Genomic DNA, 72,089 nt, shown 5'->3' with positions numbered 1-72,089 from the left:
TGACCCTCTGCACCTCCCAAAAAGCCTGATATGAAAAGATGATCTGGAGCAATAAAATTGTCTTTCTCAGGAATTTACACTGGGAGATAAAGCAATGTATCAATTGTTGAAAGGATGCATATAGGAAATGTCAGAAAGTAGGATCCAGGTCTCAAAGGACCATGACAAATTAAAATAGTGAGAAAGCAGAAAACTGAGTAAGTAAAAGACACGTGTCAAGGGGAAGCCATACAGAAGGCAAAGGAGAACTGGTAGACTCTTAGAGAAATGGAAATATGTAACAAAGGGAATGGCCTGAAAAAAACAGCAAAAATATTTTCTGTCTCTTTAAAACATCCTCCACTCCTTTTTGAGAACTAAAGTCTGCATTCCTGACTCAGGCCAGTGGTTGGGAGGGGCAGGGTGAGTCTTTTGTTATTTGTGCTAAAGGAGATGGCTCATCCCAGACCTGGTAAAGGGAGGTCCTGGGTGAAGGTCACTGAGAGATTGTCTTCCGCAGAGATGGGACAATCAGCATCATTAACTGTAGTTGAACAGTAATTGCCTAAAGCTGAGAACCCATCCTTTAAAAGCTCTGTATTTCTGATTATTATTAAGACAATGGCATTTCAGACAGAAGTCTCCATTCTCCTCATTTGCCAGCAAGGTAATAAAATGTCTCTTTCCTTCCTCCTCAAACCACTTGTCCTCATTCTTCTGATTCAGCCTTGTGGCACAGAGGCCAATGTGGCAAGAAACTGAGGTCTCCATCTGGTCAACATGCAGAGAGAGAAACTGAGGCCCTCAGTCCAACAGCCCACGAAGAACTGAATCCTGCCAACAACCATGTGAGTGAGCTGAGAAGCCATCAATCCTTGAGATGACTGTAGTCCCAGCCAATATCTTGTTTGTGACCCTGAGCCAAAGGACCCAGTGATGAAGCCTTGTCCATATTCCTGACTCACAGATATTTGAGGTAATAGATACATTTTGCATTAAGATGCTAAGTTTTGGGGGTAATTTGTTAGGCAGCAAAAGATAAATAATACATTCCCAATGCCTAAACCAGTCCTTTTTGTTCTACAGCAGATACCTGCAGAGTCAATAGTAGCCATGCTCACCTCCACCCAAATGAAAGCTCTGCCTGTGATTAATCTTTGACCCCAACACTAGGTGGTTTTCACTGATGACCTTAGTAAGGAAATAATATTAAAATGACACTGAAGCAAGTAAAGCTCTAGTGTGAGATTAAAGCAAACAGAAAAACAGTGTTGCTGTCTCTTAAGTGACTGCAGATTTCTGTGATCTGGAAGCACAGACTCAAATTATCTACAGTTGCCCCTTAAACATTTCATCAGTGAATTCAGAGCAACAATCTTATTCCAGGTGATGTTTGCAGTGAAAACAAACACTCTTGATTGATTTTTCCCTCCAATACAATGAGTTATCCATGTTCTTTGTCAGTGTGGGCAAACATGTATGCATGTGTGATGGGGAGAGTGCACATCTTTCTCACTTGCTCAATATAGAGAGTTATCTAAGATTTTCATTAAGTTTTCAAAGACTTTGATGCCTACTCACACCATAGTATAAATTAAGAGAACGAAAATAGAATAATTTTATTATGGGCTGTTCATCCATTTACTAATTCATTCATTCATTTTCTTATTCAATAAATACTTGTTATGTGTCTACTATGCATTAGGCAATGTTCAAGGTCCAGGAGACCAAACCAGAAATAAGATAGATTCCCTGACATTAAGGAGCTTGAGGTCTAAAGGGGAAGGTAGATAAGAAACAGTCTCTTCTCTTACAAACCTATAAAATGTGACCAAAATAACTATTGATTCTTTAGATTACTATAATGTTCCCAAATTTAAATATCTCACTGAAATTTCACAGAACATTAGTTCTTGTCTTTCTAGATGAAATTCTCAACCTACTGTGTAAGATGAGCCTAGTCATTCTGTCAAAACCAATCTGGGACCTTCAACCTCTCTCCACTTCAGTGTGGGTCACACCCGCTGTGCTTGGGGTCCCTTCTTCGCTGCTCCAAGAGGCCCTGGGTTCCTTCACTACAGCCTCTGTCACCCTGTCATCTACCCTGTGACCTGCACTGGTCACGAGAGCTGTAAAGATGCTGGGATTCCTAGAGGCCGGGAAATGGACTCAGTGACCTTTGAGGATGTGGCTGTGAACTTCACCCTGGAGGAATGGGCTTTGCTGGGTCCTTTCCAGAAGAATCTCTACAGAGATGTGATGCAGGAAACCTTCAGGAACCTGGAAGCTATAGGAAAAAATGGAAAGACCAGAACATTGAAGATCAATGTAAAAATCCCAGGAGAAAACTAAGAAGTCTTATTGAGGAGAAAGTCTTTGAAAGTAAAGAAGGTAGTCAGTGTGGAGAAACTCTCAACCAGGTTCCAGATCACATGGTGAACAAGAAAACTCCTCCTAGAGTAAAACCATGTGAAAGCAGTGTGTTTGGAAAAGTATCCATTCATCATTCTTCTTCTAATAGGCTCATTGAAGCTGACACTGCACACAAACCATCTGACTATGAGGAACGTAGACAAAGGCCATATACACGTAAGCAATATGAGAAAGCCTTCAGTTATCGGCACTCCTTTGGAACACGGGAAAGGTCTCCTCCTGGGAAGAAACCCAATGATTGTAAGGAATGTGGAAAAACCTTCAATTCTCTCACAGGCTTTCGAAATCACATGTTAACGCACAGTGGAGATGGACATCATAAATGTATGCTTTGTGGAATAGCATTTGTTTTTCTCAGTTTACATCGTAAATATGAAAGAATTCACGCTGGAGAGAGACTGTATAAATGTAAACAATGCGGTAAAGCTTTCTGTGCTTCCAGTTCCGTACGAGTACGTGAAATAACTCACACAGGAGAGAAGCCATATGAATGTAAGGGGTGTGGGATAGCATTCATTCATTTCAGTTCCTTTAATATACATGAAAGGATGCACACTGGAGAAAAACCCTATGAGTGTGAGCAATGTGGGAAAGCATTTGCTCAGCGAGGAGCATTCAGTGGCACATGAGAATGCACACTGGAGACAGACCTCATGAATGTAACATATGTGAGAAAGCCTTTTATTCTCCCAAGTCATTTCAAACACATGAAAGAAGTCACAATGGAAAGAAACCCTATGAATGTAAGCAATGCGATAAAGCCTTCAGTTCTTCCACTTCCTTGCGATATCGTGAAAGAATTCAAACTGGAGAGAAACTCTATGAATGTAAGTTCTGTGGTAAGGCTTTCAGGTCTGCCAAGAACGTTCAACTGCATGAAAGGACACACACTGGAGAGAAGCCATATGAATGTAAGGAATGTGGGGAGGCATCTAATTTCCTCAGTTCCCTTCATATTCATGAAAGGACTCACACTGGAGAGAAACCCTATGAATGTAAACAATGTGGTAAAACCTTCAGGTCTTCCACTTCCTTTTGAAATCATGAAAGGACCCACACTGGAGAGAAACCCTATGAATGTAAGCATTGTGGTAAAGCCTTCATGTCTTCCAAGTGCGTTTGCATACATAAAAGGATTCACATTGGAGAGAAATCCTTCATTCGTTCCAGTGTCTGTCAAAGACATGAAAAAACTCATGATGTTAGTGTATAAGAGAAATCCTATTGTTGTAAGGAATTTGGAACGCATTCAGTTTTCCCACTTTCTTTCAAACACCAAATAATAGAATGGAGAAAGACCCTATGAGATAATTGACTTTTGATTTGAGAAGAGAGATCTGTGATAGGATAATAAAATCTAGAGTTGGAGTTGAATAATTCCATGATACAATTCACCAATAGCTCATTTACATGAGATTTTGAAGGCAGACATGGAGGAGGCAGAAGGGGAGGCAGGGGAGGCAGGCACGTGCTGTGTAACTTTTATGGAAAGAAATCTGTATATGAGTGGACCCACACAGTTCAAATCCGTGTTGTTCAAGGGTCAACTGTATTTGAATCTCACAAAATGAGAGATGCTTAGTGCATTTGTGGATAGCCCAAAGTGGAACCCAAATTGGTGAAGTGCCCACAGATTGTGCGTCGTAGTCTCTGATGGCCCCATAACCTCTGACTGGCTTCCTGTCCTCGAAGACTTTGCCCTCCACACTTTATCTGATTTACTGCTGCTTGAAAACAACTTAACTAATTAAAAGGTCAACTTCATGACTATATTTGGTCTCCTGTAGAGTCTTCACAGGTATAATAAAAAATCATAGGTAATTATCCATCCTCTAAACAGAAAATCAAGATAATTGAAGTTCAGACACCAGGTAAAAACCAGTTTTTTTTTTTCAGCTCATTATGGGGGTACAAAAGTTCAGGTTATATATATTGCCCATGCCTCCCCATCCCCCCCGAGTCTGAGCTTCAAGTGTGTCCACTCCCTAGACAGTGCACATCGTACTCATCATGTAGGTATGCACCAATCCCCCCCCACCCCCATCTCCCCCAGTCAGAATTTCAAGCGTGTCCATTCCCTAGGCAGTGCGCATTGTATTCATCAAGTAGGTATACACCCATCCCTTCCCCCCAGCCCCCACCTCTGTCCGATATCCAATTGGTGTTATTCCCAAATGTGCACTTAGGTGATGATCAGGGAAACCAGTTTGCTGGTGAGTACATGTGGTGCTTATTTTTCCATTCTTGTGATACTTCACTTAATAGAATGGGTTCCAACTCTCTCCAGGAGAACCAAAGAGATGCCATATCACCATTATTTCTTATAGCTGAGTAATATTCCATAGTATACATATACCACATTTTGCTAATCCATTCATGAATTGATGGGCATTTGGGTTGTTTCCACATCTTTGCAATTGTGAATTGTGCTGCTATAAACATTAGGGTGCAGGTGAAAAGTGACCAGTTTTGAGTTATAAATGTCAAAGCAATTTGAAAATCTACTCAAGGAATTATTTTCTTCTGTGATAGATAACTGTTGTTCTCTGATACTGAGAATTCACCCAGGCAGATTTTGTAATCATTATTGTTCCTCCTCTTCTTTCTTCTTCATTAACTCTTCTACTCACTGAGTACATTCTATGTGATAGATACTATGTGAGGTATTTAACAGATCTGGATTTTTCCAGGCTTTGCCACTAATTAACACTGACTCCAAGACATTATCAATTATAATATTCACCATTATTTATGTAACACTAAGAAAGAAAAAACTTTAAATTAAATTGTGACAATTTACTTAGAAATTACTTAGAAATTTTATTGCATAATTTTTGGAAGAACTTTTTAGACTTATTTAAATATAAATTTTAATCATGTTTTACTATCATGCATACATCAAAAAGGAAATATGAATGGAATAAATTGATTTAATTCCCAGGGATTTTTCAAATTCATTGTCCAACTCTTTTGAATCCTTTTTAATTACCAAATTTTCATACCCATGTTTTATTTTTAGATCTGTGTCACACTATAGGGTACATTATATATGATCTTGCCCCCTGTGCGATGGAGAATTCTGGTGATGCAGTGTTTCTTTAAGATGTGCTCCAAGATGTGCACCATGTGGGTGATGGATACACTTGAAGCTCTGACTCGGGTGGGGCAAAGGCAATACATGTAACCTAAATATTTGTACCCCCTTAATATGCTAAAATAAAAAAGAATAATAAAAACAAAACAAAACAAAACAAAAACCAATAAGGTGGTGCTCCACTATTGTTCCCTACATTTTCTTCCAAGCTGCTGACACCCATTCTGCAAGTGCTGATGTTGACACATTCCCACTTGGTGTTAATGATAAGGAAAACCCCCATCTATTACTTGGTGCATCAGCCACCTGAGACCCCCACCCCTCATGGAAGACCCGCATCAGCATAACACTAAACCTATTACCTGGCGTATCAGCATAATAGTAACCTATTACCTGGTGCATCAACATAATACTAAACTATTACCTGACACATCAACTAACCTATTACCTGGGGGGCATTGGTCACCTGAGACCCCACCTCTCGGATCACCCCAACTTAATAGAAGTGGGAAAAATCGGGTAGGTGGGGCTCAGAATTTGGTGGTGAGACCCCTCTGAGCCCACTGGCGAATAAACTTTGATTCTCCGACTCTCTGTGTGCCGCTGGGTTTGTCCTCGGAACCACCTGCTGTAACATTTACAGAAAAAAAGCCAAACTTTGTAAAATAATTTTAAAGAGATTCATTCTGAGCCAAATTCAAATTTGAGGACCATAACCTGGAGCCACGTCCAAGAAGCCTTGAGCAAGTGGACTCGATGTGGCTGGGTTACAGTTTGGTTTTATACATTTCATGGAGACAGGGGTTACAGATAAAGTCATAAAATCAATATGTGGAAGGCATACATTGGTTTGGCCCAAAAAAGTGGGCCAGCTTGAAGGGGGAGGCTTACAGGTTATAGATGGGTTTAAAGATTCTTTGGTTAAAGACATGAAGCTTTGTCTAAAGGCTTGGAATGTTTTTAAGATAAGGAGCTGTTAATCAGAGACAAGCCACCTGACACATATTTGTTATGTAAATTGAGGACCTGCAGGTGTGTCTTACATACCCTTAGGCCTGTTAATGGGTCACAAAGGATGTCTCCAAGAAAGGTGGGGCATGATGAGGCCTGTCTGACCTACCTCCTCCTGGCAGGCAACTTAGTTTTAAGATATTCCTTTGGCCAAGAGGGGGTCCATTCAGTCAGCCAGTGGGGGGTGAGCCTTAAGATTTTATTTTAGTTCACATTGGTGAGGTACAGGTAAAGCTTTTGCATAAACACGAATGACAAAATGCAGCAGAGTTTCATCTACCTGTGGATATCTTCCTTTCCTAGATCCCATAAAGCACTTGGTTGTTGCATTGAAAGAAAATGTGAAATTGTCCTCATTCCTTCAATACAGATATCTGTTTCACTAATACCAAATTTACATCCCACTACTCTGTTTCTCTGCCTCTCTGCATTCCCAATATCTTAATGTTTTAATACCAAATCATAGAATAATCCATGGAAGATACTTTAAATGCTAGTTAAACTTATTGCTACACTGTATATAAGTGCATATGAGTCACTTGAAATGACAATATGAACACTATGCATGATCAAGCTGGTGCCCATTCATGCAATAAATACATGACAATGACCACCTGGCTGCCATTGATTCTAAGACACCACCGACCATTAGAAACATCTTGATTTCAGAAATGTTAAAATCGGGAAGAGGGAGTATATCTTGGAATTGACGGAATATGTAGATTCCAAATAAAATCAAGAATGTGTTTAGATTACACTTAAGCCTCAGTTCCAATGTGCCCCCTCCCTCTATGTGAGTTCATTAGCAGTTGCAAAATGAGATTGGGAAGGAAATCCAGGGATTCTACCCACACTTTTACATAATTTAGATAAAACTGTTCAGTGTGGTTGTGTATCCTTCTGATGATGTTAAGATGTCTCTGCCTCCATGAAGCAGCAAGGTTGTAAATCCGGCTCAGTCCCAAGCATAGGTCAGGGAGCTTGATTTGAAGGGAGACATCTCTTTTAAGGACTCTTTTCTCCTGGTTCCCTTCCTTAATTTTGAAAGCACATCGAGGAAGCCCTTCTCTCAGGGAAAACCTGAATATTCACTAACAACATCTGAAGTGACAAAAATGATTCTCTTCCTAGGATTATGTGCATTTTAATAGAGAACTCTAAAAGACTGAATGAAACCTTCAAAACCCAGAAGAATTAGTTTCCCAAAGAGGATATGTGTGAAGCAATATTTTGGTTGGGAGAGATTTCCTAGTGCACCTCCTTCTGCCTACTCGCAAGGATGGCTCAGCTTCCTAACAGACGTGTGTAAGCCATGGATTTCCTCAGTGCGTTGTCTCACCAGGGCCAGTCCCTGGGACTGAAGATTTGCTGATGTGCTCCTTATTTTTTAGATTAAAGAGCAAGAGATGTTTTCTAGAAGGCCAAAAATATCATGGTCATGTCAGATGTCCACATTTCCCTGGCATTGGTTTCTTATCTTTAAAATAATATGGTTAAATAGAGTGGTCTCTGACACTTCTTTCTGCTCTCCCATTTTATCATTCTGTGGCATGATACAGTGAAAAGAGAACTGGGAGAGAAAGAGGGTGACAGAGTCCTGGTCCCAACTCTGCCACCACCTAGTTATATAACCTAGTCCAGGTCACTTAACCTCTCTACACCTCAACTGCAAAAGGAGAAAGTTGGAAAAAAATTATGTCTAAAATTCTATCTAGGTCTACATTCTGTTTGCAGCTTCCATTTATAAAGGACCATATCATTTCTACTCTTTGGAAAACCTTGCTCAGACACACATATCAAAAGCTATTTCAGTTCAGAGAAAGATAACTTAGAAAGAGAGTAAGCAAAAAAAAAAATGGAAACCAATTTTGGATTCTATAGGTAAGTATTAAAGAAAGGAGAAACTTTAAAAGCATAAACTATAGAAAGGTTGTGAACCTAAAAGAATACCAACATAATGTACAATTTTATTTTGAAAGCCTTTTAATAAACATCCTTGGCAGGAAAATAAATGACTATGCCACCAACTAAGGGAGTTTATGGTGTGTTTAATCAGAAAAACTCACTATGAAAAACTAAATCAAAACCCCTGTGTGACAGAGTGTTGATGACTTGGAAGGAACAGCAGCTGTAGCTGTAGCAGCAGCAGTAGCAGCAGCAGCAGCAGCAGCAGTAGCAGAAGGAAGTCCAAAGTGGTAACTGATATAGAGCAGCTCATTTGGAGTGTGGGGTTTCAGGGGAGACATAGAGGTGATAACAAGCTCTACAAACACGACTCCACTCATAAATTAGGGGGCAGTTCTACTACATGCATCATGAAAAGTAGTGAAAAGCTCCTGAGTACATTGATAGCAAACCAACAATCGTATTTGAGATACCATGCCAAAATTTCTACTAGGGGTCCTTGAAAGGGAATATCTTTTGAAATAAAATGACTTCAATTGGCTGAAGAATGTGGTAACGCCTGCTGATGGTTCTTTGTGGTGTAATGAAAGTAATATCAGCATAACAATTAATGCAAGGAAGGACAGAGTTCTTCATTGTTAGTTACATATGAGGGTGTGATGCTGTACTGTGATCCCAAACAGGAGAAAAAGATTGGAACATAAAATTAACTTATGATAGCTGCAGCCCTACAAGTAGAGGCCATGTTTTGATTATCTGTTTTTACTCTTCACCCATAAATTTACCCTTTGAGCAATAAGTAGCCAGCTCACATACAAAGCAATCTTCTTCTGATTAGTTTTCACCTTGTTCTCCCAAAGCCACATCAAAAAGGTACCAATTTAGATGATGAAACCAGACCCAATGGCCTAGCTGCATCATATAAAGCTTCCACATTGGATGAGCTATGTGGATTCAAAAAGCTAAAAAAGAGCAATTCCTGAGTTTGGGTTTTCCATTAAAAGAGTTTTTGTTTTTTCTTTTAAAGAGCAGATTTGAAATCCAGTAAGATTCTTCATGATGTTTTCCCTGTTCTGCTGTGTACCTGAAATGGTGACTCAGTCTGTAGCCACTTACACAATGTGTGGGCTAAACCTTCAGACAAATCAGAAAATGGTCCCAAAGTTTGAATGGCAAGTCAATTAAAAATATATATTGAGCTCATCTTGTAACCTAAGTACCCGCACAAGGGAGGTGGAGAAAAACAAGGTGTATTGGTCAGTTTTTTCTGTGTATGACAAATAGCTTTAAAAATCTCAGTAATTTACTACAATGAACATTTATTTCATACTCATGAGTTTGTAAGTTGTCATTTCAATGATCTCAAATAGGCCTAGGCCTAACACTACATAAGGTTCCTGTCTGCTTCATATTGTAGGACTCAGTCTGCAGAAGCAATGGATGTCTGGGTCATGCTGTTTTCATGGACAGTAGCAGCTCAAACAAAAGAGCTGATAGAAACTTGCAATACACGCCAATTATCAATTTACTGCCTCTCAACCCCAAATTCACCCTTCAGTACCTGCTCTATAAAAATAGACTGGACCCTGTAATCATTTGTCTTTTAGAGCTGTGGTCCCCAAGCTCCTGGGCCAGTACCAATCCATGGGAACCAGGCCACCTGAGCTCCACCTCACCCCACCACCCCGTCAGTGGAAAAATTGTCTTCCATGAAACTTAGGAACCGGGCCACACAGCAGGAGGTGAGCCAGCCAGCCAGTGAAGCTTCATCTGTTGAGTTGTATGTACAGCTGCTCCTCATCACTTGTATCACCCTCCATCCATGGAAAAATTGTCTTCCATGAAACTGGTCCGTGGTGCCAAAAATGTTGGCAACTGCTGCTTTAGAGTAAACATGTTCTTTACAGTAAGCTTTACCAGTGGACGGACATTGCAGGAGGAATGGGCCTACTTTTTCTGGTGCCTGCATGCTGTGTTTTTCTTTGCTTCTGCTGCCTGGTGCATATGTGTAGGGACATCTAGTGGTGCTCTGTCCCAGCTACGTGCTGAAAGTGCACCCTCCTAATATGGCACTGGTGACATAATGACATGGCCCTCCTAATATGGGCACTGGTGAACTCCAGGCCTCGTGCTGGCAGTGGTACCCTAGCTCTCTCTGTACAACCACCCAAGAGCCTTGGCTTGCTTGTGCCTCAGGGATTGTTTCCTACAGCCCTCCCAACACAGGCACCATGGATCAAAGGCTGTGTGCCACCTTGCCAGTGAGTGGGTTCCAGATACGCTGACTCCCTCTGTGCTGCTGCCCATCAGCCTCAGTCACTGTGTGACTGTGGCCCAGCTCTGGCCAGGGCACCTCAGCAAAATTCTCTGCTACCCAGTAGGCTGTGGCCACACCCTCTCCAATGAGGGCTAAACCTATCACTGGGGAGCAGGCCTCTTCCAAGTTTTTCATCCCTTGATTATCCTCTCTCTCTCTCTCTCTCTCTCTCTCAGCCCTTAACTTATCCCTTAAATTTCCTTTTATGTCCTTTATATTAAACTTCTGCACAATAAACCTTACCCTTGTTTAGCATGCTTTTCCTGGCCACCTCCCTGTTACTAGCCTCCCAACACCCTTCTTTCTTTGTTTCAGATGGTATTTAAGCCTGAACCCAAAGCCATCTCTTAGAGAATTACTCATTTTCCCTGGGTATCTTCCATGTGCACAGGAGGCATACATGCTATTAAACTGCTATTTGATCTTCTCTTATTAATCTGTCTTTTGTTACAGAGGTCCATCCCAAACTAAGAACTCAGAAGGATAGAGGAGGAAATTATTTTTTCCTCCACTACACCAACATATGGAAAGTAAACCTCCAGCACTAGATATTCAAATATGGATAAGAAATCATCACTTGGCTCAAAGAGCTTCAAGTCTAATAGAGAAAACTTACATATGAACAAATAATTATAACTCAGGATTAAAAAATGAAACACTGGACATGTAGTCAAGATATAGAGTTAACCCCCCTAGAAAAGTATCAAGAAAGCTTTGGAGCGGGGAACATGGGATCTGACCAGGGGTCAAGAAGACCCGTGGTGAATAGCAAGGTTGTGTGCAGAGTTAGACTAAAGGAGGAAGGGCGGGGGAAGGCAGAAGGAACACAAATAGTGGAGAGGCCAGAGGGATCTACACCATGAACTGATATTTGTATAGCATTTCCCACATTTCAACTTAGAATCACCCCCATTATCCCATTTGATTTTTAATGAATCCAGTGAAGTTAAACTACAATGCCAATGCACGGAAATGTTTTCCATTTTCTTGAAATGAATCCAAGCTTAGATTATTTCTGCTCAATATAGAGCAAGAGTTGAAAATTGTTTTTGTGTGAGAAATAGACTGTATATATTAGCCCCAATTGGGAATTGAGAAGAAAGATGTTCTATCCATTCAAATTGTTTCTAAATATAAATCAAATGTGACATTAGCCCCCAAGACAGTATGAGCAGCATTGTATCATTCTTGTTTCTAACAGAGAAATGTTATTGTTTTAAAATTCTGCCAAAATTCCCCAGGGAACAATATTTCTTTCATTTTGTGCTTTTGTTTCTGGCTCTCTGGAAGAAAGCTCCAATAACATTGTCTTACAGTCTTGTTTACACACACACACACACACACACACACACACACTCCTCATTCTCCAAACAATAAGCCCATATTTTAAGGTTTACTTCAAGGCCCGCTCTTCTGCTCCATTCTGTCTTTTTCTCAGAGCTCTCACTTCTCATACCCTGCTTCCCAAACCTGGCTGAACCATAATTACCCAGGGAGCTCCTTTAAAACAAAATTTTTTCTGGGCTCCACTTGAAATTCATAATCTCTGAGGCTGAGTCTGCATTTCAAAGTTGCTCACATGTTTTAATGTGACCCATCACACATCAGCTATTAACCATTAACTAATGAGCATCACACGATTACTACTTAATTGTTGTCTGACTGATTTACATATGTTGACCCATGTTGTATATCAGTGCTTCTCAGTCTTCAAAGGGCATGTGAACCACCTAAACATCTTGTTAAAATGCACATTCTGCGTCAGTAGCTCTAGGATGGAGTCTCAGATTTTGCATTTCTAACAAGCTCCCAGGTGATACTGATTCTTCTGGTCATCGCACCACATGTTGAGTCGTCAGCTTGTAGGTGTTGAACACCTTGGGAACAGGGTCTCCACTTCCAGGTTTTTTTCCTATTTCAAACTATATGATCAATAAATAGTATTCAATTCAAGGCCATTGTTTTTTTTTAATTTTTCTTTTTTTTATTTCAGCTTATTATGGGGGTACAAAAGTTTAGGTTATGTATATTGCCCATGCTCCCTCCCCCCAAGTCAGAGCTTCAAGCATGTCCATTCCCCAGACAGTGAGCATTGCACTCATCATGTAGGTATACACCCATCCCCTCCCCCCACCCCCCACATCAGCCCAACACCCGATCAATGTTATTCCCAAATGTGAACTTAGGTGATGATCAGGGAAACCAATTTGCTGGTGAGTACATGTGGCGCTTATTTTTCCATTCTTGGGATACTTCACTTAGTAGAATGGGTTCCATCTCTCTCCAGGAGAACAAAAGAGATTCTATATCACCGTTATTTCTTATAGCTGAGTAATACTCCATGGTATACATATACCACATTTTACTAATCCACTCATGAATTGATGGGCATTTGGGTTGTTTCCACATCTTTGTGATTGTGAATTGTGCTCCTATAAACATTCGGGTACAGGTGTCTTTTTTATAGAATGACTTTTGTTCTTCTGGGTAGATGCCCAATAATGGGATTGCTGGATCAAATGGTAGGTCTACTTGAATCTATTTAAGGTATCTCCATAATGCTTTCCACAGGGGTTGCACTAGTTTGCAGTCCCACCAGCAGCATATGAGTGTTCCTGTCTCTCCACATCCACGCCAACATGTATTGTTTTGGGACTTTTTGATAAAGGCCATTCTCACTGGAGTTAAGTGATATCTCATTGTGGTTTTGATTTGCATTTCCCTGATGATTAGAGATGTTGAGCATTTTTTCATATGTTTGTTAGCCATTCTTACATCTTACAAGGCCATTATTTAAAATTATGTGTATTTAATTCAATGCAATGTTTAATTCTTCCCTTTCATATAACTTTATGAAGTGGTCCAACTCGTTTCCTTTTCCTAAAATTTTCTACTCTTTCTCTCAGGATCTCAATAATTAAGATTACATTACCACTTAAGGAGGTTGATTATTTTATCTGCTATTCCTGCTGAAAATTTAAGGTGCAAGGAAAATACAGAGATATTCATACTTGAAGACAATTTTTAGACCATGTAGTAGAGCCCTCCTCAATATATAATGTAAAAACAAGTTGCATCAGAATGATCTTGAATGCCTGCTAAGGTAGGTAGCGGTACTTCATCTAAACCTCCTAAATGAGGATACTTGGGGGAGGGGTTTAGGAATGCATATTTAGTAAGCTTCCCAGGCTCAAGCGCATTAAAGTTTGAGTAACATTGATCTAGCCAGTTTCCTTCCTCTGGCAGTTGAGAAAATTGAGGTCTAGAGGAGGAGGAGGAGGAGAAGAGGAGGAGGAGGAGGAGGAGGAGGAGGAGGAGGAGGAAGATAAGGTGGAGGAGGAGAGTAAATACCACCATGAATAGTTGACATTTATTTAGTACATAGTGTTGGGGCTCAGAAAACAATACCTCAAAGTATGGCACCCCAGTACTTTGAGTGCTAAGTGCTGAGTACTTTGAACTGAAGGAGATTGGGAGAGCCTCAGAAGCAAGGTCTTTCTGATATTCTTCTCTCCTCTTTTCTCCCATTCCCTGTTCTTCCCTAAGGCATATAGAAACCAGAATTCCTCTCTTCCAAGGTGGGACATAGAAACTAGAAATCCTCTCCCCCAAAGCCTAGAAAGTTTGCTCTCTGACCTACCTCCCCTGAAAGTAATTCATACGACCCTCATTACAGAGGAGTCCTGTCATATACCCAGGGGGAAGGAATGCTACACAGAGAGGCCAAGAAGAATCTGAACAAATAGGCTTTGCTAGCTTCCTCCCTCACACCACTTTATTACCATTAGATCATACCCTTTTTGTCCAGTCATGTTTTTACACAACTATCGTCTTCTCTCATCAGACTTAACATAAAAACACATTTTTTCCCTAGGTCTTTGGGTTTTCATTCCTGAAGGCTTCTATATCACATAAAACTTTGTTAAATAAATTTGTTATGCTTTTCTCTTGCTGACCTGTATTTTGCTATAGGAGTATCAGCCATGACCCTTGTGATGGGTGAGGAAAGGTATTGCTTTTTCATCCTTACAGGGTGCTGTTCTGATCACCTTACATAACAATTTAATTTAATTTTAGTCTTCATAACAACCCTAGGAGATAGCATTATTATTTGAGGAAACTAGAGAGGTTAGGAAAATTATCCAAGCTCATACAGCTAGTGGGTGACAGACTTGGGTCTAGAACCCAGATTTCCTGGCAGTCTTTCCATTGATCTACCTTCTAGTTCTTTTATCCTACCACAAATTATTTAACCAATGGGTTCTTCCATCTCTTTCATGTATTCCCTGCTCCATCCCATTCTTAGAAATACTCAGAAGAGAACTAAGAGCCACCAGCATTGAGAACCACTCCAGTTCATCACTTGCTCTGTACCTCTTCTTTACCTTTTAGCACAGCCAGCCCCATCCTGCAGTTCAGGCTGCTCTCTTACAAAGATAGGGTAAAGATAATTTTGATTTGTTAAGAAAGGTTAAAGAATAATATATGCCTCTCATACAAGTATAAAATGATTACATGTCGCATGCTTTTATTTAACTCACCAATTAACAAGGAACCAGAAAAGATGTTACAACCAATTCATAGAAGAAGGCACAGGCAGAACCATAAATTTATATGCAGCAAAGTAATGTTGAAATGAGTTTGCAAAAAATGGGCAATATTTATTCATTACATGCAATAATTAATTGCATTTCACTGGACACAGCTAATTTGCATTTCTATGGACAAGAAGTATTTACATTGCCATCAGTTTTCTATCCGTTAACTTCTGTCTCTTCAGAGTCATAGAATAGCCTGGTGAAAGGCAAAGGCACATACCTTTGAAGGATAAGATATTCCCTAGAGGCTCCATTGAAAGGACACTCAGTAATTTCTTTTGGCCTGTAAGAGCTAAGAGAGAAAAAATCTCCTTCACCCTGTGAAGGTTTGCTGAAAATCAACTGACAAAAGGCAGATTAATAGGAGAAAAGGCATACAAATTTATTAACGTGCATGGGGGAGAATAACAGGGTGTTTACCCCATTCCCCAATGAGGTACAGAAGCTTATATACCTTTTTATGTAGGGAAGGGAGGAGATGGGGAATGTAGACAATTCTTTTGAGGGGCAGTAAGTGATTATTAGGAATAATGAATGGACCAGGGACACAGAAATTAACTTATTAATAATTGTCTTTGGAATTTGAATGAGCTCGAGAGGTAAGCATTATCTTATGGAAAAGTCCATTCTTCAGTCTTCTTTTCTGCAATAGATAATGAGGTAGCAGGGAGGAGATAAAAGGCAATTGTATTTCTTTTGGTAAGAAGTTTTCTTCGCCAGATAAGGAAATTTCAGACAGAGTCCCTCCCTGCTCTGGGATGGGGGAGCAAAAGACAAGGTTAGAGGGACCTTTATTCTGAGGCTTATTTCTGAGGCCTTTCAATTTTCAAAAGCACTCAGCATGCCCAAGCTCCATGTCTTTGTCCATTTAGTGTTGCTATAAAGGAATACCTGAGGCTGAGTAATTTATAAAGAAAAGAGGTTTATTTGGCTCATTTTTCTGCTGGCTAGAAGATTGGGCATCTGGTGAAAGCCTTAGGCTGCTTCCACTAATGGTGGAAGGCAAAGGAGAGCCATGATGTGCTGAGACCACATGGTGAGAGAGGAAGCAAAAAGAGAAAGGGTCAAAGTGCCATGCTCTTCAACAATCAGTTCTCGCAGGAACTAATAGAGTGAGAACTCACTCATTGCTGCGAGGACAGCATCAAGACATTAATGAGGGATCCACACCTATGACCCAAACACCTTCTACTAGGGCTCACCTCCAACACTGGAGATGAAATTTCAACATGAGATTTGGAGGGGTCAAACAAACCAAACTATAGCATACCATATTTTAAGGAATCCTTTTCTGCATACCAATTGCCCATTCCAACATTTTATACTTTTCCTTATGCTCTCTGTCTCTCCCTATCTCTTAAACACCAAAACAATCTCTAAGAATGATTAGTTATTATCACAAAATAAAACTGGTATAATATAACTGGTATAAAAACTGGCCTGATTATTTACACAGGTATAGCAAATATTAATTGACTACATAGGCCTTCCTAAATTAGCTTTGCTGGAAGTTTACATAAAGAAACTCAGATTTAAAAGCCTCTGTTATTTGCTATCCTGAGGCTAGAAAATCAAATTCAAGAAACACTCTGCACAAGATTTCACTTGCATTAGCTATAAATTCTCCTCAAGATCCCCAAAATGTACCAAGGTTCCTGGCCTGCCGATAAGTAATGTTCCTAACTTCATGTAAGGCTGTACCCTCTAGGTACCATGCAAGTATTCCTGGAAGGATTTCGTGGGCATTAGCTCCAGATGTAAAGTCGGTTTGAGTTCATAAGTGTCTGGCCATACCTGATTCAACAATAATAATTCTCAAATACGACACTCCAAGCAAGACCTTGCTTGTATAACTGTTTCTTGCAATTATATTGTAGTAAAAAGGAAGAAATAGTCTTAATTAAACTATGCAAATAACTATATGGCCATGAAAAATAAGGAAATAGTTTTGAAATTCAAGGGGTGAAGGGAAGAAATGTGTCAATGAGAATCAGATATAATTTGTAATGCTATGGGTTACAAAAACGTCCATCGTCTGATGAAAGGGTAAGTAAAATGTAGAAAATCCATACAATGAAATATTATTCAGCAACCAAAAGGAATAAAGTACTGATACATCTACAACATGAAGGAACCTTGAAAACTATGCTAAGTGAAGGAAGCCAGTCACAAAAAATCATGTTATGTTATTCCATTTATATGAAATGTCTGAAATAGGCAATTCTATTCTGGGACAGAAAGCAGATTAGTAGTTGTCAGGGGTTGGGAGTGAAGGGGGGAATGACTGCTAATGACTACAGGGTTTCTTTTCAGGGTGATGAAAATGTTCTAACTGTGGTGATGGTGATATTCACTCTGTGAATATACTAAAAGCCACTGAGTTGTACACTTTAAATGGGTGACTTGTATGGCATGTAAATTGTATCTCAGTAAAATTGTTTTGAAACGTTGTGGGTTATAGATAGCTTAAGTAGAAAGAGAAAGGTTTTTCTTTTATAATCCATAAAAATATTAAACATTAAAATAACTTTCTTCCAAACAAATTCAACTTTATTCCAAACAAGTAATCACAATAAAATTTCTCTCATCAGTTTATTCAGCACTTTTTAATTGTTGTTATTCTAATAGAATAAGCATCAGTTGTGTCATGAAAGCATTTGCTTCTTGACTAAAAAGAGTTCCGGAAATCTTGACAGTCCACTGGGATGATCTCAAAGATGCCTAAGTGATGCCATCACAAGCCTGTGCTCAAGATTCTTTTTTTCAAAGTGTTAATAATTTGAATTACCTGTTATAGTCTTTCACAGTACTCTGAGATAGTCCTTCTTTTATTGAAGACACTGACACAATCTATAGCTTATAGGAGAGAATTAGAGGAAAACAAAAACTATCTGTACAGCAATGACACTTTCACTGAAAATTAACTTTTACTGAAAATTTTCATGTGTGAAAGGTCTAATGAGAGTTCATAACAAGAATAATGCAACTGGCAAGGAAATTAGATTGTTTCTGGGCCATGAAAAGCAAAGACAAGAAGACAATAAAATGATTCTAAAAATGTATACAAAATGTCTTTGAAAACAATCATTATGCTTATTCTCAACAGTTAGTAAATGTTATATGTGATGTATAAAAATGGGAGAACACAAAAATGAATGAACATAATTTTTAAAAAGGGAAAAATCTTGAGATATATAATAGTCCTGAAACATAATAGGTATGATACACCAACAATTGACCAAGCTTATACTAAGAATTTACTGAGAATATCAAGTTAAAGAGGTTCAGTAAGTCTGGAATAATTTCTTGATATCTGTATCTTTATCAAACTCCAGGGGTGAATCTGATGTACATTTCCAATTAAAACCCACTGGCCTAGAATATGCTACATTCAAGTTAAAGAATTAAGGCTATGGCCTAGTTAACATTTTAAGTAACTGAAATTACTACTGATAACACTATACTATTGTTGCCTACAATCAGGCAAAGCATGATTAGGGCACTGATAAATAGAGACACATCATGGACAGCAAGGGCAGTGATGACTTTCTAGGAATTTCCCATAAAACATGCAATTCTAAAATACTTATATTAATGACATTTAGCTATACAAATTTAACATAAGGAAGGCTGAGTATCTCATAATATTTGACTACACACCCCAGGCAACTCATTAATAGTAACTAATAAAGAAACCTAATTATTTCTGGCATCTCTCTTTTTGTAAGGTAAAAGAGCAAACCTTTGTGGTTTTCCAGGAACCATCTAAGAAATCACAGAGGTGGTTTTAAATGCAAAAGATATTTTGAAAGATTTACTTAACTTTTTCTATATATTTAGGAACTGATTTGGGGAAGGCAAAAATCAAAGAACTTGTCAGAGGAGACTTGGACACTTGATTAAAATAGCATCATGGGTGCCTGAGAAACAATGTTTGGCTGTGTATTTAATAAAAGTGTCAATAAAACATTTTAAAATAAAAAAGAAGGTAACATGATTGTAAAGAATATTAGTTTTGGCCAGGCGCGGTGGCTCACGCCTGTAATCCTAGCATTTTGGGAGGCCGAGGCGGGTGGATCGTTTGAGCTCAGGAGTTCGAGACCAGCCTGAGCAAGAGCGAGACCCCGTCTCTACTAAAAATAGAAAGAAGTTATCTGGACAACTAAAAATATATAGAAAAAATGAGCCAGGCATGGTGGCATGTGCCTGTAGTCCCAGCTACTCGGGAGGCTGAGGCAGGAGGATCACTTGAGCCCAGGAGTTTGAGGTTGCTGTGAGCTAGGCTGATGCCACGGTACTCTAGCCTGGGCAACACAGTGAGACTCTGTCTCAAAAAAAAAAAAAAAAAAAAAAAAAAGAATCTTAGTTCTTTTATAAGTAAGGAATGAGAAACCTTTGTTGTTTTCTTACATAGTCAAGAATATAATAAAGTCAACATAAAGCACAGGAGATTACCCTGGCTCAACACAGAATTTCTCCTATCTATAAAGTAAAAAATAACCCTCTCTATTGTAGGCAAAGGCAATAAGCAGTAAACCAAGAAAATAAGGCCATCAAAATTGAGCACACTTTGCTAAGATGTTTACATATTTCATGACTTCTTTTCAAACTCATGTATTCTAAACCAGGACAAATAAAATTCACTTTCCAAATTTTGATCTTCATTAGCTTCTTCTGAAACAGACTGACACTTTAAGACAGATCTTAGGGCACCCAAAAGGTCAGCACTAATTTCACTATAATATTAAGATGTTATTCACATGCAATGTGCTCATCATTGCTATCTTTAAATGAATCAATAAATATTTTCAAATTGTCTCAGTTTTCATTTCTAATGCAGTAAGTATTGATAATTAATTCACATATACAAAAATTCTTTGGGGTCCTTCAATAAATCACAAGAGTATAAAGGGATTCAAACACCAAAAAAGAGGAAAAATCTGAACACTACTGCATTAAGGCACAAAGTACTCTTCCTTGAGAAACAAGGGCACATTCACGGTTGTGTTTTTCTGTTGCTATTTCTCCTAGTGTAGTCTAAGCCACTCATTAATTATAACCTTTAACAAAAGTAACTAACTTTTGTTTCATAAGAAAACAGGGAGGGAGTGGATAATTGAGAACTTTTGGTCTTGCACAAGTGGTTTAGCAGGCAGGCAAAGCCCATAATACAACTTTCTACAGCTACACAACTCCTTTTTATTATCTTCTCAAAGTGGCCAAAATGAGCACATTCATTAACATAGCCCAAAGATACAGCCTTTCTGTGGCATATAAAAAATAAGAGCAAATTCCAGACACATAGACACACAGATACACAGTGAGCTTATAGCTTCAACTCTAAAATTGCAGCCATGGGTCAAGGACAAAAGCTCACTGGTCTAGATATCAAAAAGCTGTTCTCTTCTGTAGGCATAAAATTCTTAATTGATTTGATTTCAAAGTAGACAAATGGACAAACAAAAAGATAACAGTCCAGATTCTCTGATATCTCTTGTCAACATAGAATAGATCTGTACCGTCTACTAATCCACTTAGAGAGATCATCAAAGGGTGAGATCATAAAACAAAATTCTGAACAATTGCAGCATAGCATAGTGTTTAAGGACCTGGGCTCTGAATCTAGGCTGCCTTGAATGGAATTCCAGCTCCATCACTTACTAGCTGCATGACCTTGGGCAAGTCACATTTCTTTGTTTCATAAAATGGGGATAATAATAGTGCCTACCTATATGGTTTTTGTGAGTGCTGCTATAATATTAAGAATAGTGACTGGCACATTGTTAGTCCTATTCTTATGTTAATTCTTGTTATTAGACACTAATCTTCAAATATAAAGCACTAGCTTATAAATCTATGCCTTCAGATACAGTGGGGCTCTTCATGATATTCAGAAAATGCATTTATTACTCTTCAAGCTTCTTCCAATCTCAATTCCCTGAATGGGTGTTCCAAGGTCTCTCTCCAAGGCCCAATACATTAAATTTTCGACCTCCCTCTTATTAGCTGTCAGTTCCTCCTCCTACTTCATTGACAAAAATGAAGAGCATCAAGTGGAAATCCTGCCAGCCTTTCATTCACACCAACTGCCTACTCCAACACCACTCACTCTCATTCTCTTTCTTACCATGTCAGAAGAAATGAGTCTCCTTTTCCTACAGAAGGACAATTCCATGTTTACCTGCTGGATCCTATGTGTTTCCACCTCCTCAAAGAATATTACCCAAATTTGCTTCTTTCTCTGTTTCCATGAACAACTTCCTCCATGTAATCCTTTTTTTTTTTTAATCAAGCTTATGTGTTAAAATGACTCCAGCCTATAAGAAAAAAAAACTTCTTCAGCCCATCCTTTCCAATGTCTTTCCTTCCTTTAAGGGCTATACTTCTTAAAAGAATATTATAGCGTGCGCCTTGTCTCCAGTTTCACATCACTCCTTTACTTCCCAGCCAACTTCTGTTTTATGCCCATCTGCACTAGGTCAATGAAGTGATCTCATTGTTACCACTGATGGCCTTACTAATGCCACATCCCACAGGCATGTGTCTACCCTCACCTCACTTGTCTTTTTTTTTTTTATTTTTTTTATTTTTTAAATTATTTATTTCATTTCATTTTATTTTATCTTACTTTTTTTTCAATTTAATTTTACAGAATCAAAGAGTCTAACAGTATATCTTGTTAGATACAGTATGTCCTCATAATGTATACATTATTTCTTGTACATTGATATGAAATAATATGGGAAATATTCATGATAAATTATTAAGTGAACAGTGCAAGTTAAAAACAACAGTTTCATTTTTTTTCCCCACCCCCCCTTTCCCGAGTCAGCACCTTCAAGTGTTACCACTCCCCAAACGGTGCGCAATGCACTCATTGTGTAGGCATACACCCATCCCCTCCCCCACCCCCCACCTCAGTCTGATGTCCAATTGGTGTCGTTCCCAGATTTGTATTGAGGTGATGATCAGGGAAACCAATTTTCTGGTGAGTACATGTGATGCTTGTTTTTCCATTCTTGGGATACTTCACTTAATATAATGGGTTCCAACTCTCTCCAGGAGAACCATAGAGATGTCGTATCTTCATCATTCCTTATAGCTGAGTAATATTCCATGGTATACATATACCACAGCTTACTAATCCAATCATGTATTGATGGGCATTTGGGTTGTTTCCACATCTTTGCTATTGTGAATTGTGCTGCTATAAACATTTGGGTACATGTGTCTTTGTTACAGAATGACCTTTTTTCCTTTGGGTATATGCCCAGTAATGGGATTGCTGGGTCAAATGGCAGGTCTACTTGAATCTGTTTAAGATACCTCCATAATGCTTTCCACAGGGGTTGCACTAGTTTGCAGTCCCACCAGCAGTGTATTAGTGTTCCTGTCTCTCCACATCCACGCCAACATGTGTTGTTTTGGGTTTTTTTGATAAAGGCCATTCTCACTGGGGTTAAGTGATATCTCATTGTGGTTTTGATTTGCATTTCCCTGATGATTAGAGATGTTGAACACTTTTTCATATGTTTGTTAGCCATTTTTATATCTTCTTTTGAAAAATTTCTATTCATGTCCTTTGCCCACTTTTTGATAGGGTTGCTTGATTTTTTCTTGCTGATTTTCCTGAGTTCTAAATAGATTCTTGTTATCAGTCCTTTATCTGATGTGTAGTATGCAAAAATTTTTTCCCATTCTGTAGGTGGTCTGTTTATTCTCTGGACTGTTTCTTTGGCTGTGCAGAAGCTTTTTAATTTAATCATGTCCCATTCATTTATTTTTGTTGCTGCTGTGATTGCCTTGGGGGTCTTCTTCATAAATTCTTTGCCTAGGCCAATGTCTGTAAGAGTCTTTCCTACATTTTCTTCGACCTCACTTGTCTTTATAGTGGTGTTTGACACTAATGACCATTGGCTAGGTAGCAAATTTTATTTAATTATGATCTCCTTCAAGGGTGCATGGCTATTCTTGATCCTTTGTGCTCTCACATAAACTTACAATTAGTTTGGCAAGATGCCAGAAAAAAAAAATTGGGATTTTGTTGACATTGCGTTGAACTTCTGTATCAATTTGAGAAGAAATTTCATTATTATATTGTCTCTTCCACCACTTAAACAGGATATTTCTATCCATTTCTTTAAATCTTTTACAGTGTCTCTATAAAATTTTTAGATGTTTGTTCCTATGGAGTTCTTGAACATCTCTGGTTAGATTTATTCCTAGATATCTGATGTTTTTATCCTATTATAAATGACATCATTGTAAAAACATTTTATTTTCTAAGAATTTGTTACTGATACATAGAAATTCAACTTATTTCCTATGCTGATTTTAGATATAGAAATATTGCTAAATTCATTTATAAATTCTAATAACTTATTGTAGATTCTTTTGGATTGTCTATGTACACAATTATTAATATAACATTTACAAATGATTGCATCATTACAAAACAGTTGGTGGGACTGCAAATTAGTACAACCCCTATGGAAAACAGTATCAAGATTTGTCAAAGAACTAAAAGTAGACCTACCATTCGATCCAGCAATCCCACTACTGGATATCTACCCAAAGAAAAGAAGTCATTTTATCAAAAAGACACCTGCACTTGAATGTTTATTGCAGCACAATTCACACTTGCAAAGATGTGGAATCAACCCAAGCGCCCATCAATTCATGAGTAGATTAACAAAATGTGGTATATGTATACCACGGAATACTACTCAGCCATAAAAAGGATGAATTAATGTCTTTTGCAGCAATTTGGAAGGAATTGGAGACCATTAGCCTAAGACCTATCTCAAGAATGGAAAAACAAATACCACGTGTACTCTCTAATAAATTGGAAATAACTGATGGACACACAGTACACAGAGGTGAGTAAAAGTCATTAGAAATGAATCAGGTAGGGGGGAGAAGTGGAGGGGCAAAAACCCACCTAACAGGTACAATGAACACTATTCGGGTGACGGGCACATTGAGAGCCCTGACTCAAGCCATGTAATAAAAACATTTGTACCCCCTTGATATCTCAAAATAAAAACAAACAAACAAATAAAAAAACAAAAACCTTACAATGGACTTTGCCTTATGGGAACTTTAGTGGTCCCTTTTTCTGTTCACAACAACACTGAAACCAAACATTGGACAAGCTTCCTTAAATTATTCACTAGGATTACATGAGACTTACCAGGAGGCATCCGAGATGGAGACAAATTTTTTTTGTTGTTATTCCTTGCTCTCCTGGTGGGGAGTAGCAGCCCATCAATGGGTATTGAGAAATCTTTCAAAGACCATAGCCATAATAGCTAATAAAACTGCAAATTCTTTAATCTTCAAAATTCACTAGCCAGGGCAGTTTTAGATAATAGAGTAGCTCTAGATTATATGCTTACTGAACAAGGAGTTTGTATGATAATTAACTCCTCTTGCCACACTTACATAAATACATCCTCACAAGTTGAAATTAGTATAGTAAAAAATAAGACAGCAAGCCACTTGGTTGCAACACACCTTAGATCAGCAAACTTCTATATTTCAGGCAGCAGGAGACTGGTTTTCTAGTCTATTTTAATGGATTCCAGATGGCCTATGATCTCTTCTCATGGGCATTGTAAAACTGGGTTTAAGCATTTTACTAATTATGCTGGGTGCTATTTGATTTTTAAAACAATTATTTGCTGTATTCAAAAGGGGTACAGACAATTAAATCATGCTGTTGATCAACAACTACCTGTAATTCTCCCACCTCTGGAGAAAAGAACTAAAAGTTATTTATTCCATCATGCCAAGCTGTTGCATTTTAAACTTCCCAATTGCTGCCCCCCGTTCAGTGAGAAGTAGACAGAGTGGAGTCCATACCCTGTTTTCCATAGAAATGGAACAGCAACTGACAGTGGGGATTTGTAAGCTCATCCTAAGGGCCATTCCAGGACAGGCCAACCACAGACTGCTGATAACAAGATCTACCAGATGACTTATTATTTGCTGATAACCATCCAAAAAGTCATAATGACTTGCACAAAGCTTACTTTCTGCCGCCAATCCCCTTTACCCCTTCCCTTTATAAAGCTGTTCAGTAAGCAGAGAAAGATGAGATGGTCTTTGAGACAATAGTCTGCCATCTCCTCAAGCTGCCAGCACTTGAATAAACCACCTTTCGTTTGCCAACATTTGCCTCTCACATTTGGTCCTCACATGGCGGGTAGCCAAATCTGAGTTTGGTAACAGGCTGTCTATACTTTATTGAACCTAAGCATAAAAATGAACAATTTCCCCTGTATTCTTGAGTCTTCATGATGAAGGCTCCTGTGTGTACACGTTAAATAAATTTGTAGGCCGTTTCTCCTATTAATCAATCTGCCTTGTGTCAGTGATTTTTCAGCAAAACTCTAGGGGGCCCGAGGGCCTTCATTGTTATGCTGTTTTCCTCCTTTATTCCCTAGATAATCTTTACTCGTCCTTCAAAAACCTCCTTAAATGTCACCTCATTTGGGAATGTTTCCTGGATTCATCCAATACGAATTATATTCCCCTTCTCTACCTGTGCATTCCACTAGCACAGTACTTATTCATACTATATTCTAAGGGATAGTTTAACTGACTCTTCCTGTAGCCAAAGAACTCCTTGTAACTAACAAAGTGTTTGACACATGGAAGGAAATCAATAAATATCTGTTGAATGAATGACTAAAGTGATACATTGTGGGTTCCTTTTTTTCTGATGTGGCTTTTAAATAATTATTACATTCTCATAGCCACCATTTTCATCATGGGGGGAAATCTATAAAACAGAATGAATGCAATCAATTATAAAATGTTATACACCAAGGAGAAAATCTAAGTATGATCAATAGTATCTGGTTTCCTTCCCTTCAGTGCCCCTCCCACTGGGAAGATTTATAGGTTTCCACTCTGGTGAACTTCAGAGAGGTCATAAGGCTTGTGTTGGCCAACAAAATACAGATGGAGAGTACATGAGTCACATCCAAACAGAAGCTTTAAAGGTAATCATGTGATGTACCATGATTTTTCTTTTTGCCTTTTTAATGGAAGTGTTTTCATGACCCTATCTATCTGGTCATTTTGCTACTGTAGGTATCAAGGGAAAACTTCCCCTTCACTCTTGGAAGTTTCGCTGGAAAAGCAACTGACAAAAGGCAGATTAATAGGAGAAATAAGATACAAATTTATTAACATGCATGGGGAAAACCACAGAGTAATTACCCAAACTCCCCAATGGGGCTCAGAAGCTTACATACCATCTTGAGGTTATAGAAAGAATAGGGGCTCAGAGGTGTCAGACTCTCAGTTAATCTTTACTAGGGACAAGGGAAGGCCTCAGAGAAAGCCCTGCTGCATCAATGAAGATTTTTTCTACAGATGCAAATCTGCCCAGCAAAAGACAGCTTTTTCAGGGCTACTCCTGTTTACAGGTCTTCTGAATAGCCATCTCAAAATAGTCAAAGAAAGTGAAGGGTGAAATATTTTGATTTCCTTTATTACCAATGACTTCCCCATAAGTCTGGGTGACAGAATGAATGAAGACACAGCCATGTTAATGGAAAGAAATACAAACTCTGTGATATAATTTAAAGAGATTTATTCTGAGCCAAATGTGTGTGACTGGCCTGGAGCACATGGCCTAAAGAGGCCCTGACAAAATGTGCCCACAGTAGCTGAGTCATAGTTTGGTTTTATACATTCATGGAGACAAGAATCACGCATAAGACCCTAAGTCAATACATGGAAGGTGTACATTGGTTTAGCCCAAAAATGTGGGACATCTCAAAGCAGGGGGTGGGGAGAGCATGGTGGGGGTGGTGGGGCTTACAGGTTATAGGTGGGTTTAAAAATTCTTTGATTGATAATTGGTTAAAGAAATGAAGCTTTTTTTTTTTTGTAATGTTTTAACTTAAGGATGTCAGTTAATCAAAGACAAACCACCAATCTGCTGAGTAAATTGATGGCCTGCAGGTGTGGCTTAAGCTTTGCCTTGCATAGCCTTCAGCCTGTTAATGAGTTACAAAGGATTATCTCCAAGAAAGAAGGGGGCATGATGAGGCATATCTGACCTCCCTTCTCATGGCCAGAAACTCAGCTTTAGGGCATTTCTGAGGGACCCTTGGCCAAGAAAGGGTCCATTTAATCAGCTAGGGGTTTTAAGATTTTATTTTAGTTCATAGCCAGCAATAATATACAACAGTCATGTAGCATGTGTGAGAACTAACCTTTGTCCATATAACCACTGAGACTTGGGGTTTACTTATTACCACAGCATGACAATAATCTAACCTGACTACTATGCTAATATACTTAAAAGTCAACTTCTCAGCACTTCTGTAGTACACTATTATAGTTAACACATTATCATTTCTTAAATTAACACATGCTCTTAAATTTTATGTAATGATAATTTTATTTTACTAATCAAAGAAATGAACACTCTTTAGCCTTCCAAAATTCATTTCAAAGTGTATAGGTGAGGCAGACATTGCTATTAATAGTTGCCTACCCAATATGTGCATGTTCACATTTGTTCTTATAAATAGAACCTCAATATTGTTTAAAGGAACAATATACCTAGCTAACACTCCCACTTTTGTAGACTACATTTCTGTTAAGGGTGGCTATGAAACTCCATTCTGTCTAATAAGAGATTTTTCAAAAGCAGAATGCTATCAAGTATGGATTCTGGGAAAGCTATCATTTTTCTGATTAAAATAAAAATTCTGCTGGATTGCATCATTTGCCCTTTGCTCTCCATTATCATTCTTGTATATGACAGCTGGAGGTTCAGCAGCCAACTTGTGTCCATGAGGATAATAGCCAAATGTTACAGATGGAGAGCAGGAAACTAGAAGATGTCTTGATATTTGATGACTGACTAAAGCAATACCAGTCCTGAACTGACTACCTCTGGACATCTTGTTACTATGAAAAAAACACCATAAATGCCTTCTGTGTCTAAGCCACCCCTTTAGAGGTTTCTGTCATATGCCAGCAAAAAAAAAATTAAATTAAATTAACTGATAAAATAGATATGCTTAAGACAGGGTTTCTCAAAATCAGTACCATTGACCTTTCGGGCCAGTTAATTCTTTGTTGAGAGGAGGTTGTCTGTGCATTGTAGGATGTCGAGCAGCATCGCTAGCCTCTACCTACTAGATTCCAATAGCAACTCCCCCAATTGTGGTGATCAAAAATGTCTCTAGATATTGTCCAATGTCTCCTGGGGGGCATTACTCTAAGGCCACCTGGAACCATGGCTTTAAATACCATTATATGACAATAAAGACCAAATTTATTACTCAAAGCCTGCTCTCTCCTCTGAGCTTCTAGAGAGATTAGTGTGAATAGAACAGAAAAGAAGACCCAGGACTAAGCTTAAAACTTGGGTGACTCATAACACTTTACTTCAATGTACCAGGCACTTAGGGAAAACTGCATGATTAATACATAATATCCTGCCACTTACAAGAGTACTTCATGTTCATTTTAAAGACATTTCTTGAAAATTGCAGCATTTATGCCTAAGAAGTTTATGGAGATTTTGTGTCCAGGGAAGGAGTTATTTTCGAATGGAGGGGAAGACGAAGTCTTTCTCAGACCCTCCTCAAATAGCACCACTGATAGCATTCTTGTAAGGTTGGTGCTACTTCAAGGTAGCATCTCCTATGGAGATTTAGGCAAGAAAGCTAATGTTTTCCAGATGTGTGTGTGCTTCTGTGTGTATGTGAGAGAGAAGGAGAGAGAGATCATGTTCTCTTCTTCCCCAGTAGTTGATAAACTTACTTAGCATCTATTTATAGTGCCCAAAAGAGGGCTTCGTGTTCTATGTCTGCTGAATAGATGGGGTTGACATAGAGATTTTAAAATGGATTCAGGCCATTGCATTTGATGTTAAACATCATCCAACCGACTGGGACCCTTAACAAATACTAGGTAACAATGATAACAAAGGAAATGAGAGTGGAAACTGTCCCACTGACTGTCTGAATTATGAGTCACCTAGGATTTGAGTCTTTTCTGTCTCTTCTGCCAGATGGCTATTTCATTGTTCAGAAATACTTCCCTAAAACAGTTGCACTCTTAAGATGCGAAGAAATTTCCACCTGGTACTACGGCACTGTGTCAAAAGGGCTGCAGGCACCATACTAGCTAACACCACACCAACTGTGAATTTCAATCATCCCTGCTCTCCAAATTTACCTTCATCTTGGAGAAGTTATTACTCATTTTTATTGAGTGCTTATTTCCAAAGTCAATCAATAGTTATACTTTTGTTAGTATTATTGTTACTATTATATTAATTGTAAAAGAAATGCATATCCTAGCACTCTGGGAGGCCGAGGCGGGTGGATCATTTGAGCTCAGGAGTTCGAGGCCAGCCTGAGCAAGAGCAAGACCCCATCTCTACTAAAAATAGAAAGAAATTATATGGACAGCTAAAAATATATATAGAAAAATTGGCCGAGCATGGTGGCACATGCCTGTAGTCCCAGCTACTTGGGAGGCTGAAGCAGGAGGATTACTTGAGCCCAGGAGTTTGAAGTTGCTGTGAGCTAGGCTGACACCACGGCACTCTAGCCCGGGCAACAGAGTGACACTGTGTCTCAAAAAAAAAAAAAGAAAAGAAATGCATATCCATTGTAAAAAATTCAAATAGCACAGAGATTTAAAGTGAGAAATAAAAGGCCCCTCCTCTGGCAAACCCATTTCACAGAGATACCTACTGTCAATAGTGTGAGTATACTTCTGGACATTTTCATTTAAAATTGAATTTTTATCAATGTACTATAAGTACATACTTTTTAAAAAGACACATAGCATTAAAAGGCTTGTAACAATAAAACAATGGTCCCTTGTGCTGCCCTACCAATCCCAATTCTCCTTTGTTCACTTCCCCAGAAGCAACCACTTAAACTCTTTTAGCTATTTCTTCCAGCACTTATATATAATTCACTTTTGTAAATAATATGTGTATAACATTATATTTTATCAGTTTCAGACATTATCTACTTCCTATAATGATGGATCAGGATTTAGTTCTTTTACACCATTCCCTCTGCTTCCCCTATCCTATCTTCCAGCATCCTTATAATTTTTGATTAAATCAATATTTGGTATTTACATTAATTTGCCTATACAAATACAATTCACAGCTGATAATTGTGGCATACCAATATTATAATTCCTTTTTCTTACTTTTGTTTTACCTAAAGTGAATAATTGCCTTTGTTTTATAATTTGCTTGGATTTCTCTGTAAGTATTACTTATTGCTATATTGTCCCTCATCTTTAAGTTCAAACCCAATTTTTCTCTTGGAAACATCTTTCATGGAAACCTTCAATCTCATTCCATGCAGACTAGTTGCTTTTCTGGAATTTTTTCCCTCTCATCCTGAGTTGGAGTCTCTGTTGACTCCAACATTTCTGCCTCAATCTTGGTTTGCTCCCTTGTTTTGGTGGAGCACATACTTCAGTAGCTAGATAAGGTTGAATATTAAAATTTTGAACTGTAACTTTTAAAAATATTTCATTACTAGAAGAAAAATTATAAAGTCATCCAAAATATCAGTTCATCCAGCTATTAGAATTAGGAATCTTCCCTCTCAATATTTCACTGAAGTCATTTTGTCAAGGTCACCATTGGCATTCTTGTTGCTAATTCCAGTGAACATTTATTCAATTATATTTATCATATTCCTATTATGTGGCAGGTGCTGTGCTAATTATGCCTATTCTGTATAATACAGATACACCTATGCTAGGGCTCAACAATAAACAACATAGACAGGATCCTCACGGAGTTTCTAGATTTGATGTCTTTCACGAGTTACTACAGGCCTTGGAAAGCCACAGCTAATTCCAGTATGGCTCTACATTTCCCACCTAGTGACCCACTGTGGCTCTCTTTGCACTCTACTACTTTGGCCTTCTTAAAATCTATTAATATTATACTACTCACTGTTATTTGAGCACATATTTCTATTTCCAGCCTCTGAAACTTGTTCAATCAATTTTCTTCACCTGAAATTCCCTTAACTCATCCAGGGGTTAAGGATTTACTTATTCTTTGGTGCTCATTTCCTTCATAAAGTCTTTGATGGTTTATCTATGCTCCTCTACCTCCTGCAATAGAACTAACAACACTTCTCTATTCCTTAGTACTTCTTGCCTCTATTATAGAACTTTCCACATTCTGCTTTTAAGGTAGAAATCACATCTTGTCCTTCTTAGCACACTGTTGTCTGTACTCAAACTATTTGTGATCTTGTATACCATGATCATTTTTGACAAAAACACACTTTCATCATCCAGTAATTCATTCTTTGATTCAATCAACACCTATAAATTACATACAATGCGTGAGGCCCTTCATTAGGCCTTGAGCTGAGCTCATATGATAAAATTATATAACATTACATCATTCAGGGTTAATCAGAGTTAACAATTTGTTGGAAAAATTTCATCTCTAATCTTCTTGTATCCCTTAGGAATGCCATAAAACTAAAACAAACAGTATGCTTAGTAAAAAAAGTTAGCATGATATACATTGCAATATTAATTTTAGTACTTTCATATTTCTCAATTATTAAGTTAGTGTTTTCTAAAATTTTTATAGTGGGCATGAGTTATTTTTATAATGAGAAAAATAATTTTTTCAAGAAGTGAATTGCTCATAATAACTTCAACTCTAGGTTATGCATCTCATCTCCCCCACCAACATCAATGAAGAGAAATTCCTTAATTGCCTTCCTTGTTTCTCCTCATGGTAATTATTTGCTCCATTGAAGAGCTAAATAATTTTGCCTCTTTAAAGACTTAGCCATGCCAAAATATAATTTTTATTTCATTAGATAAAACAAACTTCTTGTGCAAACAAAAACCAAACGTTTTTCCTATAGAAATTATAGTTAAAAACATTTATCTATGATCTATCTATTAATATCTATACAGCATCACTTAGAACAGTGGTTCTCTGCCCTGACTAAAGAAGCATCTGGAAAGTTTGTGGTGATTGTTGTTTATCTGTTTGTTCCTCTTTTTCTCTTAGAAAATACATCTACTTAATTCAGCATTAATTTAACATGTATTTATTGAGTATCTACTCTTCAGGAGCCATGGATATGACAGTAAACAAAGTATTTTCATCCATGGAGTTTACATTCTCCTGGGGGGAGTCAGGCAATAAACAAATACATTTATAATAAAATATCAAGTAGTTTTAAGTATTTTGAAAACAAAAAAAATAGGGTGGAGAGATATACACTTACCTGGGTAGAGGATGATGGTGGAGGAAGGCTAGATAAGACAGCCAGAGGAGGCAAGGTGACATTTGAGCAGATATCTAAATGAAGGGAGAAAATGCATTTGGGGAAAGGCATCACAGCCTGAGGAAATGACAGGTGCAAAGGTCTCAAGGCAGAAATAAACTTACAGGAATTGGTAAGCCATGATGAATAGAAAGAAGGCTAGTGAGGCTAGAGCAGTGAGTGAGATGGATACAGATAGGATATGAAGTTAGAGAGGTTGGGGGACAAATAATGTAGGACCATTTAGCCAAGGTAAGAAGTTTGAATTCTATTCCAAGTGAGAGGAGAAGCTACTGAAGTGTTTTGAGCAGGTTACCAGGGCTGTGTGTGTTTATGTGTGTGTGTTTGTGTGACATTCCTGGTGCTGTGTGAAGAATACTAAAGCTGAACTAGAGTGGAATAGCTTATTCTAGAGATGGTAGTTTGGATGTTCTTGGTAGTGGTGGAGGTAAACAGAAATGGTCAGATTCAGGTTATATTTGGCTATGGGATATGAAGGGAATAGAAGAGTTAAGGATGACATTTAGATTTTTGCCTTGAGCACAGTTATGCACCACATAAACAACATGTGGCCAAGGATGGACAAAATATATGATGGTGGTCCCATGAAAATTTTTTTAAATGTTCCTTTATATTTGAGGAGGGGTGGGGTGACCAAATTATAATAACAGTGTTCTTTACTATGATACACAATTCTTGCTATGAATAAAAGCTGATGTTTGGAAATATCAAAGAGTTGACAATGAAAAAAATGGGATAACTAAAAAGGAGTAAAATAAGGTAATGACCAAATACTCCCTGTTTGTCAATGTTGAAAATCCTTGTTTTTGCATATGTATAAAATACATTATATTTCTCTTGATGTGTGATGAAAAAAATGAGTATGCATGTTCATTTTATTCCTTTTGAAATGACAAAAGAGATGATATTCTGTGTCCACTCTTTCCAGCATTTAAATGCCACAGTTACTTACATAACACTACCAAGAAGTAGGAAAATAGAATAAAAACCAAAATATAAATCATTTTATAAGACCTTTATTTTGGTTATAAAGGAATAGCATTTGGTTTAGATATTGACTCTTCTTGGAAACCTTTCTTGATGAACCATCAGCTTCCTTCAGCTTGGAGTAGAGACTATAGTAGGTGTACTGGTAAGCTTCATAGCATCCTCCCCTATAGCAACTATGGAATTAGGGTAGGCATTCCATCCTCCTTGCCATAATGATTGATTCAAGCGTGGGTTCATGACCTAAGCTAGTCCAATCAGAGAGAAGCTCAAAACTTTCATTTGAAGGTCAAGAAAGAAAAATTCTTGCTCCCTTTTAATATAATGTGGCATGCAAAAATGTGTCCTATAACTGCTATGACAATGTCAAAGAGAAAAACTAAACAATAAAGGTGGAGTCTTGAGCATACCGTGCCTGAAGTCCACACAATATTTTTGTTACATAGGTCCCATGAGATTATAATACCATATTTTTACTGTACCTTTTCCGTTTTTAGATATGTTTATATATACAAATACTTACCATTGTGTTTTAATTGCCTACACTATTTGGTACTGTAACGTGCTGTGAAGATTTGTAGCCTAGGAGCAATAGGCCATACCATATAGCCTAAGTGTGTAGTAGGCTATGCCACCTAGGTTTGTGTAAGTACATGTTTGCACAATGGCAAAATTGCCTAATGACGCATTTCTTAGAATGCATCCCCAACGTTAAGCGACATGTGACTCTATATACTTTTTTCTTGTTTAATCTTTTATTATTTTATTTTTAATTTTATTTATTTATTTATTTATTTTTCATGTTTTTTTAATTATTATTTCACCATATTGTGGGGGTACAAAAGTTTAGGTTACGTGTATTGCCCTTGAACCCTCCATCCCCCTGAGTCAGAGCTTCAAATGTGTCCTTCCCCTAGACAGTGCACATCGCACTCATTATGTATGTATACACCCATCCCCCCCCACATCTGCCCAACACCAGATTAATGTTATTCCTGAATGTGCTCTTAGGTGAGTGACTCTATATACTTTTAAAAGAAAGAGAGTTCTAAGGCCATTTTGTGCTGCTATAACAGAATACCACAGACTGGGTAATTTATAAACAGAGATTTATTAGCTCACAGTTCTGGAGGCTGGGAAGTCTAAGGTCAAGGCTCCAGCAGGTTTGTAGTCTGGTGAGGCCACTCTCTTCTTCCAAGATAGTGCCCTGCATTCTGCCTGGATCCTCACATGGCAGAGAGCAGAAGGGCAAGAGAGGCAAAGGGGGCTGAACTTGCCCTTTTATAACAGCATTAATCTCACCCATGAGGGCAGAGCCCTCACAGTCTCATTACCTCTTAATATTGTTACAATGGCAATTAAACTTCAACATGAGTTTTGGAGGGGGCAAACATTCAAAACATAGCAGAGACTATTAGAAATATTATTTAAAGGTATAATAACAGATAATCAATAAAACAAAAATACCAACCTTGCTAAATATCAAAAGAACTATGATATAAAGACTTACAGAATTATAAGTCTATCAATAAAAAACCAGAAAGTAACACTAAAATGAGAAAATCAAGAACAGACATATCTGTCATACAATAACATGTAAAAGGGTTTAACTCTCTCTTTACAAAAAGGGGGAAAAAAAGATCCTCAGATTGGGTAACAACTCTATGTTCTATTCAAGATAATCCAAGATAGAGCAGGATGATCAAAACCAAAATTAATGCTACAGAAGACTCAAAGTATATAGTATGGAAGTATACTGAACTGTACACAATGAAAGTAGAGAATAGACCTTACTTTGAGTACCCAAGGAATTGTTGGGGAAATTGACTACATATTAGGCCACTGGGGAAAAATGTAATAATTTGCAAAAGACAGAATTATACAGAAACATTCTCTGAACATATTGCTATAACTTGAAGTTAATAACAATTTTTTTTAAAAAACCAAAGAAAGGCCTTTTCACTTGGAAATTTAGAAAGAACTTTCTCTTACATGTTTTTGAGTAAATTTTACTCAAATGCTCCTACAGTCCTCTGCTCTACCAACTGAGCTATTGAAGGATCTCGAGAATTTAGTGAGAATGGCCTTTATCAAAAAGTCCCCAAACAATACATGTTGGCATGGATGCGGAGAGACGGGAACATTCATACACTGCTGGTGGGACTGTAAACTAGTGCAACTCCTGTGGAAAACAGTATGGAGATACCTTAAACAGATTCAAGTAGACCTACCATTCGATCCAGCAATCCCATTATTGGGCATCTACCCAGAAGAACAAAAGTCATTCTATAAAAAAGACACCTGCACCCGAATGTTTATAGCAGCACAATTCACAATCACAAAGATGTGGAAACAACCCAAATGCCCATCAATTCATGAATGGATTAGCAAAATGTGATATATGTATACCATGGAATATTACTCAGCTATAAGAAATAATGGCAATATGGCATCTCTTTGGTTCTCCTGGAGAGAGTTGGAACCCATTCTATTAAGTGAAGTATCCCAAGAATGGAAAAATAAGCACCACATGTACTCACCAGCAAACTGGTTTCCCTGATCATCACCTAAGTGCACATTTGGGAATAACACCAATTGGGTATCGGACAGAGGTGGGGGCTGGGGGGAAGGGATGGGTGTATACCTACTTGATGAGTGCGATGCGCACGGCCTGGGGAATGGACAGGCTTGAAGTTCTGACTGGGGGGGATGGGGGTGGGGGGAGGGGATGGGTGCACACCTACATGATGAGTGCGATGTGCACTGTCTAGGGAATGGACACGCTTGAAGCTCAGACTCAGGGGGATGGGGGGGGCATGGGCAATATATATAACCTGAACTTTTTACCCCCATAATGAGCTGAAATAAAAAAAATGAATTTCTAGTGAAAAAATGATAAGGAAAATGCTACATACCAGCACCTATAAACTAGAGCTAAATCAGTACTCAGCATAAAATTCATAGCTATAAATATATATAAAATAAAATTTAATACAGCATTCAACTAAAGAAAAGAAATGTGTAGGGCAAAAAGTAAAAGGAGAAAAGAGGAATTAATAAAGAAAAATCTAAAAATAAAGCCATAACCAAAATAAAGTATTATTAATAATCACCAAAATGTTTTTGTCAAAAAAAGTAGAACAAAACAGGTAAATAATAAGCTAATATAATTAAGAAAAAAAACGGGAAATCGCAAGTTCACAAAATAGGAGATGATAAATTAGACATAGCCACAGAAACCACGGATTAGGGAAAAGAAAAAGATTAAGAGACTACTTTGTAAAACATCCTGCAAATAAATTTAAAAACAAAAAAAAGTTTAACAGTATACAAAAATTTAATTTACCAAAAACTAACTTTAAAAGAGATAGAAAACTTAGATTGATTTTCATAGAAGAACTAAAGTTGTTGATGAGTTTCAAAGCCCAGTGAGCTTCACAGGGAAATTCTACAAAACCTCGGAAGAGTAGACTATTCCAGTGATGTTTATATTATTCCAAAGCCTAGGGAAAAAAAGAACATTTTCCAAATGTATTTTATAAAGAAAGTATAGCGTTGGCAGTGAAAACCTGCAAAACACTGCAATATAACCAGACCACATGAATTTGAATTTCAGCTCTGCTACTTACTAGATTTGTTATTATAGATAAGTGATTAATATCTCTGTGCCTCAGTTTCTTTATTTGTAAGGAACTTTCTCTCTGTCACAGACTACTGCATGGTACCATGAAGGTTCTAACAGGGCACTGGCCTGGACTGTCACCCAGCAATGCAGAGAGTGCCCAATGGGAGTACACATGTTCATGAGTATATGTGACACACCCCCAGAGATTTCAAACAATGCTTGGGACAGGGAAGAGTTGCCTGGAGGTGAAGTGCTATATTACAAAAGTAGAAGCAATGAGCAAATAAAATTTGAGTTGTTCTGACTTCGTTTGTGTGAGTACAGATTGGTGGGGCCTTAGGTTGCATTAAATTTACAAAATATGCAAAAATATTCCCTTATATACCCTTGGGTTCAAAGAAAGGAACAGAGCTAGGACTGTGGGGCCTGGAAAGATTAGACAGAGTGGAGCGGGACAGGTGTGGCTCCTCTTGGTTACTTCACTAAGTACCTCACCAAACAAGTCACCTAACATCTCAAAAGGTCAGTTTCCTCATCTTTAAAGTTTGGATGATTAAACTATCTACCTGAAGGGTCATTGTGAGTATCAAATGAGGATGCTCTTTTGTCTTCCATTTTCTCCCAGCCTGTCATCTTACTCATCTGCTTCACCCTCCTTCCCTCCCTTTCCAATCTGGACCCCTACTTTGAATTCCCTTATACCCCTGTCCTAAAATTATTCCCGTCCAGAAAAAAAAAAACCCAACCTTGGGATTATAACCATAATTTACATTTTCTGCTTATATACTCAGAGGCTGAACACTGCTGGCAGATATCACACCACCACACAGCTAGGCACTACTACCTACTCATGGGTTCAATCTCAGTTGGGCATACAGTACCATCCTTTGATTATTTCACTTGTCCCTTCTTAGATTTCTCTCATATTCTTCTCAGTGAATTTTGTAAATCTTCACTATTCTCCTCAAGCCATTATTCAATCTATGACCTCCGCACTCTCAGCAGATGACAAAGCCTCTTTCTTTGTGGAGAAGACAATGGTTCTTCAACTTTCAGCCTGGCCTCCCTATGAACACATCTTTATTCATGCCCATCCTTAACTAGCGTCCTCCAGGCTCAGAAAGTGCTGGTTCCCTCCTCTTATTAACAACCGACCAGACTTTCCACTTTAACCCTGCACTTGTCTCCTTTTCCTCAGGATCCTGCTCCTTCAGCCACAACCTCTCTTGAAAGGCTTTGCCTTTTCTGCTGGCTCCTTCTCCTCAGCCAATAAATATCCTCAATCTCTTCCTTCCCCAAACCCCTCTTTGAACACTTGTCTCTTTTCCTTACCATCTAGTGTCTCTCACCTCTGCTTCTTTTTTTTTTATTTCAGCATATTATGTGGGTACAAAAGGTTAGGTTATGTATATTGCCCATGCCCCCCCACCCCAAGTCAGAGCTTCAAGCGTGTCCATTCCCCAGATGGTGCACATCGCACTCATTATGTATCTATACACCTATCCCCTCCACCCCCACATCTGCCTGACACCCAATTGGTGTTATTCCCAAATGTGCACTTAGGTGATGATCAGGGAAACCGATCTGCTGGTGAGTACATGTGGTGCTTATTTTTCCATTCTTGGGACACTTCACTTAATAGAATGGTGCTTGAAGCTGAAGAGACATGCCCATGTCCTGTAGACCGACAGGGAGCCACGCTGTGTCGGCCACAGCTATACTTTCCCAGGGTTAGAAGTGACAGGAACCTTCCTCAGCAGAGAAAGGGAAGGGGCGAGAGGACAGGCAGAAGCTGAGAAAGTCAAGCGCCCAGCGGGGTCACACTCACAAGCACGGATCTCTGCCACTTCTTTTCCCATCCTTTCACTTTGAACCTACATACATCATCATATGGCAAAGTGAATTTCTCTTGGACAGCATTGGTTTAGTTCACTTTCCAAATTCACTCGGGCATCCTTTGTCTTCTATTTGGTGTATTGAGAGCCGCACACTGTGACCGGTGGGCCACATCTGGCCCGCCACCTGTTTTCCTATGGCTTGGGAGCTCTGATAACACAAACTTTTATGAAAATTAAAATTAAAAATGATTTGACCAGGTGCGGTGGCTCACACCTGTAATCTTAACACTCTGGAAGGCCAAGGTGGGAGGATCGCTTGAGCGCAGGAGTTCGAGACCAGCCTGAGCAAGAGTGAGACCCCATCTCCACTAAAAATAGAAAAAATTAGCCAGGCATGGTGGTGCATGCCTGTAGTCTCAGCTACTCGGGAGGCTGAGGCAGGAGGATCGCTTGAGTTCAGGAGTATGAGGTTGCAGTGAGCTAGGCTGATACCACTGCACTCCAGCCTGGGCAACAGAGGGAGATTCTGTCTCAAAAAAAAAAAAATTGAAAAATAAAAGAATCCCTCACATTGCAATGTCGATAATAAAGCTTTGCTGATACATAGGCGTGTGCATTCATTTACATACATTGGCGGCTGCTTTCATGCCACAGCGGCAGAGCTGAGCAGTGGGACCGAGATTACAGGGCCCTCAAAGCCCGAAATATGTGCTATTTGACTCTTTACAGAAAAAGGTTGCCGACCCCTGGCCTAGAGCAGTTATATTTAATGTCATCATTGATATAGTTTGGTTTAGGTCTGCTATTTTCATATTTATTTTGTTTCTTTGGTTTCTCTTTCCCTCTATTTCCTTTTTCCTGCCTTCTTCTGTGTTATTTAAACATTTTTAGTTTCCATTTTATCTATTGAGTTGTCTGTGTCTCTTTGCAGTCTTTTAGTGGGTGTTCTAGGGATGATTCTACACAAACGTTTCACGGCCTATTCAGACTAGCATGTATTTTTGAGACAGGGTCTCGCTCTGGAGACTAGAGTGCAGTGCAGTGGCCAGGGTAGAGTGCAGTGGAGTCACCACAGCTCACTGTAACCTCCAACTCCTGCTCAAGCCATCCTCCCGCCTCAGCCTCCTGGGTAGCTGGGACCACAGGCATGCCACCATGCCTAGTTTCCTTTTATGTAGAGATGAGGTCTCGCTATGTTACCCAGACTGGTCTCAAACTCCTGGCCTCAAGCGACCCTCCTGCCTCAGTCTCCCAAAGTGCTGGGATGACAGGCGTGCACCACCACATGCAGCCACGCTGTTTTGACAAATGCATGCAACCCACAGGCCTATCAATTTGCAGAACATTAACATCACCCCAGAAACTGCCCCATGCCCCTTCCCAATCAATCCCCAACCCACCCTTGGAAATAACTATTACTTTGATATTTTCTACCATAGACAATTTGACCTATTCTAGAATGCCACATAAATGGCACCGCGAAGCAGGTACTCATCTGTGTCAGCCTTCTTTCACTTCACACAATGTTTGTGAGATGCATTCATAATTTCGTGCACTTCCCTATCTGTGCCTTTAATTTTTTAGTAGTATTCCACTGTATAAACCAGCCCACCATTTATTTATTCTCCTATCAATGAACATCTGGGCTATTGCCCCTTTTTGACTATTATGATTAGAACAAATCATAGAACCTGCCTTTGTAACCCAAAGTTTAATGTGAGGCTAAACATACATATGAAGATCTGACCATCATAGACTGAAAGGGAGAAACAAAGGGAGTTGAAACTGAGATAGGAAACACCTATATAACCCTAACCCTGTGGACAAAACCACAGGAGACACACTTGAAAATCTATCACCAGGAATCATTTTCAACAGAATGCCCCAAAGGTTGGCATTGTTTTCTTCCTAAAAATGTGTTTGTTAAAACAAAGCAAAAACCTCACATCGTGGCCTAACACTTTGGTCCCCAACCCCTCGGCCGTAGATCGCTACCCCGGCCTGTTAGGGACCAGGCTGCAGAGCTCCACTGCCCCCCACCCTATCTCCCCATCCATGGAAAAACTGTCTTCCATGAAACCGGTCCCTGGTGCCAAAAAGTTTGGGGACCACTGGTCTAGCATACCTTGGTGCACAATTCTTCATTGAACATGGGTGATTTCCCCTATATGTGTGCTCGTGCGTACCCGTCAGCCAGATGAAGGCAGAGGACATTCCCAGGTCTCCTACAATTCCCCCGTGGCCCTCCCCAACCACACTTCTCCCCTCTGCACACGTAACCAATCATCTCACTTCCATCATTATTGCCTCTTTGTGAACTTAATATAAATGCACCACACAGTCTGAACTGTGACATGCCCAGCTTTCACTCAGCGTAATTCTTCCAAGATTCATCCACGTAATCGCACGTGCTGGGAATTTGCTCTTGCTTACCGCTGTGCATATACGTAAGTGAAAGACACATTTCATTTTCTGCTTAGCAGGGCTACCAAGTTCCCCTCAAGTGGAGCGTCGTTTACTGTAAAAACCTCCTCCCCCAGAGACTCCTGTAGCTTCCCCTGGGGAAAAGGAACTGTAAAAGACCAGATTTTGCTGTCCAGCAGATCTGGGTCTGATTTCCAGCTGTCACTCCCTGGCTGTGTGACACTGGACACGTTACCTAAGTCAGCCTTGGTGTCCTTGCCTGTATAAGAAGGAAAATGACCACTGAAGGGATGAAACGGGATAGTGCCTATTATGGGCCTGATGGATTTTCATTCCTTCCTGAGTAATTCCTAGAGATGTTGCCACAGGCAGCTGGCATGCCAGAGGGTGGGGACAGCACAGGAGGGTGGGCTGTAGGATGGGAGTAATGGATGTGGGGCAGAGGGGGTTGTGCCAGGAGACCTACGACCCAAAGCTGGCTGTCACTGTCAGGTGGGTGGCTCTTCCTAAGGAGTGTAAGATGCCAAATGTGTACTTGGCTCACGAGTATCTGTGAAACATATAGTTAGCTATGGATATGCACACATGCATGTGTCCACGCACATATGTATGTATGTATGTTTTTCATCATTTCTCCATGCCCAATGCTTATTAGGATAAAAAATACACAAAATCAAATGGCCACAGTCTTATATGGAGACAGATACAGGGTCCCCCCATCATCTTACGGGGTAACTCTAATATGTATCACTCAAGAGTCCCATGTTGCCACCAGAACTGTGTCTCTCAAGGTTTCTTGGCATTTTGATTGGTATTAAATCTTTAAACACTAATCGGGATGGAGGCACTCCAAGCTCACATATTTGGGAAACCCAGAGTGAAAAGTTTAAGCAGGATGTAGGATTCTTTGCTGCAGACTATTCCGAGGGCCATCCAGCACTTGGGTTCCACGCACCACTCTGGACCTGAACCTTTAAAAGCCAGCGTCTCTCATGGGTCACAGCCCCGGCTTCTTTGAGCACTCCCTTTCCCGCCTCGGGGTGGAGAATGACACCACTGGGCATGCTCCTGGAGAAACCTGCAGTTGCGTTAGGGTTTCCCGGCGACTCGCTCTCTGGGCCTCACCTGGCTGTGACAACTCTGGACACCCAGACGGAAGAGGCTGAGGAGTGGCGGGGTGCTGGGGGCAGGGGAGATCGGGAGGGTAGAGGTCGAGGAAGCAACACTGAGAGCATGGCCCCGGTGGAGCTAAAGCGCCTCGTAACGTCTTCCTCAGCAGCGTCAGCTTCTTGAGCCAGCCTGCTGTGCATGACGTTAGCAGCACTTACCCTGCTGTTGCTGCGCGTGCCGGGACGTGGAAGGTCTTCACGCGCCGCGCACAGGGCGAAAGCTCGTGCCGCAGCGGCTGCAGCGCATGCGCTGCTTCATGTATGCCTGCATTTAATAACCACGTATCAATTATTCACCTACTTTGTACCAGGCAGACAAACACGCACAAGCAGGGCACCCACCCCTGAGGGCTTAACGTTCAGTGGGCAAGTCTTTTATGTAAACTCATAAACTCAATAAACTGGTGCAGGCACCGGGCTTAGAAATACAAGCATGATCCACGATACACAACACCGGTGGTATTACACGGGACCCTTTGTGTATGACAACATGTTGCAACTCCACTTTAAAGCTCTTGGACACTAGATTAAAGTGCCACAGGGTTACAAGAGATGAGAAAAGGGTGTTTGAGTGAGGACGAAGAACACTCCCCTTTAAAATAAAAAAAAAAAGTACTTTTCATTTTGAAATGATTTTAGACTTAACAAAAAAAAGTTGCAAACAGCACAAATATTCTTCACCCAGATTTTCGAAACAGAAACCACTCACAGAACTGCAGGACAATGACCTAAATCAAGACGTGAACACGGACATGATGCCATGACCTACAGATCTGACTCAGACTTCACCAGCGGGCCAGCCAGCGTCCTTTTCCTGCTCCAAGAGCCCGTCTGGGACCATTGGTCAGGTCACCTTTGCCCCTAACGTTAAACTATCTTTTATCACCTTGACAGTGTTTAAGACAACTGGTCGTATGCTCTTTGAAAAAGAATTTCCCTCACTTTGGATTTGTCTGACATATTTCTGGCAAGAATATCTCAGAAGGGAGGTTGCGCCCTTCTTGGAGCAGCACCCCATGTACAAGGCCTCGTTCCCGGTGTAGGTGGCGCTGGAACTGCCACAGGCGTTCTTGGGATCTAGCTGGGAGCTGGGATAATAAGCTTGGGTTTAGTGGGATATGTTCCTGTGGGTTGCCGTGACTCCAGACACAGCATATGCAAGAATAAACACCATGCACGTGCTCTCTTTCGACGGAAAGTGCGGAACACAGAAACACTCAGAACTCCTGTACTTGCAGGCACGAACCTGTGGCGGGCCAGCGAACAGGTCTGAAAGCGGATCGAACGTTTGCCGTGTCCCCACGACTCAGACTGCACATCAGTGTGCCTGACGCATCTTGTCGTGATGGAGTCCCACGGGTCCACGCCAAAGAGCAGACAAGAGTGTCGCCAAGGTAGCACACCAGCTCGACGCACGAGTGCCAGCCGTGAGTCACGGCACCCGGCACACGGACCATTGGATTATACAATTGCGCATTCCGACACCACAGCAGCAACTTAGACTACATTTGAATTGCTTCTGTGTGTGAATTTCTTGGTCATTTCAAACCTCAGGACAGGCTCAAGCAGCCTTGTAGAAGCCAAAAACAAAAACAGAACTGAAATAGGAGTATTTGTCTGCTTTTTAAGTGTCTGTAATGTGTGAATTTTCCCACTCAAAATATTCACCCTTCAACCTAATTTTGAATCGTTTTCATTAGAAAGTGTCTTCCCACAACTCCAGTTGCCTGACCTTCGGGTGTCACCACTCTGCTCCGTCACAGAAGCATTTCTCATCCCACCAACCAAAAGAAGCCGACTGCCTCTGTCTGGCGGTTCTGGCAGGGCTGCTCCGAGGCACGGACGGCCATTCCTCCAGCTTGAGGGTAGAATGATGAGAATGGCCTTCATCTGCGGGTGGAGGACCTGCGGCCTTAAGGCTACATGTGGCCTTCCTGCTCTTAAGTGCGGCCTTTTGACTGAATCCAAATTGTACAGAACAAATCCTTTTATTCAAAGGGGTGCAGCAGAGATAGATGAAGCTTTTCTTGCCTCCTTCGGTGCTTAAGAAAGAACAATGTTGAAATCAGAAGGCTGCAGGTTCCCCACCCCTGCGTGGGGCAGTGACGCCTGCTCGGAGCCAGGCAGGGGCTTTACACGCATGAACACGTGTCAACCCCTGCGAGGAAACTGGGCTCACGGAAGCTAGGTCACGTGCTCACCACCTCACAGTGCAGAAGTGGCAGAGGTGGCTTTGCTCCAGGCAACCTGGCTCTGTGTCCTGGGTGCTTTGGTGAGAAGAAAAGAATCAGAAAAGTCTGAGCAAATTACGATATAAACGTCAGACTCTAGGGAGCTTGAAACGCGAATCATCTTTGCAACTTTGGCTTAGCTATTTCCGTGCTGTGTGTATGCTCACTTCCATGTTTACATGAATCTCCAAGGTGGGATATGTTGAAGAAAGGCTTGCTTAGGATATAGGGGACTTCGCTATCTGTGTGTGCACTTTATCTATCAGCTGCTCTGTCACAGATGAAGTACCGCTGGAGAACTCACTCAAACGTGGGCAGGACGGCACTGGACACGTGGCCCCCAAAGCGGCCTGGCGCCAAGTGCCACCCACCACAGAACTCCACCGGGGCCCCCGGGCCGTGCTACAGCTCTTTCGGGACGACTGAGGTGGCTCTTAAAAGAGCCTTTGGGTTTCGGTGCTCAGGTGGAGCCGAGGCGGCTCACTTGCTGCGGGTGTATCTGAGGACGGCCCTGTTGCCCGCGGTCACGGCGTTCTGGCCGAGGTGCCCGGGCATCATCAGGCGCACGGCCGTCTGGATCTCCCTGGTGGTGATGGTCGAGTGCTCGGTGTAGCTGGCCAGCCGGCCGGCCTCCTCGCCGATGCGCTCCAACATGTCGTGAACGAACGAATCCATCACGTTCACGGCCTCCTGGGACAGGCGGAGGCCGCCGGGGAACTGCTTCACGATCCTGGCGAAGTAGGTGGCGAAGCTGTGGCTGCGACGCCTGGAGCGGCGGCCGCGGCGCCTTGGCTGCTTCTGCTTCTCCTCCTGCTTCTGCTTGTGCTTCTGCTTCTGCTTGTGCTTCTGGGGCGTCGTCGATTCAGCCTCTTCGGGCCCGGTGGCGCCGGGGCAGGCCTCAGTGGACAGCTCAGAGGAAGGCTCGGCCATGGCGGAGACAGCCGTTAGGGGCTCTGGAGAACGGAAGATGGAGGCTTTGGGCCGTTGGGGACCCATTTTTATGCGCTGCGCTTGCCTACGTCTCGGGCCATCTCGCCATCTGACTGGCTGGAGTGGCACGCCGTGAGCCTGTCACAGAGCCTCACTGCCCTCAAGGTGATTGGACAGTCCTCCTGTGGCTGGGCATCGCATCCACCGGTCTCTGTGGGCTTCTGCAGTCCTAGGAGCTTCCTGTTGCAGGATTCAGGGAAGCCCCACACAGCAAAAGGTCATCTGACCTTATCAGCTGATTGACGTGACACCATGCGCATTTGGAATACATGACCGAAATATTCAAAAGTTCAGTTCCTTAAGAGTCTACCCTCCGGAACCCAAGTCCATCATACCAGAGAAGTGAACTATGGCCACGTTTGGGACATTCCTCAGAATCTATTGTTATCCCTGGCTCAGTCACCCTGACTTGAGCAGGAAGTCAAGTGCCTGGCCTGCAGAGTGCTCCTGGAAGGAACGGGAACTGGCTGCCCAACTCCTGCCTCCACTTACGATCACCCGTCACTGAATCTAGAAGACGAGAAATGGCACAATCACCGTCTCTAAACAGAGAACACAAACACAAAATCGTTTTACTCATCAGAAGTAGGAGTAGAAGGCTGCAAGTCCTGCATTTGCTGGGCCAGTGAAAACCCGGGCATGAGCTGCTCTCATGAGATGTTTTCATCATCCATGTGATGCAGGTTGACAGTATTTAGTTCTATCTTGTTTTTCTCTCCTTCACTTTAGCAATAAGCATTGTTGCAACTGTTTTATACGGTAATTGTTTTTCATTTACCCCTATTTGTTCCTTTATTCTATTTCCATTCCTCAATAAAATACTAGCAAACCAGATTCAACAGCATGCTAAAAATATCACTCACCATGATCAAGTGGGATTTATCCTAGGGATGCAAGGATGGTTCAACACTTATAGATGGTGAAGAACAATTTCTAAGACAAAACAAACAAAAAACAGAAGCAAAAACAATGAGGTGTTTTCTTACCATCCCTTTAGCTGGTTCAGGCCCCTGGACTTTGGCTGCACATTCTAATCACCTGGGGGCTCCTAAGCCGACACCCACACCACGTCACCCTAGAGATGTGCGCTTAATTAGTCAGGCATGGGGGCTCTGGAGCGGTACTTTTTAAAGCTCCACAGGTGATTTTCACATGCAGCTGCCGTTGACCCAGCTCATTCTCTCTTAAGCATGTTTGTTTTACTTATTTCCTGTGAATGTCACCTCTCCTTCAGAGAGACAAAAGCTTCCTGTCTGTCATCTCTTAATATTATGCTTTAAGAATCAAGTAATGGACTCATTGTAATCTTGTGTCTTTTGCTCCTAATCGACTAAAAATGCCATCTTGAGTTGTCCTTTTAGGTTTTGCAAGGGTCAGATCATATGCTCCCAGCTTCTGTCGCCATAGGCCTGGCCAAGCTTTCAGATTGGTCCTTGCCTCTGGGTCCCTTACATCTTTTTGCATCTCCTTTCCTGCTCCCACCTGAGTGGCCCAGTAACATCACCTTGGTTTCCTCTGGCTTTTTCCACGTTCTATCTCGCTGCTGTCATGGATGAGAGTGGTGCGGTTCCATTTTGAGAGTGTTTTGCCACATCCCTCACACAGACCCCTGCAGTGTCTTGGGCCACAGAGACACCCCCTTTCTTGCCTTGGTTATTTTTGAAATTTATTTCCCTAAAGTATCGGGTATATGATCAATCCCTACCTTCTGCTATTGCAAAATTCTCAAAATCTTCCAAGATTCCAGTGAGTTTGACTTCATTGTCAAAGTCAAAATGAAGTCTAGAGAGTAGCTTGCTCCCCCACCCCTAACCCCCTCGCTTCTGAAAGATAAGTCAATAAAGTCAGTTAGGAATGTATCAAATACTTTGTTTTTTGGTAAGTTTTAATTTATGTATTTTTTTAAGAGACAGGGTCTCGCTTCTGTTGCTCGGGGTGGAGTGCATGACATGATCATACCTGACTGTAACCCCAAACTCCTGCGCTCAAGTGATCCCCCCCCCCCACCTCAACCTCCCTAGTAGCTAGGACTACAGGTTCATGCCACTGCGCCTGGCTAATTTTTAAATATTTTTTGTAGAGATGGGGTATCGCTATGTCACCCAGGCTAGCCTTGAACGCCTGGCCTCAAGCAATCCTCCCCCCCTCAGCCTCCCAAAGTGCTGGGATTACAAATGTGAGCCACTGCACCTGGCCTGTGAGTTTTAAATTATGAGACAACTGGGGGTGGAGAGGTGTGAGGGGCATCTAGTGGGTAGAGACCATGAAGGACACTAACCATCCTACAGTGCACAGGACAGTCCCCACCAAGAACATCCAGCCCAAACGTCAATAGTGCTGAGGTTGAGAAAGACAGCCAAGACAAAATGGCACTAAGAAGGGGCACAGACATCAGTATTTAGAGCTCCTCCCGTGACTCCAATGTCTGCATAAGTTAGGGAACCAGGACATTCATTTTGCAATCTCATGTGTGTGAAATTTCAACTCATTATTGTTTTATGTATGTTTCTTTGATGTGAGATGTTTAGCTTCTTTTCACATATGTAGCCATTCAGATTTCATCTCTGTGAGTTACCTACTCATATACTTCTTTGGTGCCCATTTTCCTGTTCAATTTTGTTCTTTTCTTATTGATTTGTAAATGTTTTTATATTCTGGATACTAACCTTCTGTAGGGGCAATCAGTATAGTCAAACGTGTCCATTTATCCCTTATGGTTTGTGTGTGTGTGTGTGGGGGGGGGCAGTTTGTTTGTTTGTTTGTTTGAGACAGGGTCTTGCTCTGTTGCCCAGGCTAGAGTGCAATGGCGGCATCATAGCTCACTGCAAACTGAAACTCCCGGGCTCAAGCGATCCTCCTCCCTCAGCCTCCCAAGTAGCTGGGACTATAGGTGCGTGCCACCACACCTGGCTAATTTTTTATTTTCTGTAGAGATGTCAGTCTCGCTATGTCACCCAGGCTGGTCTCAAACTCCTGGCCTCAAGTGATCCTCCTGCCTTGGCTCCCAAAGTACTGGGATTACAGGCATGAGCTACCACACCTGGCCACGTGTGTCTTATTTAAGAAAATCTTCTTTACCAAGATGTTGTAGAGGTAGTCTTATGTATTTCATTCTAAAAGCATCATAAGGAAGGCAATTTTATTCTTTTCCATGGTTTAAGGTATGGAACTAATTTTCTCTCTTCGTTTATAGATAACTAATTGTCTCAGCACCAGTGATTCAAATGTCCTGTTCTTTCTCCACAATTTAGTGCCACATTGGTCATATGCCGAGCTATCATGGACTGCTAGGTCTATTTCTAGGCGCTCTGTTCTATTCCACTGGCCTCTTTGTATATCCTGATACTGACACACACTATTTGAATAATGGTAGCTTTATAGAAAGTCTGATCTGATAATAAAACCCCTCTCATTTTTTACCTCAAACTGGCTTGTCTACTAGCACTACTTCATGCTTCCAAGTGAGTTAAGATCAGCTCAACAGGCTTCATGAAAAACTGTAGTGGACACTACCACGTGTTCACCATATTCCATTTTTCCTTCCTCCTGGACACATAGCTGGACTGAATTTCCCAGCCATATGGCTGGTATCCGTCACTATTGTGTGAGCAGAAATACTGCACTCTACTTCCGGGCCAGCCCATAAAATCTCCCTAAGTGATCCTCCAAACTCCTTTTACTTCTGGGTAGATGCAGATTAGCCCAGAGTCCTTGCGACCCACCTGTGGAGGACACGTGGTACAAGATGGAAAGATCGTGAGTCACAGGTAGGAGGAACACTCATTTCGGACATAACATGAGTAGGAAAGAGACTTATAGTGTTGTCACTGCTGTTTACGTTTTGTCACAGAAACTAATGGTCCCCAAATGAAAATAAAACTCTTGTGGGGTTTCAGTTGGAACTGTAGCAGATGAAGAATTGCCAAATTTACAGCATTGGGTCATCTGATCCATAAACGTAGTCTACGTCTCTATTGATTAATTTGACTTCCGTGACTTTAAATGGATTCTTTCTTTCCCCACGGGAGTCTTGCACATAATTTTTTTAGATTTATTCCTTGGACCATTAATCGTTTTCTCATTGTAAGTGGCATTTTAAAATTTTTATTTATTTTTATTTTATTTTATTTTTTTGAGACAGACTCTCACTCTGTCACCGTGGGTAGAGTGTAGTGGCATCATCTCAGCTTACTGCAGGCTCAAACTCCTGGGCTCAAGCAATCTTCCTGCCTCAGCCTCCTGAGTAGCTGGGACTACAGGCTCACACCACCATGCCCGGCTAATTTTTCTATTTTTAGTAGAGACGGGGTCTCACTCTTGCTCAGGCTGCTCTTGAACTCCTGAGTTCAAGCGATCCTCCCGCCTCGGCCTCCCAGAGTGCCAGGATTACAGGCGTGAGCCACCGGCCAGTGGCAATTTTTTAAGTCACATTTTTTTAAAAGTTGTCACTGTTGTATAGGAATATATAGGGTTTTATTTTTAAACATCTTTATTGAGGTATAATTTACATATTATAAAATTTACTCATTTAGACTGTATGGTTTGAAGAGTTTTAGTAAATTATATAATTGTGGGACTGTGACCACAATCCAGTTTTAGAACATACCCGTCACCCCAAAATGCTCCGTCATGCCCATTTGCAGTCTTCCCCACTCCCCCTCCTAGCACCAGGCAATCCCTGCTCTGTTTCTGTCTCTGCAGTGCTGCCTATTCTAGAAAATTCCTACAAAAGGAATCATGATGGTGTTGTCTTCTCCTGGGTTTTCTACATAGACAATCACATTGCCCTAAAGAAATACCAGTTTTGTTTCTTTCTTGTCAGTCCTCCCACCTTTAATTTCTTTTCATTCTCTTTCTGATCGTTTAGTGGTTACCCTTAAATTTCTAGCATATGTACTCACTTAAAATGTAAAGTTAATCAATGACCCAGAATAAGCACAGACATCAAAAAGCTTTATCCCTAATTATCCCTCTCCTGCTTTACATATTATATGCAAACCCATAGTACAGACATTTAAAAATCAAAATCAGTTCCGGTTTAGATTTACTCACACGTTTACCAGTTTCTTTCTTCATCATTGCTTCTGGGTCAAACTCCATTCTGGGTCCAATTACTTTTCTTCCCACAGTGTCTTTTATCCTAAGTTCTTTATCTGAAATTGCCTTTAGTTTGTCCTCATTCTTTTTTTTTTTTTAACAAGGTGTCACTCTGTCACCCAGGCTGGAGTGCAGTGGCATCATCATTAGCTACATGTACTAGCACAGTGGTTCTCAATGGGAGCAGTTTTGCCCCTCAGAGGACATGTGAAAATGTCTGGACATTTTGGTTGTCACAACTGGAGGGAAAGGGAACTGCTCCTGGCATGTACTGGGCAGAAGCCACAGATGCTGCCCAACATCCTACAATTTACAGCACAGCCTCCCCACCCCCAAAAGAACCCAGCCCAAAATGACAGCGGGGCCCAGATTCAGAAACCCTGCTCTTGCCTAACCAATTACAATGACTTCAAGATCTCTAAGCCCTAACCGTGGTCATTTTTCTCTGTGTGTATGTGAGCTTATTGATAAACTCTCACTCAGCTTGGAGTTGGTTGTGTTCACTGGTGCCTGCTTGCCTTACGCCAGTACTTTTCCGCGCCTTTCATTTTTTTGGAAGTGTATTACAGAAGATGTTTTCTTTCAGACTTCAAAAAGTGAAAAGCTTCAACAAAATGAATAGATGAACAGAATGGAGCAGAAGAGGAGAATATAAAATTCAGACACACCCTGAAGAATTCAGTAAGGATATTTAATTTTATCTGAGTAGATGATTACAACGATGTTATGTGCATATAGGAAATTTCTTCAAGAAAACTATTGGCAACCTTTCCAAAAAGTAAAAGCCCTCAGTTTAGCCCTGTTCTTCTGAAGAGTTGACAGCCCTGGGATTCACTCTATTGCGCCATTTTATCAAATACGTCTCAAAAAGGAATATGCCGGCACTGATTAGGGAAAGGGCGCAGTTGAGATTCCCATTGGAAACACGTAGGGGAAGTGTTTCTTTGTCAGCATTTCTTTTTTAACAGGAAAGCTAAGTGGGAAGTCAAGAGTGGTTTGGCCATAAAAATCCACAGTGGAATTCCAGCTCACTATACCTGCAGTGCAGCAAGAGCTGAAGAAAAGCAAAACTGCAGAGACGCGGTAGCACCATCAGAGGCCATCCGGGTATCCGGCTTCGTTCCAGCTGGCTAACGTGACCACTGAACTGAAAATCAGGACTATTGTCTTCATCCAATTCGCCAACACTATCAGGTCCTGCCCATACTCAATTTCATCTGAAATGACCCAGCTTTTGTTGAAACTGCTGTGTCTGGGCAAATCCACTGTTATATTAGAGATGTTAACTTTTTGGTAATGCAAAGCGTCCCAAAGTCCAAGGAACACCATAGGAACAGTCTGGCTGTCAAATGCCCACACAAGCCAGGATCTGCTGTTCAGGAGGACTATTCCTAAAGTCCAGGTCAAATAACTAAAAATGAAGCTGATGAGATTGAAGCTCGAGCCCTTCATTTTGGCAGACTGAAGACAAGGCGGAGGGGCGTGAAGTTGAGCCAGGAGCAACAAAGAGAAAAAAATAAACAGATTCTCGAGCCATGCTGGAGAGAGCGCTAAATAGTGACGTCTTGTCCTTCTAATCTGAAAGTTGTATTTAAGTGTTCTGTATAGCGATTGGCCTTCAATAAGAGAGTATTACCCTTTAGAGAGTAATATTGAAGTATATGGGGAGGAAGGGACATGGTGTCTGGGGTTTGCTTTAAAATACCTAGAAAAAATAGATTAAAAAGGGAAAAGAAGGAAGACAGTTGAAATGGCAAAATCTTGATAATGGTTGAGTGTGGTAATGGGTGTGGAGATTCCTTATACCCTTTTCTCTACTTTTGCACATTTTGGAAAACTTTATATGGTAGGGAGATGTTATTACCATGACATAGGAAGTTAAGTCCATTATCATTTTTAGCAAAAGTTTAAGAGATGTGAGAGGTAAATGCACTCAGAAACTGTTATTCCCATGCACTAGGTTTATAGTATTGATTATTTACTTTAGCCAAAAATAGTTAAAGTCCCCATCCAATAAGACCAATGGGCAGGTGGGCAAGATACATTTTTAATGAAAGTTCAAGTAACCAATCAATGAACCACATTCAGACACACAAGGTAACAGAATGAAACAGTTGGCTACCTTCCATCCCAAACTACCTTTGCCGTGGTCTTGAGTCCTTGGAAATATTTGCTAGATCATCCTGGTAATACTTGCCATAAACTCCTGGGAATCTTGGATTTGCAAAGCCCACACAACCAGGAAATTCATGTTTCTCTTATCTCGGGATGCACTGGGATGCCCCGGGAAAATCGGTAAGAGAGAAAAAACCCACTTAACACCTTCAGGACGGCACCTAGACTTGCCACGACAGCGGCACTCCCGGTTTCCTGCCTATCTGGCTTGAAGGGCAGTTGGAAAGATGGCGGGAAGGCAATCCCCTGTAAAGTTGTGACTGAGCAGTAATTCCAGAGCACAGCACTGAGGATGCAGAGACCAGCAATCATGTCCAGAATCCCAGAAATAACAAATGAACGGCAGACTTTCCACTCCTGAAGAATTCCCATGTGCATGCTCCAAAGTCCATGGATGCCATAGCATTTCCCCACGACCCCTAGTATGCTGGCAATCAGCAGGAGGTCTTGAGCAATACGAACATTGAGAGGGAGAAAGTCATCATAGTAGCTGTACTGATGACAAAATTTGGCTGTGCTGATGTTGGTGTGATGGCGGTAGATGCAGACCCTCCACATTCCCACGCAAGCATGGCCAGTGGGGAAGAACGAGGGGTCATCCATGTGCCACACTCGCCAGTCCACGAGGCCCATGGAAGCTAAGGACAGGATGAATCCTATGGTGGCAATAGCGAAACTTGCTACCTGGCGCTTGGCACTACTGATGGTCAAGGGCATGGTGGCAGCGTGCTCAGGGGAACTGCAAACAACACAGGACATGGTGAGGTTGGGACCCTTGGGTCTGGGACAGCACCCCCATGGGTGAGCAGTAGCAGCAGGGAAGTCCTATATTTGAGAAAGGAGACAGTTGACCCTGCCGCTGTGCTGGCAGGAGTACACCCTTGCGAAAACCTTCAGCAGGGCCATTTGGCAATACTTACCGAAAGCCTTAAAATGCACAGACCTTCAGACGGGCTGTTTCACTTCTGGGTATTGGCCCAAGGATATAATTAAGACTGGCCAGAAATAGTTAGCCACAAAGATGGTCATCACAGCACTGTTTCTAATATTGAAAAATGGGAAACAACATCAAGTCCAACAGTAGGGCTCGGTTAGATAATTTATGCTATAACCATGCAATGGAGCTATATGCCAACATTAAATATATGTGTGGAATCATACAGTATGTACTATTTTGTGGTTGGCTCTTTTTACTTGGCATGTTTTCAAGGTTCACACATGTTATAGCATGTATAAGAAGTTTTTCCCATTTCATTGCTGAATTGTATTCCACTGTATAGATAGATATACCACAGTTTGTTTATCCATTCATCAGTTTTTTGACATTTTGGTTGGTTCCATGGTTTGGTTATTACGAATAATGCTGCAATGAACATTTGTATATAAAACTTTGTATGTATATATGTTCTTGTTTATCTTGTGGAATACCTAGGTGTGGAGTTGGTGCTTCACATGGTAGGTGTGTATTTAACTTCTTAGAAATTGCTAAACTGTTTCCCCAGTGGCTACACCATTTTACATGGCCATCAGCAGTGTATGAAGGTTCCAGTTTCTTCTCCAACATTTGTTATTTTTAGTCTTTTTGATAATAACCATTCTAATTAATATTATGTGTGACCAAAAGAAAGATGTTCACAATATATCAAGTATAAACAGCATGTTACAAAATAGTGCGCACAATACATCATAGATATGACTTGAATTGGAAAGGCTGTATGGTAAATTACTAAGAGAAATTTTTAACTGGGTTTGAGAGATTATAACTTTTTAAAGCTATTTGTATTGTGAAGAATCACATACATATAGAAAAGCATACAACGTCTAAGTGAGCAGCTCAATGAATTATGACGGGGCAAACACCCATATAGCCACTACTTAGTTTAAGATATGTAATAATTCACTTCCTGAATCTAAAATGCAGGTAACAAAACCTAAGTCTATACAGTAATATGACCTGATTTTTGCTAATAACATATGCTGGGAAGATACAAAACAAGATGCATCTGAATACTGGGATTACCAATGATTTTTCTTTTTCTGTTTTAAGGTTAAAGACTATTACTTTTTTAATTGGAAAAAAGGGTGGCACATACAGAGATACAAACAGAGAAATGTACTTGTTAGTGACTATCTATCAAGAACAATAAAAACATGGGTGTCTTCCAACCCAATCTCCCACTTCTTGGAATCAATTCCAGGGGACAAATCAGACAGTGTGATCAAAGCTCCTGGGCAATGATGACCACAAGCGTGTTATTGATACTAGGGGTAAGAGAAATCTGGAGACCAGTAATATGTGGATCAGTATGGATGCTCAAGTAAATTTCCTAATTCCACGTGACAGAACATAGTTTTCAACCGTTTACAGTGAATTCTTCAAAAACATTGTAATGACAGGACATCCTCACTGTATGTTCAGAGGGGAAACAGATGCAAAAGAATGTATAAATATGTATGTCATTATGTATGTTCTGAAGTGTGTGTGTGTGTGTGTGTGTGTGTGTGTTATTGACCACAGTTTTGTTTTTAAAAGACACCTAGGTACATACGCATAAAAGTTTGGAAGGCAGTACTTCAGACTGTCATCTCTGGGTGGTAAAATACTCATTTTCAGCTAGGTATGGTGGCATGCCCAGAGACAGAATTGGCCCCAGTTCTGGCTTTCTTGAACGCCGTGCAATTGCTCATCTCTGCCTCTTCCCCTCCTCAAGTTAAAGCTTCCTTCTGGTCTCTGTCATCCTTGTTGGTACCTCTGTAGCTTGCCTTTGAGATACTCCACTCCCAATCACTGTCACCCCAAGCCAGATCAACAACGCACCAGGTGAGAAACCAAGGCCAATATGGACGTTTGTGGACTGACTGACCCAGCTGAGGAGTCCTCATAGTCCAAAGCCTTATATTCCAGGGGGCCGTAAACCCAGCAGTCCAAAGGTTCTATTTCCAGCTACATCCTATCTGCTCTCATGCCATTGAGGTTGATTTGGGTAGGCCAGCCACTTGCAAGGTTTTAACATCTCAACCTAGAATTTTCATTTGAAAGGCAGGACTAATCTTGATTTTTAACTTTTTTTTTTTTTTTACAGAGTAATTTTAGACTTACAAAAAATTGCAAAATAATACTGAGGATTCTTCTATACCCTTCATCCAGCTATTCCTAATGTTAAGATCTTACATAACCATGGCACTATTATCAAAACCTGGAAGTTAGCATTAATACAATACTATTAACTAAATTATAGCTCCTATTTGAATTTCACCATTTTTCCCATTAATACCCTTCCGTTTTCTGGTCAAGAAACCAATCCAGGATCTCACATTGTAGTTTTTGCTCTGTCGCCCAGGCTAGAGTGCAGTGGTGTGATCATAGCTCACTGCAACCTCAAACTCATGGGCTCAAGCAATCCTCCTGCCTCAGCCTCCTGAGTAGCTGGGACTACAGGCATGTGCCACCCCACCCGGCTATTTTTTTCTATTTTCAGTAGAGACAGGGTCTCACTCTTGCTCAAGCTGGTCTTGAACTCCTGACCTCAAGCGATCCTCCCGCCTTGGCTTCCCAGAGTGCTGGGATTAGAGGCATGAGCCACCTCACCTGGCCCCCACATTGTTATCAGTTGTCGTATCTCCTTAGTCTCCTACAATCTGTGATGGTTCCTCAGTATTTCATTGTCTTTCATCACCTTGACACTTATAAAGAATACTAGCCAGATGTTTTGTAAAATGTCCATCAATTTCGATTTGCCAGATGTTTTTTCATAACTGAAAAGAGGTTATGAATTTTGGTATGAAAATGCTAGTATGAAATGATGCTGTGTCCTTCCCAGGGCATCATATCAAGGGGCTCATGAAGTCTATGTGTCTGATTACTGGTGACGTTGACCTTGATCGCTTGGTTAAGGGGATACCTGCTGATTTCTCCAGAGTAAAGTTATCTTTCTTTGTAGTTGATCATTCTCTTGTATTTCATACATATTATGGGGGAATTACTTTGAGACTACAAATCCTTTGTCCTCCACCTTTTGCCCACTAATTTTAGCATTCACCAGTAGATCTTGCCTGCAACAACTGTTACTGTGGTATTCTAATTGTGATTTTGTGTCTCCTTTTTCTTCTATATTTATTGGTGGGAATTTCTTTGTAAGGAAGAGTTGTCACTTCTCCCCCATTTACTTATTTATTCAAGTACTTAGATCAGCATGGCTATTTATTTTGTTCTCTGGATAAAATTCAATACTACTGTTACCTATTTTGTTTCTTGAATTGTTTCAGCTTGGGCTGTTGGGAGCTTCTTCACATTGGCTCTGATATTCTTTCTTTCTTTCTCTATTTTTTTTTTTAAACAGAGCCTCACTCTGTCATCCTGGCTAGAGTGCAGTTGTGTGATCATAGCTCACTGCAACCTCAAATTCCTGGGCTCAAGCCATCCTCCTGCCTCAGCCTCCTCAGTAGCTGGGACTATAGGTGTGTGCCATCACACTTAGCCAATTTTTGTTATTTTTTATAGGGAAGGGGTCTCACTCTTGCTCAGGCTGGTCTCAAACTCCTGGCCTCAAGCAGTCAATCCTCTTATCTTGGCCTCCCAAACTGAGCCACCACCCACAGCCTGGCTCTGGTATTCTTTCAACATGGCTACATTCTTTTCTGAGCACTCCTTACCTTCTGGTACCACAAGGCCCATTCTTCTATTTTCTCTGCCCTAGACCTGGAATCAACCATTTCTTCAAAGTGTCCCAGTTCCTTCTATTGAGAACAGTAGGACTAAACTGAATTTTATCACCACACTGAGAACCAAACTGCTCAGAAGGGTTGACTCTTGTTAGTTTTTTGGGATTCCAATTGGCACATCAACCAAATGCCTTAGTTCAACCAATGCACATTGAAAACAATTAACTGCCAGGCAGATTGGCATTTGGGGCTTGGTTTGTAAGCTTCTTGGGGTTCTAGCCTCTACCCCAGACTTGTATACCTGACTGTCCACCTGACATCTCCACGTGGCCATCTACTAGGTATTGCAGATTTGATACATCCAAATCAAACTGCCCAGCTCTCTTCCTCTCCTTGTCTCTTTCAGCCTCTACTGAAGTATCATCCTCCCACTGGGGCCCTTCCTCACAATCTCCCAGAAATGGCACTTCACATGCCATCGCTGCTCACTCCCTCTCTACTTACTTTCTCAACATCTGGCGGCTTGCCTTGCCTTACCCAACATCTTCCTTGCCTTACCTGTTTCGTGCGCTGCTGTGCTGTGGTCCTTACTACATTGCTTGGCGCAGAGGAGGTTCGTGTGGGTGAGTCAGTGAGTGAACGCAGGGGATCCCTGTGTGTGGTGACGGCTCTTGAAGTCCTCTGGTCTAGAGGATTGCTTCCCGACTCCAGCTCCTTGCCTCCTTCCTGATAACACACAGTTGCTTTCCTCTTCCTGCCTACTTCTTTGAGGGCAGCAGATATCCAGAGTGCAGTGAGTCTCTTGCCATCACTGTCCTCTCCTTCCTGTCTACATATCTCATGAGACCTTACTTGGAAATTGGGTCTTTAAAGAGGTAATCAACTTAAAAAGAGGTCATTGAGGTGGGCTCTGATGCAAGATGACTTGTGTCCTTATAGGAAGAGGAGAAGAGCTGTACAGAGGGAAGACATTTTTGGAGCATCTACTATGTGCGAAACACTCCCCTGGGTCCAGGAAGGGAACAGCAGAGCTCACATGCTTCTCCTCAAGGAAGATCCACTTTGGAAGGGGAGACAGATTTTAAAGTGACAAATGAAGACAGGAGAAACAGGCATGTGAGTCAGGTACAAACACATACTACAGGAGAGCAGAAGATGGAGAGATGAAGCCACATGGGGAAAGGAGAAGTTCTTTGAGGGAAAATTGTCCTAACTAAACCTAAAGGAAGAGTCCAAGTGTTAGAAATGGGATGGTGCGTACCTGTAGTCCCAGCTACTCAGGAGGCTAAGGCAGGAGGATTGCTTGAGCCCAGGAGCTCAAGTTCAGCCTGGGCAACAGAGACCCCATCGAAGGAAGGAGGGGAGGAATGGAGGGAAGGAAGGAAGGGAGGAACGGAGGGAGGGAGGGAGGGAGGAAAGAAAATTTATTAAAAAGAGAAATGGGAGCAGAGAAGGCCACTGTCAGGTGCCTGCATTGAATTGAATGCCAAGGTCACATTCCATATCCAGGCTGATATCAGAAGTCCTATTCTAATGGCCAGAACATTCCCTGCATGTGCCAAATTTATAGGATTTATTTAGTTTGGCCAGATAATCCTGGACAAATTATTTTGAAGGGACAATTTTGCTGGCACCCAGGCAGGAACCTGAGAGTAGGGCGAGTGAGTTTAATGGAATGTATGCGGTTTGTGGGGGATAACTTTGGGAATACTCACCGGAGGTTGGCCACTGGAACGTGCAAGGTCACAGGACTCCTTGTTGAAGAGGGAAATTCAAGCGTGTGTTACAGATGGCACACCGCCTCAGCTGGCACCGATGTGGACGATGGCTCACTCTGCAGGCCAGGGACGTTGGGCAACGGAGCCCAGCAGTCTGTGATATGGTGCGTTCATGAGAATCACGTTGTGAAGGGAATGGAGATTCATTAATGAGTTACAGTCCTGGCTCCCTCTGGAGTCCCAGGGATGGGGAACACTGACTCTGTCTCTTGGGGTAAGAGATCTAGTGGTGCCAGCAAAGCCACAGTAGGGAAGTCGCCTTGTCCTCAACTCGAGTCCGCACATTCTGCCAAAGAGCATGCACCCAAGCCCCAGTCCTCTTGCGGGAAAACCCAACAGAATAAGCACTTCCTTCCAGGAACAGTGTACTCAGTGAGGTGGTTTTCCCAGCAGCAGGGAGGAGTCGTGAGGGAGTTAAGGCAGTTTGAAAGGGGGAGCAGTTGTGATGACACCCTCAAGATGTGGGACCAGAAGGAGCGGGAAGATGAGGCTGCAGAGAAAGGGGTGCCATAAACGATGGGGCCACAGATGTTAACAATTTTTGTTTGGATAACTGTATTTCAAAGCAAGTGTAATCCTGGGCATTTTGTTTTTTGCATTTGAAAATATCTTTTCTGGGAAGGGGTGTGTAGGCTTCACTAGATGTTAAAGAGATCTGTGCACAAATGAGATTAGCAAGCTCTGCTTTCCCAGGTCCCCGCCCGCAGGGGCAGCAGTGAGACAGGCCAGCCGCAGCCGGGCTGCTGTGCTGCTCCAGATCTGAGACAAGGACACACACATACACACACACACCCTGTATACACACACACAAACAGACAGCCCCTATACACACACCCCACATACACACACACACCCATACACACACCCCATACACTCACACCCCCCGTATACACACACACAGACAGACCCCTATACACACACCCCACATACACACACACCCCATACACACACACACACACACACTCCCATACACACACACAGACCCCTATACACACATCCCACATACACACACACCCCATATACACACCCCATACACACACACACACCCCGTATACACACATACACACAGACAGACCCCATACACTCACCCCACATACACACACACACTCCCATACACACTCACACAGACAATCCCTATACACACACCCCACGTACACACACACCCCATACACACACCCCATATATTCACACCCCCATACACACACACACACACACAGACCCCTACACACACACACCCCATACACACACACCCTATTCACACACAGACCCCATACACACCCCACCATGTACACACGCCCCTATGCACACACACACCCCATACACACACACACACACACGCCATATACACACACATCACCTATATACACACTCCCCTATACACACACACACAGACCCCTGTATACACACACGCCCCTCTATGCACACACTCAGACGTGCATTGAGAGGGGCGTGTGCACGCACTGAGGAAGAAAGATCCATCACAGGTAAACGTTACAGAGCGACGTGCATTTTATCGTCTCCTTTGTGTAAATATGTAAGGACATACGTGGCTTCTTTCCATGCAACATTCTGGAAGGACAGCACCTGAACCACCACAGGCAGTCCCCGCAAGTGGGTGTGGGGTCTGGGAGGGGAGGGCAATGCCCTGCTCACAGTATGTCTTTGGGCAAAATATACGTACCATTCGCATGCCTGGTTTCCATTAGTGAGGCAGAGATGAGAATGAAAGAGAGAGACACATGCACACAGAGACAGAGACAGAATGAGAGAGAAAGTGGGGGAGATGTCCTTGCAAAGAAAGCTGTTCAAAATACTTTTCTAAGTAAAAACCTCAGTTGCAGAAGAGTTTGTATAGAAGTGGTCCCATTTCTGTGAAAGTTAAGGAAAATATATAATACGTATTTATGTAAAATATACAAGATATATATATGTATATAAAACATGCTCATGATAGAGTTTCTGGGTGCAGGAAATGGGTAACAGTGGTCACCTCTGGGAAGTGGGGCTGGGCTTGGGGGCTGCAGAGAAGCTGTTTACTCCTTCAGAGAAGTGCAGGCGTAGGGACAGCTCTGAGCAGCTGCCCTGGTGTGGGGCGGTCTGCATCTGGAGGGGGCGCTGCATTAGTGAAGTCAGCAGCACAGGCAAACAGGCTTCTCCGGGACACCCTCATCTGCACTGTCAGGACGTAGGCAAGACTAACGCTCAGCAAAGGGAGTTCTGACAGAGAAACTGTCTCCAGGCTACTGTCCATTCTCTCTGCACTGTCACCTGAGAGACTTCATGTGCACAGCAAGGCAGCCACGTGTCTCCTCCCCTCTCCCTTCCGTGACCTGGTACCTCCTCCCCCCAGGAGCCCCACACCCCTCCCCGTTCTGTGTGGTATAAACACTTCAGTCGTCTGGACCTTCTTACAGTCTCGTATTTTGTGTGGCTCCCGTGCACATGTGCACGTTAACACATTTGCATGCTTTTTCTCCTCTTAATCTATTGTGTGTTTTATAGACTCAAATTATCAAAACTTCGGGTGGGGGTAGGAAAATTCCCTTCCCCCCTACCGAGAAGTGCACTGCGTTTAGTATTCTGCAAATCGCTTTTATGTTGGGCTCAGTAGAAGGTACCAGGAGTCACAGCTACTTCTGCATTCGATCTTTTGACATCAAATGACAAGGAGCCTCTAGAAAGCTCCATTGTGCACTCATGAGAGGAGGAGAGTGAAAAAGGCACAAAACGTAGTATTGTGAAAATAATTTTGATCTTGTGGACCCCACCCCCACACTGCACACCCCAAAAGAGTCTTGCAGACATTTGGGGCCTCCAGATCACACTTTGAGACCCACTCTTCTATGGGCTTCATGTTCATCTACACCATTTAATGCCCCAAACAACCCTTCCAAGTGGGCAGTACTCTTATCCCCATCTTAGAGTTGAAAGGATTAAGGACAGAGAGGTTAAGTAACTTGTCTCAAGTCACACAGGAAGCCGGTGGTGGAGCCAGATAGCCGACCACAGACTCCATCCTCTTACCACAGCATTTGTGGGTGAGTTGGGAGCAGGTTCACTTAAGGCCTGAGGTAGGAGTCATCCAGGAAAGGAAAGGCCCCCCGTCCTCTGAGCTGAGGGAGGAGGCAAAGGCTAGGGTACAGCTTCCGGACTCCCGCACACTGGGCACCTTTCCCAAACCACTGAGTCACACGCGGCACAGATATTATAACAGCTCCCTCGCTGGTGCCCACATGCAACTAGGCGGACAAGCCACTGAGGCAGAGCAAAGATATTCTGAGAGGTGGGGGACGGGGGACGGGAAGACCATGAGCCCAGGTGGCCTCTGTTGGATTGAGGGGTGTGCCCCCACTGCAGCAGGGAACAGACTAGAACAAAAAGCTGTCAGAGACTGGGCAATGAATGCAGTCAGGAAACTAAATGATATTTTAAATGTATAACCTCAAAGCCATTAGGGTGGCGACTATTTAACAAACCCAGAAAGTAACGAGTGTTGGTGAGGATGTGGGGACACTGGAACCCCTATACATTGCTGGTGGGAACGCAAACTGGCGCAGCCAATATGGAAAACAATATGACAGTTCCTCAAAAAACTAAAAATAAAACTACCACCCAATCCGGCAACTCAACATCTGGGTATACACCCACAAAGAGATATTCACAGCACCATCATTCACAACGGCCAAAGGGTGGACGCTGACCCCAATGGCCATAGACAGATGAACTGATAAACGCAATGTGCTCTAGCCATACAATGGGATATTATTCAGCCTTAAAAAGGAAGGAAAATCTGACACATGCTGCAACATAATGAACCTTGAGGACATTGTTTCCTGACATAAGCCAGTCACAAAGGGACAAATGCTATATAATTCCACTCATATGAGGTACCCAGGGGAGTCAGATTCGTGGAGTCAGAAAGTAGACTGGCGGCTGCAGGGAGTGGGGGGCTGCTGTTGGCTGGGTAGCGTCCTGTTTTGTGAGACGACAAGCGTTCTGGAGGCTGGTTGCACAACAAGGAGAATACACTTAACGCTATAAAATATACACCTAAAAATAGGTGTGATGTATGTTACCTGCATTTTACCACACCATAAAAAAATATACAAAAGATGGGCCGAGCCTCTACTGACCTGTGATAGGGTGTCCAAGTGACTTGTCAAGTGGGGAGCGGGCGCCCGCTCACTGGGCCCGCGGGGCTGGCGCAGACGTGGCTCCTCGGAAGCGCTGCCTGGCTCTGCGTCCCCGCAGCCTGTCTAGGCTGCCTGAGACCTGGGCCACACTGTGGCCCTTCTCCCAGGCCCTTCCCTCGGCCTTGCACTCCGCGCCCCCTTCCGTTGCCTAGTGCCCTCACCTTCTAGATTCCCTGTGGCTGGGTCACAAAGGCCATGGCAGCGCCCACTCTCTTGTGGCCACCGCACGGTCCCGGTTTCCTTTCTTCATCATGTTTAGCCTTTAAGGGTGGGGCGTGTTTACTAACGGACCTTCAAGGTCCACTTGCAAGATGCATCTGAGTTAGCCCTGGCTCCTAATCAGGTCCTCTCTGCTCCCCCTGAAATGGTATCTCCCAATACCACCTGGAGGCGATGACATTTTTTAAAGCGACAGCAAAATCTAAGTGCAGGTGTTTAGTAGAAGTGGCACCACCTCTTTGGTTGTCAAAGCCACTGACAAGCAACACATTAGGAGAGACACTGTAATTCATGGGAAGCGGCCTCCTTCTAGTTGAGGCTCAGGTTAGAGGCTTGTCAGGACGTGGTACACGTGGGTAAGACAAGTAGGATGTGTAAGGTGATTCCTAATTTGTGAGAAATGGGCTTGCTAAGATTGGGGATAGCTTCAAAAGGAGCTCCTGGAAGAAATGAGGCTGCCAAAAAGGCAAATGATGTCAGCTAGCCAGCACTGAGGACTAAATGTTATATAGAAGCCAAAATTCCACTGCAATCTTTTGCTTAAAGTGTTTTCCACGATAAGGAATTTATCCCAAGCAAATGAGCAGAAATGTGTACAAAGATTTAAGTGCAAAGCACACCCAAGGAACTTTGTAACTGAGATGACAGCTGGGACCGAAAGGAAAAATCCTAAAACCACATTTAGAGACCATGTCCACGAAACCACTTTCTATCCTCATAATGGGATATCATACAACGATTCAACACTGTGTTGAAGAATAATTAAGGGAAAAGTTCCCAATATTGCTAAGAAACAGATTTCAAAATTATTTGATTAGTATAATCTTGTTTCTTAAAAAAAAGCAAGAGGGAGAGATGGAGAAAGCAAAAGAAGGGAGGGAGGGAAGAAAGGAAGGGAGGGAGGAAGGAGGAAGGGGAGGCGGGAGGGAAGGAGGGAAGGAAAGATGAAGGGAGTGAAGGAAGGCGAGGAGGAGGGAGGGAAGAAGGGGAGGAGGGAGGGAAGGAAGGAGAGGAGGAGGGAGGGTAGAAGGGGAGGAAGGAGGGAAGGAAGGAGGGAGGGAAGGAAGGAAGGAGGCAGGGGAGAAGGGAAGGAAAGATGAAGGGAGGGAAGGAAGGAGAGGAGGAGGGGAGGAGAAAGGAGGGAGGGAGGAGAAGGGGGGGAGAAGGGGATATGTGGATATAGGTTAACTTAGGTGGGAAAAGAGACTTTGCAGATGTGATTAACTTAAGGATCCTGACACAGCAAGATGGCCCTGGATGATCTGGGCGGGTCCCACGTCATCACAAGGGTGCCTGTGAGAGGGAGGCAGCTTGGTGAAGGCAATGAGATGACGGAAGCAGAGTCAGAGAGAGGTTAGAGGACGCTAAACTGCCGGCCTTGCAGATGCAGGACTGGCCCTGGCACCAGGAGTGACAAGGCACCAACTGTTCCTCAGAGCCTCCAGAAGGGGGCGCCGCCCTGCCGACGCCTTGCCTTTAGTCCGGTGTGGCGGGTCTCAGACTTCTGACCTTGAGAGCAGTGACAGAATAAACTATGCCATTTTATTATTTATTTATTTATTTTTATTTCAGCTTATTATGGGGGTACAAAAGTTCAGGTTGTATATATTGCCCATGTACCGCCCATCCCCCCCAGTCAGAGCTTCAGGCATGTCCATTCCCTAAACAGTGCGCACTGCACTCATCATGAAGTTATATCCCCATCCCCTCCCCCCACCCCCATCCCCCCCAGTCAGAACATTCAAGTGTGTCCATTCCCCAGACAGTGCGCAACACACTCATCGTGTTGGTATACACCCATCCCCTCTCCCCACCCCCCCACCTCTGTCTGATACTCAATTGGTGTCATTCCCAAATGTGCTCTTAGGTGATGATCAGGGAAACCAATTTGCTGGTGAGTACATGTGGTGCTTATTTTTCCATTCTTGGGACACTTCACTTAGTAGAATTCACCTCTGCTTCTTATCTTTCCCACTGGCTATTTTTGCTTTCTCACTTTCCATTCATGTCTCAACCCACAACAGTTTGGCTTCTGTCTCTACCAAACTGCATTATATAAAGTCACCAGGGATCTCCTAATTGCCAAATACAATAGGTGCTTTCCATCCTTTATCTTACTAGAACATTCAGTTCCTTCTACTTTTCAGTGGTTAGAAGGCAAGGCAATCAGCTAAGAGTGAGAAAGGAGGTAGTGACTTCCGACAGAAACCCGCTTCTGAATCCATTTTTTAAGAGTGCATCACATCCAAATAGTCCTTCCACTAATCCACTACATTAGAAATGCAAATTGCAACAGAAGCCATACACTATTTATTAAATTGACTAAAATAATGCCATCAGTTTAATGATAGATTCTTTGAGTGATTTAAGTATCAAAACTACCAATAATCTGCCTGTTTGTGACAATAAACAAGAATTAAATGATGGAAATAATGCTATTTAAAAGTCCCTGTGTTTTTAATATCATTGAAGCCCCAAAAATCTCTCCAAAAGTTTTCATTTAAGCAGTGGAAGCCTTTTTCAGAAGACCAGAATAATTAATGAAGCAGTGCAGGCAGCCTTGTGCTTTGTTACTAATTTTACAGAATTCACTAAGTAGCATGCAGGCCTGGATAACACAAAATTCTACAGCTCCAAGAAAAATCATATGAAATTGGGAATAATCTCTACAACTATGTGAAAGTGCTAATTAACATGTCCAAGATTCTGTCCAAGTTGTGTTAAAAAAATGAAAGTCAATAGTTACATTCACTCGGGGCAAAGTTAACAACATAAGTGAAATTAAGGGAGAATGTAATAAAGAAAAGGCAGTCTTCAAAAAGTAAAAAATAAAAATGTCATTCTTGGATAGGCAACTTACATGCCCAGAAGAAGGGAACTGTTTGGTTTCCATGTTCTTCCCTACCATATTTGATGCAGAACCCTAGGGAATTATCACAGATGAAAATAAGATATTAGCAACTTTTGGGATTAAAGGAGACAGAGGTAAGTAATCATATTCTAAAAGGATAGTCAAGGCTGTAAACTAGATTGATACCATGTAGCCAATTTACAATGTCAAGTGGGTACAGATCAGACATGTTGGATGCCAAGATAACAAATGGACTATGCCACACCTCAGAATTGTTGTTGATAAACTTTCAGGGAAATCTGTCTATAGCTTCTGGAAATTTCCAGCAAAGAACAGGCAAGAGGGCAGCCAAAGAGAGTCCAAAGGTAGTAGGGTATCCCACTGGGTACAGAGCATGAAGACATATCACACAGGAAGACAGAAGGGAGGTGCCTGAGAAAACCGTCTTTGGGTTAGAGCCCTGGCAGGATCCAAACTCTCACTTCATAGATTTTCAAGACCAAGTCTTGATGGAGAGTATATTAGTTTTCAATTGCTGCTATAACAAATTACCACAAACTTAGTGGCTTAAAACAATACAATTTATTATCTTATAGTTCTGGAAGTCAGAAGTCTAAAATGTGTCTCACTGGACTAAACTCAAGGTGTTGATAGGAATAGGGCTATGTTCCTTTCTGGAAACTCTAGGGAAAATCCGTTCCCTTGCCTTTTCCGCCTTCTAGTGACTTGCCCACATCCTCCACTCATGGGCCTTTCCTCCATCTTCAAAGTCTGCAACAGCGGGTGGAATCCTTCTCATATCTGACCTTCTCTTCTGCTCCCCCTCCCCTAATACTTTTAAGGACCCTGTGGTTCCACTGGGCCCACCTGGATAATCTAGAACAATCTCTCTATTTTATGAGAATCTTAATTCCACTAACATAGTATATTTGCAGTTTCTGGGAATTAGAATATATACATCTTGGGGGGAGATCATTATTGTGTCTACCACAGAGAGAGAGGCAAATTTGTGGAATAAGGACCTCGAATTAAGACAAAGGCTAAAGTCCAGTTTGATAAATATGGAACACATAGTGAGAAGCCTTGAGTTTGGACAATTCGGTAAGTCTTATTGTCAGAAGAGAAAAAACATGGAGAAAATAATTGAGCAGTGGTTCAGGAAACAACTTGGGGACAGAGTCATCCCTGGACAGTCTTGGTATTAAAGTTCTATTACTCCTTTCAGCTCAGGAGTTCTAGAACAGCCTGAGCAAGAGCGAGACCCTGTCTCTACCAAAAAAAAAAAAAAAATAGAAAGAAATTATATGGACAACTAAAAATATATATAGAAAAACTAGCCAGGTGTGGTGGCTCATGCCTATAGTCCCAGCTACTTGGGAGGCTGAGGCAGGAAGATTGCTTGAGCCCAGGAGTTTGAGGTTGCTATGAGCTAGGCTGACGCCACGGTACTCTAGTCCAGGCAACAGAGTGAGACTCTGTCTCAAAAAAAAAAAAAAATAGTTCTATCACCCCAGTTGGGCAGTGTATGAGGTGGTTAGTAAAACTAAACCCATGAAAGAGTCAAAATTGCAGACTGGTCTGGGACCCCCTTGGGAAGGGGTCAGGCTAGCCATGTTGAGTTTGCGGATGATGTAAGTGGGAAAGTTATTGTGACAGTTATATTGAGATATTAGCCTATGTTCTTTTCCTCCAGCTATTTCCTCCTTTCCCCCTACTTTATTCATAGTTGGCCTCTGCCCATTCTCAGGGAAGAGTTGTGGTAAGGGAGAAATCAAAAAGCCTGCAAATTTCCTCTTGGCTTTTGTGTTTCAAAAGCATATGCTCTCAAGACCTAGGAATGAAAGTGCTTGAGACTATCATGAGCAAGATCTGGGGATTTGGGAGGAATGAGACTCCCAGCAGAGATTTACAAATGTTCCCTGCATTATGGGAAGGGAGGCAGAAGAGGAAAGATGAGAGTCCAGGCCTTGGTGAGTCGTCCCTGCCAACTGGTCTGCTTCCGGTGCTGACAGGAGATGGATTCATGGTGAATCCAGGCAGGTGGTGCCCCAGCAGCCTTGCAGGGAGGTGCCATCTCCGTGCCCCAGTGGCATGAGAATGGAGCAAAATAATCCCCGTGTCCACAACACTGAGCCACAATAACAGATCTGCTGAATGGGAAAAAGCCAGGACAGAGAATCTTCAGGATCAGATTTTTCCCATTTCCAACCTCTTGGTAATATGTAAAAAATGTGCTTAGGAGGAAAGCCTATAATTGACTGAGATTAGATTTCTGCTGCTCCCTTAGAATGGGACCTGGAGAAAAAAAAAAACAGATTTCTAGAAATAATGAACAGCTATTCTAGGTAAAATTAAGATGATAGCTCTAATGAGGAAACTCTTGGCTGAAGACTAGAAATAATAGGCATGCATCTGAATGTGCTCTCTTAATACCAGCGTTCTTTACTAGAGGGATTAATGCAGACAAAATCTCGACATTAACATTTTTTTTTTTGAGACAGAGTCTCACTCTGTTGCCCAGGCTAGAGTGAGTGCCGTGGCGTCAGCCTAGCTCACAGCAACCTCAAACTCCTGGGCTCAAGCGATCCTCCTGCCTCAGCCTCCCGAGTAGCTGGGACTACAGGCATGCACCACCATGCCCAGCTAATTTTTTCTATATATATTTTTAGTTGTCCATATAATTTCTTTCTATTTTTTTTAGTAGAGATGGGGTCTTGCTCTTGCTCAGGCTGGTCTCGAACTCCTGAGCTCAAACGATCCACCCGCCTCCGCCTCCCAGAGTGCTAGGATTACAGGCATGAGCCACCACACTTGGCTGGTTTTCTGAGTTTTTAACAGATTTGTTATTCACAAAGTGTTAATCCTACTTGTAAAATACATTTACAAGTACAGATATGTAATATACAGGCATACCTCGTTTTATTGCCTTTTGATTTATTGCACTTCACAGACACTGCATTTCTTTACACATTGAAGGTTTGTGGCAACCCTGTGTCAAGCAAGTCCACCAATGCCATTTTCCCAACAGCATGTGCTCACTTCACGTTTCTGTGTCACATTTTGGTAATTCTAGTAATATTTCAAACTTTTTCATTATTATTTTATCTGTTATGGGGATCTGTGATCAGTGATCTTTGATATTACTATTGTAATTACTATGGGATGCCAGAAACCACACCCATATAAAATGGCAAACTTGATCAATGTAATATACGTTCTATTAATATCTGCTCCAGAATATGGCAGCCATAGGAGAATAGGGAGGAAAGCTTTAAAACAAGTAAAAGTTCTCAAAGGGAATTAAAAGCATTACTCTAGTGAACACACAAATGATAAGAAAGCAAGAGTCTTACGGCTGATATGGAGAAAGTTTGAGTGGTCTGGACAGAAGATCAAACCAGCCATAACATTCCCTTAAGCCAAAGCCTAATCCATAGCAAGGCCCTAACTCTCTTCAATTCTATGAAGGCTGAGAGAGGTGAGGAAGCTGCAGAAGAAAAGCTGGAAGCCAGCAGAGGTTGGTTCGTAAGGTTCAAGGAAAGAAGCCGTCTCCATAACCTAAAAGTGCAACGTGAAGCGGCAAATGCTGATGGAGAAGCTGCAGTAAGTTATCAGAAGATCTAGCTAAGATCATTGATGAAAGTGGCTACACTAAACAACAGATTTTCAATGAAGACAGAACAGCCTTCTATTAGAAGAAGATGTCATCTAGGACTTTCATAGCTAGAGAGAAGTCAGTGCCTGGCTTCAAAGCTTCAAAGGACAGGCTGTCTCTCTTGTTAGGGGCTAATGCAGCTGGTGATTTTAAGTTGAAGCCAATGCTCATTTACTATTCTGAAAATCCTAAGAAGGCCCTTAAGAATGATGCTAAATATACTCTGCTTGTGCTCTATAAATGGAACAACAAATCCTGGATGACAGCACATCTGTTTACAGCATGTTTTACTGAATTTTTTTATAAATATTATTTTATTTTATTTTATTTTTAGAGCTGGGGTCTCACTGTGTTGCCCAGGTGGTTCTTAAACTCCTGGGCTCAACCCATCTTCCCACCTCAGCCTACTGAGTAGTAGGGACCACAGACACATGCTGTCACACCTGGCAGTTTACTGAATACTTTAAGCCCATTGTTGAGACATGCTGCTCAGAAAAAAAGATTCCTTTCAAAATATCAGTGTTCATTGCCAAGTCTCCTGGTCAAACAAAAGCTCAGATGGAGAAGTACAAGGAGCTGGTCCTATTTTAGCCTCTTTTCACATACATGCTTGCCTAAACATTTAAAGACTGCCTTTATCCTTATTGATCTAGTAACTATAAATCACATGCTAACTCAGTAATAACAACTAGAATAACCATTGCAACTGAACTATTGATTCCAGCCTCTCTTAAATCTTCGTTAATCACTGTTAACCTTGTGTCATCTCACATATTGCAGTAACCCTGCTAGTCACAGTTTCTGAGAACTGCAAAGCCACTTGGCATATATGATGACTTGTACTTTTGAAATCTTACTTTCTATTTCCAAAATTATTCTCAAGCCAATAGTATGCACTTTTAGTTAGAGAGTTTTACATACAAAGACTTTGGTGAAATCCTAAAGATGTGTCTATCTATACTCAATAATAGTGTTAAAATGTGGTCTACAGAAACCTGAATCAGAATCACCTGGAATGCTTCTGAACAATTCAGGCCCCTGAAAAGGAATCTGGGAGGATGAGGGTCTGAGAATCTGCATAAATGATTTTTTACAGATACCAACATTAAAAATGTCAGAAAAACATCACTGTCTGTCTTAGTGCATTTTGTACTGCTATGACAGCATAACTGAGACTGAGTAATCTAATTTGTTTCCTCAAAGTTCTGGAGGCTGGAAAATCCAAGATCAAGGTGCCAGCATCTGGCGAGGGCATTCTTGATATATTCTCACATAGGAGAAAGCAGAAGGGTAAGAGAGAACAAATCCATTCGTGCAAGCCCTTTTTAAAGCAGTGTTAATCCATTCATGAGGACTCCCAAAAGGCCCCACCTCCCAACTGTTGCACTGGGGATTAAGTTTCCAACACGTGAATCTTGGAGGGGACACATTGGAACCATAGCACTGTCCAAAGAAGGTCCTAAAATAATGAAAACCACCTAGGCAATCAGGTATAACAAGATACCTCTAGGACTCA

The sequence above is a fragment of the Eulemur rufifrons genome, chromosome 30, assembly GCF_041146395.1.
Source record: "Eulemur rufifrons isolate Redbay chromosome 30, OSU_ERuf_1, whole genome shotgun sequence".
Classification (NCBI taxonomy): Eukaryota; Metazoa; Chordata; class Mammalia; order Primates; family Lemuridae; genus Eulemur; species Eulemur rufifrons.
Note: the sequence above shows the minus strand (reverse complement) of the source record.